The 72,089-nt window shown below is 31.2% G+C and overlaps 2 protein-coding genes and 2 pseudogenes across 2 annotated transcripts; 2 read left to right on the forward strand and 2 right to left on the reverse strand.

Moving 5' to 3' along the window:
- Positions 1 to 33,819: 33,819 nt before the first annotated feature.
- LOC120144530 lies at positions 33,820 to 34,851 on the forward strand (annotated as a pseudogene).
- A 562-nt stretch (positions 34,852 to 35,413) lies between these two features.
- Positions 35,414 to 35,957, forward strand: LOC120144732 (F-box/LRR-repeat protein 17-like). Its single transcript, XM_039158727.1, has 2 exons — positions 35,414 to 35,668; positions 35,786 to 35,957. The coding sequence occupies exons 1-2, from the start codon at positions 35,574 to 35,576 to the stop codon at positions 35,955 to 35,957; spliced, it is 267 nt and encodes an 88-aa protein (XP_039014658.1). The 5' UTR covers positions 35,414 to 35,573.
- Positions 35,958 to 40,006: 4,049 nt separating this feature from the next.
- Positions 40,007 to 41,810, reverse strand: LOC120144486. Its single transcript, XM_039158526.1, has 2 exons — positions 41,560 to 41,810; positions 40,007 to 40,473 (listed from the first exon to the last, which is right to left on the reverse strand). The coding sequence occupies exons 1-2, from the start codon at positions 41,656 to 41,658 to the stop codon at positions 40,192 to 40,194; spliced, it is 381 nt and encodes a 126-aa protein (XP_039014457.1). The 5' UTR covers positions 41,659 to 41,810; the 3' UTR covers positions 40,007 to 40,191.
- Positions 41,811 to 42,608: 798 nt separating this feature from the next.
- LOC120144548 lies at positions 42,609 to 44,809 on the reverse strand (annotated as a pseudogene).
- Positions 44,810 to 72,089: the final 27,280 nt, after the last annotated feature.

The following is a 72,089-nucleotide window of genomic DNA, read 5'->3' on the forward strand; positions in this document are numbered from 1 at the left end:
TTAAAGCTGCTACAAATAGTAAGATCTGAAGAGCAACATCGACGAGTGAATAGTTGAAAGTGAACTTAATCGATGCTGCGACCGCTTCTTCTTCCGGTACTTCTTTACCAACAACATTTTCTCCGATGAAACCTTGAAAATAGTAAGTTTTTTTTTTCTGAACAAGGTCGACAATACCCTTAAAGTTTTCTTCTAAGCCAATCGAAACTTACACAGCTGAAGCATGATACCGGAGCTTGGACCTAGACTGGTTGAGAACTTTCCATGGTTCAGCAGAGCTCGTAGAGAACAACGAAGCTTGAGAACGGGTGAAGATAAGGATAAGTTTGGGTTTGTATTTTTGTCCTCCCAAATGATTTCCTCTATTACGTATATACACTATATAAAAGAGAGACTTTCAAAATATCTCAATTGTATGGTTCATGGAAATCTAAATAAAATAATAATATATAAAAAATAATAAAATTCCCATCTCACCCAACAATTTGTCCACATTCAACCTAATTCTGAACAAACCACGTGAATGTTATAATTAACTAAAGATTGAGGTGTTACAATTCTCCTCTCCTTAAAAGAATTTCGTCCTCCAAATTCATTTATGTGACATAATTATAGAAATAAAAATTCCAAATAATTCTTCCATATTTTCAAGTAGCTTTTATAGGAATACGGATCCTCCACTAATCCTTAACCAGTTGAGCATACATTCTTATCAGAACTTTTCCTCATTTCAATAAAAGAATCTGAACAAAAATTTCCTTGATGAGTCAATTCAGTCTTGGTTACGAGAATAGGCTCATAAAGCAGTAGCATATCTCAATTTCATTTCTGGAATCGGGTTAGCATTTCTTGGATAATTAACTCTCGTATGCCTCGTGAGGTACTTTACAGCGTTTAGACAGATGTTATTGGTATTCCTTTTTGTACAAGTATAACCTTAACGGATAGAAACTTCGGTTTACTCGTTGCAGATAGGGACTCAGCCCTGGAGTTCCGGCTCAGAGAGGTACGATTGCAGTCTAGGGGCATGTATTTATCAGACATATTTTGACATTCAATCGGCCGGTCAATCTTGAAAAATTTTGACTCAAACCATAGCTCTGATACCACTAAATGTAACCCCCTCAAACCGATGTGGATAGCCCGATCCGATCTGAAGCATCACATTAGGGCCACCGGAGCGACCCACTGTAAAAATAGCGGAAAATTTAAAACTTTTTATCAAAACATGTAAATTCATAAAATTATTAATCGGTATGTAGAATTAAAACAGATTTTTAGACTCACATATAAAACAAAATACAATTATATGCCCCCTAATCACATGTATCATACTCTGCAAACAATGCCGGAAGAGCTCCCTTACTGAATTTGATAGATGCACTGGTATAATTCGAAAAGCTCAGTAATACAGAACTACCAGATGATGCTACATGACATGCAGATAAATGAGAAGCCATAATTTCCTTATTGAATCAAACGTATACCAATTACAGAATAATCTGGGGTTCTATTAGTAGTTCATCGAGTAGAAGCCATGAATCTCAGTTCATAAGAAACCTTTCATACTATCACGTTTTCATGAGGTCGAATAGGATGCCTAGTGTGTTCCATCAGTACGATAAAACCATAATAGGTACACTAATCAAATGATAGTTCAGCAAAATCCCATAAATCATACTATAGTGGAGCTTTTTAAAATCGTATTTTAAAATCATCTTACAAAGAATTAACCTAAGAAAACATCTTAGGGCATGAGAGTCTACCCAAGATAGATTTTGAGGCTATGGGGCCTACCTAAGAACACATCTTAGGGTCGCAGGGCCTACCCGAGAATGATCTCAGGGTCGTAGAGCCTACCTAAAAGTCACATTAGGTCCATAAAAATTTTCCAGCTTGATCAGAGTTGTACTTTACAAATCTGTATCTCCAAGATACAGTTTATACAATGATACAAATCCATAAGCCATCACCGTTAAGGCGGTGCATCCATAAAACAGTAACCATAGATTCCAGTGTACCACATGTTAAAACAATAAAACAATTTTTCAAAATATAAGGAACACACTAGAGAATCCAAATATTTTTCAGATGCATTTTGTAGTTATCAATATTGATAACATGAACTTGTGCAATTTGATCGGATTCCAGTAATAAGATCTTATTGAAGAGAATCGATTTCTAACTGATCTAATCAGACATTTCAGGTTGATACTTTAGAATTCCACTAAGTTTCTATGTGCATCAGGAAAACGTTCAGGAATTTTTATACATAATAATTCTAAATTCAGATTTACTGCGAGTGATTCCATTACCCAAACAATCAGGGGTATTCAGGAATATACTTTGAATTCATAGGATTTCAGCCCAATTAAACCAAATTAGGTATTCTGAATCTTTTCCTTCTGCGTTACTTACGTTTTCAAACATGACCGAAATGATTTTAGATGAAAATATAGAATCAAAGATTCAAGTCATTTACAATCTATGACTATCGACCGTATTATGAAACAACTCGAGTTACACAACTCTCAAACTGATGCATATCAACAAGCCAATTCATCATCCTTCTAGTGTATTCACTCTTTAATACCATAATGCAGATCCATATATCATCCCCATAATCATCGCTGAATAGATCTCCCAACTGTCTTTATTTCATTTCCATATTTCAACGATATCAGAAAATACGGACATACTCGATTCATGGTTCCATAAAGACAATTCATCATGTAAGTTCAACAGTGTTTCCAGACTCATCCAAATCACTTATTTAATCCTCATTCATTGAGGTTATCTAGTTCATTTAACAATCATGTCTATTCTTGTTACTTCAGAGTTTTCCCGAGTAATTCAAACGTTTCTGAATTCCAAATACATATTGCATTTCCATGCAATTCAATTTAGTCATATAATAGAGTCATTCTAGTATTCGTGGTTGATTTATCTTACGGATATCCATTACTTACTATCGAATATGCTCTAGCGTTGAGTACTTCATAAATTATCATCAAATTAAACTTGAGGAAACGAACAAGCATTTAAGTGGTTCATATGCCATTCAAGTATTGATACAACACTAGCATTGGTTGACCGGCTTAAGTTGCGTTCTATAACCTTTAAGAGCAGTACAACATCCATGTTTATTTGAATTTCTTAAATAATCCAAGACATTTACTTAGTCTAGGATATAAAGGTATTTTCGAAATTTTGGTGTTCAGTTTTATTCCATTCATTTAAGAGCTTGAGGATATCCAATCATTCCTGAGCTTGGTGATATTCTTGAGTCATTTCCATTATAGGGGTATTTTGGTTATTTTACAGATTCAGTGTATTTTAATCATTTTCTTTCATCCGATCTTACTATTTAATTCAAACTTATCATTTATGTCGGTCCCTTTGAACTATTCTGACAATATATCACCATCGATAAATTATTATTCTTCATTTACTTACTCAAGTCGGAGATTTCCAGGTTAAATGCATTCTCAGATGTTACTAACGGATTATCAGGAATTTTCCATACAAAAATAGGACCTCAACAATCAAATCAGTAATTTATCGGTTTAAAAGCAAATTCTCATGTTACTTTCTTATTCAAAGTCAACTTGGACTATTTTTACCTCTCAAGGGCATTTTCGTAATTTCTTAACCAGATAATTTCGGTATTAACTCTTAATAAAATAATTATACTTTAGAGATCCAATGGTTAATTGCTTTCCTGAACATTCTTTGATCTTGAAATGATTCTTTAACCAACTTCTAGTATCTTACACAAATCCTCTTGGGTTTAAAAACCGATTATCTGTATTTCCTAAGCAAAACTAGCATTTCTTATACACATATGAAATTTTACCGAATCAATATGTCTTTTCAGAGTTATTAACCAACTTCCAGGGACAATTCTTGTCAACTTACAATATAAGGGTATTTTCGTAATTTTATCCTACCGAAGTATTCTAATAATTTCTCATCCAAGTACCTTTATCATTTTACCTTTGATGATATAAAATATAAGTTACAAATCCAGAGCTGATTTCTTTATCACCAATCACAAACTTGTAATTTAATTCTAACAATTCCTCAATCTCTTATATTAGTCATTCGATCCGTATTCAGTTTCAGAATTTCTACCACATTCATATCGAGTGTATAAATTATTCAACTCCACAAAAGTGACAAACATTATCTTATTCATGCATTTACCAATATCAATATGTTTCATAAAGCATCAGGAGGTAGTAAAGTATTACCTCGATTTCCATGCCATATTGCTCGACCATTTAAATTAAATTCGAACGCCCTCGATCTTGAAATCGACTTCCAATAATTCCTTAGATTCATATTAACAGAAATTTTATAAAAAAAAATGGAACTTAATTCTGAAAAACGGATCGAATTAGGTGATTAATCAGTGGAAAACAGCTTACCGGATTTGAATTTGGCAAAACAAACCTCAAAATCGAAACATCAATAAAACCCAAAATATTAGTCTTAAATTCCAGCTCACCAACTTGATTTCTAGCTTCCAATCTTTTTCTAACGATCACGTATAATTTATCGTACAAATACAACTTCCAATAATTTTCCTTTCCATAAAAAATATATTAATAATTTGAAAATCCAATTTGCATAACTAAAAACTTGAAGAGCTAGTAATATTTAATTACTAACATCATGGACTAAATTGATCTTGTAAAAACTATTATGTCATAACTATAAACACTTGGAAATTAAGAGACAAAGTAAAGATCTCACCAAACTTGGATGACATACCTTATGGTTTACCCCTTTATTTTCCTAGACAACACCCACGTGAATTTTCATGTTGGAATCATAACCCCATTTTGCCTTTGTTTTCATATGATATTCCTTTTTTTTCCCTTAATTTTTGAATTTCCAAGAATCTCTTGGATCTCATTCTGTCTCTCTTAAAAAGGTAAACTGCCTTTTCTTTCTTGGTTTTAATGGGGCAGTAGTAGTAACCATAGTAGAGCCATCGTTAGCTGCTCCATCTTCTTCCTCTGTAGTCTGAACCCCTCGGTTTGCTTGCTGGTAACTATGACCACCACATAACTTAAAGCTGCTACAAATAGTAAGATCTGAAGAGCAACATCGACGAGTGAATAGTTGAAAGTGAACTTAATCGATGCTGCGACCGCTTATTCTTCCGGTACTTCTTTACCAACAACATTTTCTCCGATGAAACCTTGAAAATAGTAAGTTTTTTTTCCTGATCAAGGTCGACAATACCCTTAAAGTTTTCTTCTAAGCCAATCAAAACTTACACAGCTGAAGCATGATACCGGAGGTTGGACCTAGACTGGTTGAGAACTTTCCATGGTTCAGTAGAGCTCGTAGAGAACAACGAAGCATGAGAACGGGTGAAGATAAGGATAAGTTTGGGTTTGTATTTTTATCCTCCCAAATGATTTCCTCCATTACGTATATACACTATATAAAAGAGAGACTTTCAAAATATCTCAATTGTATGGTTCATGGAAATCTAAATAAAATAATAATATATAAATAATAATAAAATTCCCATCTCACCCAACAATTTGTCCACATTCAACCTAATTATGAACAAACCACGTGAATGTTATAATTAACTAAAGATTGAGGTGTTACAATTCTCCTCTCCTTAAAAGAATTTCGTCCTCGAAATTCATTTATGTGACAGAATTACAGAAATAAAAATTCCAAATAATTCTTCCATATTTTCAAGTAGCTTTTATAGGAATACGGATCCTCCACTAATCCTTAACCAGTTGAGCATACATTCTTATCAGAACTTTTCCTCATTTCAATAAAAGAATCTGAACAAAAATTTCCTTGATGAGTCAATTCAGTCTTGGTTACGAGAATAGGCTCATAAAGCAGTAGCATATCTCAATTTCATTTCTGGAATCGGGTCAGCATTTTTCGGATAATTAACTCTCGCATGCCTCGTGAGGTACTTTACAGCGTTTAGACAGATGTTATTGGTATTCCTTTTTGTACAAGTATAGCCTTAACGGATAGAAACTTCGGTTTACTCATTGCAGATAGGGACTTAGCCCTGGAGTTCCGGCTTAGAGAGGTACGATTGCAGTCTAGGGGCATGTATTGATCAGACATATTTTGACATTCGACCGGCCGGTCAATCTTGAAAAATTTTGACTCAAACCATAGCTCTGATACCACTAAATGTAATCCCCTCAAACCGATGCGGATAGCCAGATCCGATCTGGAGCATCACATTAGGGCCACCGGAGCGACCCATTGTAAAAATAGCGGAAAATTTAAAACTTTTTATCAAAATATGTAAATTCATAAAATTATTAATCGGTATGTAGAATTAAAACAGATTTTCAGACTCACATATAAAACAAAATAGAATTATATGCCCCCTAATCACATGTATCATACTCTGCAAACAACGCCGGAAAAGCTCCTTTACTGAATTTGATAGATGCACTGGTACAATTCTTTTAACCTGCAATAGTGAGTAACAGAGTTTTCCCGAGTAATTCAAACGTTTCTGAATTCCAAATACATATTACATTTCCATTCAGTTCAATTTAGTCATATACTAGAGTCATTCTAGTATTCGTGGTTGATTTATCTTACGGATATCCATTACTTACTATCGAATATGCTCTAGCATTGAGTTGAGTACTTCCAAAATTATCATCAATTCAAACTTGAGGAAACGAACAAGCATTTAAGTGGTTCATATGCCATTCAAGTATTGATATAATACTAGCATTTGTTGATCGGCTTAAGTTGCGTTCTATAACCTTTAAGAGCAGTGCAACATCCATGTTTATTTGAATTTCTTAAATAATCCAATACATTTACTTAGTCTAGGACATAAGGGTATTTTCGAAATTTTGGTGTTCAGTTTTATTTCATTCATTTCAGAGCTCGAGGATATCCAATCATTCCTGAGCTTGGTGATATTATTGAGTCATTTCCATTATAGGAGTATTTTGGTCATTTTATAGATTCAGTGTATTTTAATCATTTTCTTCCGTCCAATCATACTATTTAATTCAAACTTATCATTTATGTCAGTCCTTTCGAACTATTCTGACAATATATCACCATCGATAAATTATTATTCTTCATTTACTTACTCAAGTCAGAGATTTCCAGGTTAAATTCATTCTTAGATGTTACTGACGGATTATCAGGAATTTTCCATACAAAAATAGGACCTCAATAATCAAATCAATAATTTATCGGTTTAAAAGCAAATTCTCATGTTACTTTCTTATTCAGAGTCAACTTGGACTATTTTTACCTCTCAAGGGCATTTTCGTAATTTCTTAACCATATAATTTCGATATTAACTCTTAACGAAAATAATTATACTTTAGATATCCAATGGTTAATTGCTTTCCCGAACATTCTTTGATCTTGAAATGATTCTTTAACCGACTTCTAGTATCTTACACAAACCCTATTGGGTTTAAAAACCTGTTATCCGTATTTCCTAAGCAAAACTAGCATTTCTTATGCACATATGAAATTTTACCGAATCAATATGTCTTTTCAGAGTTATTAACCAACTTCCAGGGACAATTCTTGTCATCATACAATATAAGGATATTTTCGTAATTTTATCTTACCGAAGTATTCTCATAATTTCTCATCCAAGTACCTTTAACATTTAACCTTTGATGATATAAAATATAAGTTACAAATCCAGAGCTGATTTCTTTATCACCAATCACAAACTTGTAATTTAATTCTAACAATTCCTCAATCTCTTATATTAGTCATTCGATCTGTATTCAGTTACAGAATTTCTACCACATTCAAATCGAGTGTATAAAATATTCAACTCCACAAAAGTGACAAACATTATCTTATTCATGCATTTACCAATATCAACATGTTCCATAAAGCATCAGGAGGTAGTAAAGTATTACCTCGATTTCCATGCCATATTGCTCGACCATTTAAATTAAATTCGAATGCCCTCTATCTTGAAATCAACTTCCAATAATTCCTCAGATACATATTAACATAAATTTTATCAAAAATGGAACTTAATTCCGAAAAACGGATCGAATTAGGTGATTAATCAGTAAAAAGAGCTTACCGGATTTGAATTTGGCAAAATGAACCTCAAAATCGAAACATCAATAAAACCCAAAATATTAGTCTTAAATTCAAGCTCACCAACTTGATTTTTAGCTTCCAATCTTTTTCTAACAAACACGAATAATTTATCATACAAATACGACTTCCAATAATTTTCCTTTCCATAAAAAATAACTTATTAGAATCTAATTAATAATTTGGAAACCTAATTTGCATAACTAAAAACTTGAAGAGCTAGTAATATTTAATTACTAACATCATAGACTAAATTGATCTTGTAAAAACTATTATGTCATAACTATAAACACTTGGAAATTAAGAGACAAAGTAAAGATCTCACCAAACTTGAATGACATACCTTATGGTTTACCCCTTTATTGTCCTAGACAACACCCACGTGAATTTTCATGTTGGAATCATAACCCCATTTTCCCTTTGTCTTCATATGATATTCCTTTTTGTTTTCCCTTAATTTTTGAATTTCCAAGAATCTCTTAGATCTCATTATGTCTCTCTTAAAAAGGCAAATTGCCTTTTCTTTCTTGGTTTTATCGGGGCAGTAGTAGTAACCATAGTAGAGCCATCGTTAGCTGCTCCATCTTCTTCCTCTGTAGTCTGAACCCCTCGGTTTGCTTGCTGGTAACTATGACCACCACAGAACTTAAAGCTGCTACAAATAGTAAGATCCGAAGAGCAACATCGACTAGCGAATAGTTGAAAGTGAACTTAATCGGCGCTGCGACCGCTTCTTCTTCCGGTACTTCTTTACCAACAACATTTTTTTCGATGAAACCTTTAAAATAGTAAGTTTTTTTTTTCTAAACAAGGTCGACAATACCCTTAAAGTTTTCTTTTAACCCAATCGGAACTTACACAGCTGCAGCATGATGCCGGAGCTTGGACCTAGACTGGTTGAGAACTTTCCATGGTTCAGCAGAGCTCGTAGAGAACAACGAAGAATGAGAACGGGTGAAGATAAGGATAAGTTTGGGTTTGTATTTTTGTCCTCCCAAATGATTTCCTCCATTACGTATATACACTATATAAAAGAGAGACTTTCAAAATATCTCAATTGTATGGTTCATGGAAATCTAAATAAAATAATAATATATAAAAAATAATAAAATTCCCATCTCACCCAATAATTTGTCCATATTCAACCTAATTCTGAACAAACCACGTGAATGTTATAATTAACTAAAGATTGAGGTGTTACAAATTATATGTTCATGCATTGTAGGAGTTAAAGTTTACCTTATATGTTTTTAAATGTCTCACTAAGTCATCAAATTAGCGTGTGAGTGTTTCACATGTAGGTTCTGGAAGCGAGAAGAGAAGCTAAGAGGAGCAAGACAGGTCATCATTTTCCTTACGAAGTTCAGATCAGAAAAGTAATGATAATATGTATTTTGTTCTTTAAAGTATAGTTGATATGTACTACTAGATTTGAATTGAATGTGCTCTGATATGCTTCGTAAAACCAAACAGTTTAATTTATGTAAAATGACATATTTTATTTAATGAAAGTTTAAATTTTCATGATGTTTTTTAGAGACAAGTTTTGAAAAGTCGATGTGACACTTTAGACTCGGATCCAGGTTGGATACTAGTTTGGGTGTTACATTTAATGGTATCAGAGCTAAGGTTTAGCCAATTCCAGGCTTAAACCGAAGTCAAATGAGTTTTAAAAATATGTACATATCAACTCAAAGTGAAAATGTTTTATCTGATAGTGTAAGGAGTACGATGTCTTGCTAATAGAATAAGATTTGTATGATATAGTAGAAATTGATTATAGAAATTGTCGAAGTGAATCAATAGCTGATAAACCTAATGGCGGTTGTAATTCACCTGCCCTGGCCAGGTAGGATGAAGAGCGGACACCTTAGGAAATTCTTTGAAATAGCAAAGGTTATATTCAGGAAGTTGAAAACATGTTAGAATAATGTTTTAGGATCTCCACTGTTCTGAAGCGGAGAAGTTACATGAAGTAGTTTAGCAATTATACGTATGAGTTGAAGTATAGTGAACATATGTTATCAGGAGAATGATAAAAGATTAAGTGACGTGGTTATTAGTTTGGAAAAGTTCGATAATAGTATCTCGGTGATAAGTTCCTCAGAAATATGAAGATATAGTTTATGAATTTAAAACAGGAGAATCGTAATGTGTACGGGTAAGAGTGCAGTTTGATAAGTTAAATGAATAGTAGTAAGCTAATTTGAAGGAAAATGAAGTTGGAATGGGTATATCGATGATTAGTTTATAAGACAAAGGAAGTTGGAATGTTGAGTTGAGCAAAGGAAATTACATACTGTATGAGGAAGGATGTGAATTTGATAAGTTAAGTAAATTATTGTTGGGTTAATTTTGACTGGAAAGAATGTATATGAATGGTTCGTTGAAGATTTATGCTTTAGATTGGAAAAAACGGTGTTGATTAATAGAGTTATGAGATAGTAGTGTATTAAAGTTAAAGGATTAGAAAATGATGTCAGTGTAAGTTAATCAAGAATGATGTGGATTTGGAAAATAGTGGAGTATTTTGAATATGGAAATGTAATGTAATAAAGGATATAAAGAGTTGTATGTTGAGAAATACAAGTACAAGAGATGATAAGGAATGAGGTTTTATATAAGTAAAGTTGACTATCAAAGTCATGAAACTATGATAAAGAGTGATAGTTAGGGATAAGTATAAGTGATATAAAAGAATATGAGAGTATGGACAAAAGATATGGTTTAATTATGTTATAAGGAGATTTTGATTATGAAAGGATAAATGGATAAGGAAAAAAGCGAAGATGGGGTTTAAAGGATCAAGGGTGACAATAATTATATGGAGGAGTAGATTGTAAGTTTGATGCAGAAATAAGAAAAGTATGTAAGATTGTATAAAGAGATTGTTGATTTTAATAAAGTGTATGTTTTAATCATATATGCTGAAGGTTTAAGGTTGTGTTTCTTGGTCAAGTAAACATAGTCAGAGGAATAAGAAATGATTTATAGGTATTAAGGAAGTTCAAAATACATTTGAATTATTATAATTATTTTGATCAAGTTATCAAGAACAGGCATGCTATTTAGAAGGATAAAGAATTAAGGTTGAGTTATTATTGTAAGTCAATTAGAGATTGATGAAGGAAATCAATTTATTTATGATCTTGAGTGATAAGAATGAATGTTACTGTTTATATGATAAGTGACATGATATGGATTGTCAACGGTTAAAATTAAGTATACAATAGAAGAAGAGAAAAGATAGAAATGGATTGGATTCTTTTGAAATTGAAGGCAGATCATTTATTGCAATTGCGAAGGAATAAAGTAGAGAAAGCAACATGAGAACATTAGAAGATATGTTTTTATCGGTATGTGTAATAAAAAATCGAGGATGAATTTTCTTAAAAGGAAGGGAGATTTGTAATATCCCAAAATCGGGGCTAGTGACTAAAATAGAAATTTTGAAACTTTGAGGTTTGATTTTGAAAGATTTAAAAGTTTAGGGACTAAATTAGAATATTTAGTGGATGATTGTTTAGTAAATATTAAATGAAGTAAGGGGTAAAATAAGGAAGGATTTTATTTCTCTCTTAATATAGGAGAGCAACACGTGGAAATGGTGAAAAAAGAAAGAAAAACCTAGAGCTTGGGTTGTCTTCTTCCTCTTCTCTTCCCGTGGCTCCATTGGTAAGGTAAGTTGGTCTAAATTTGGTTAATTCTTTCGTTTTATAGTTGGTTTTAATTCTTGAAGTGATAGAAAAGCTTAAGGAAAGCTTAAGAGTGCTTAAAACTCAAAGAGGATTAAGTTATGTAAGATTGAAGGTAAAGAGTTTTTAAAAGAATTATTGAGATAGAGTTAATAAATAAATTTTGAAGTGAAATTTGACTTGTCAAGGATCTAACTAAGAAATTTGGAGTGTTAGAAACGAATTTAGAACATGTTGATTTATTGGCTTGATTATTGAATTCAAATGTGTATGTAGGATACTGGATATTGAAATGAATTAAAGTGATATAAGTTTATTTGAATAAGTATAGCTAAGTCTTAAGGAATAAAAGGAGGTTATGGAAGCAAAATTAAGTGAGTTTAGTAAGATTTTCGGGCTTAAAATTGATTTCTGGGCAAGGGTGCATCGGTACCCATTCAATAGGTACCGATACCTCAAGAGTAAAATATGGAAAGACATTCAAAGGGTACTGATACCTTCAGGAGTGTATCGGTACCCCCTTGAAATGAGAAATTTCGAATGTAATTTGGGTATCGATACACAGGCAGTGTACCGATACCTCAGTTAAGAGATGTATCGATACCTTATAGAGTGTATCGATACCTACGTTAAACAAGAAATGAAATTAACCTTTCCTTTAGTGTAGGAAATGAAAGATTAGAATATGTCATGTGGAATACTAATATGTATAAATGTATGATTATGTAAACATCGAACGCGAGCAAGTTCCGGAACGATCACATAATTAGCATTTGATTCAAAGAAGGAAATATTAGAGGTGGATTTGGGAACTAAGTGAGGCCAAGGTGAGTGTATATTAGTTTATATATGATGTTTAAGGAAATAAGACTTGCGAGGAGTCTATTTCCTATACTATGATGCATAAATTCATGAATATAGGCATGTGTTGATATAATTGTTAGGTATGACTTAGTGCTTGAACATAAGTGTATATATTACATGTTATGGTATATGTTATATGATATAAGTGAGTATATGTTAGTGTAATTGTGAATGAGTATAAAGGATATGTTTATATGAATAATAGAAATATGAGTTGGACAAGTACATAGTGGTATAATCAATTATGAGAATTGGTATAATAGAGTTATATGATTTAATAAGAATTGAGGAAACTGAATAATATTAGATTATAGAATGAAATGTTAATAGTATATCAATTAGGAAACTTGAATATAAGGTGATGATACAAACATATAAGATAAGTTATATGCTAAATATCTATAGAGTTATATGAAAAGGAGTACATGATGGTGTAATAGATTCTAGGAATTGATATAATAAAATTATATGAATAAGTAAAAGATTAAAATAAGCTAAGTAATGTTGGTATAAACTATATTATGAATTAGTGATGTAGGAATGTGATATAAATATTTAATAAGAAGTTATGCGTTATATGATAAATATGAATATATGAGAACAATAGGAAGGTGTATACGCTTTATTGGTATAAATACCAATAATGATATGGACATGTAATAATGATTTAGGTAAAATATGATAACCATGTATAAGTTATATAATTTAGATCTATGTGAACTAATATGATGCACTTATGTGATTAAATGAAGACTGAGATAAGTTGAGTAGCATTGGTATATATATGATAATAAAATGAGAATCAAATGTAAACTAGGAAATACTAGCATAATTTATTATACTAACATTTAATATTAGTTGTATAATAATTAGATAGGAAATCACATGTGAATATATGTTTAGGTAATAAAATATTTGAAGCTGAATTAAGTAAATATATGGAAATATTATGAACTTTATATGCTATGATGATTACGAAAATTGGTAAAATAAATTATATTATATTAATATAAGAGTATATGCTTAAATTATATGGATTAGAAGGTGATCATAAGATAATAAAGAATAAATTATATGATATAAGGTAGGTGATTACATGTGTGTATGGATATACCTAGTTGGCATTATATGAGATGATATGTGAAGTTATGTGTTGAACTATATTTTGATATAACAATTTATGGAAAAATGTTTTTGGACTTGAATTGAATTTATTCAAAGTTTTCAAAAATAATTCAAAGTCCATTTAATTTGGAATTGAGCAAAAAAATGTTTTTATGAATAGTAATGTATTGTATGAATAGTAACGATACTGTGTAAATAGTTCTAATATTGTGTGAACAATAATGAACAGTACCGATGCTCAAAAACATCGAATGTAAAATATGCATCGATACCTCTACAGTGTATCGATACACTGCTACAGTAATTTCAGCCCAACGGTCATAAAATATGAATTTTATGTAGGGGTACCGATACACCTTGAAAGTGTACCGATATACCTTGTTCTGGGCAGTTTTATTTTGTAGAAAATGAATCCCCAACGGCTCCAAAACATCCCCAACAACTAGATACGACTTCAAACTCATTTCAACCAATAAATACAAGATGGGGACACTTGAAGAAGTAAGAGAACAACTATCCAAGCAATCAAACACAAGAGAATAGTTTTTCATTCTTATTTCATCTTTCTCTTGTAAATATTTTTGTTCTTGTGAGCTTAAATTTTTTAAACACCTACCTTATAGAGGCTTTCTTATTTACATTTCCTTTCATTATAAAGGGGTTTTGGTTCTAGCTTAGCCCGTGGAAAGCTAGAGGAAAGGTTCTAGTTTAGCCATTGAAAAACTAGGGTGTTGTAAAGGTTATCTCTTTGTCCTTGAAAAAGAAAGAACAAATTAGTGAATTAGTTGGAAAATCCTTGGTGAGGAGCTAATGTAGTGGATGTAGACTTGGTTGAGAAGTCGAACCACTATAAATCGCTGTGCAATTTTCTATCTTTCAATCTCCTTACTCCCTTACCATAAAAACCAATTCAACCCCTTTTGGCAAACTCTTTTGGTTGTCGATTCGAGCTTCCGTAAATCCCAAAAATTGGCATCAGAGCTTAACTCGTTAGAAAGCTTAACATCCTTGAGACGATCCTCGAAGAAGCTCTACCAATTTTTGACGTAATCGACAAAGAAATGGCTTCAACCTCTGGTGCTTATTACTTTGAAGATATACCGATTATGGATTCACAACAGGTCAACAAGCCACCCTTCTTCAATGGAGCAAATTATGCTCATTGGAAGAATAAGATGATGTATTTTATTTGATCATATGATCTAGGAGCTTGAAACTCAATCATGAATGGTTACTCTTCTCCACTCGGCAAGTACGACGATTGGAGAAAAGAAGAACAGAAAAAGTTCCAGCTTAATTCTAAGGCTATACATATTCTTTTGTGTGCTATAGGACCTAATGAATATGGAAGAATCTCATCTTGTTCTAGTGCCAAAGAGATTTGGGATAAGCTCCAAGTCACTCATGAAGGAACCGACAAAGAGATGGAATCAAAGAAAAGTCTTCTCAACCATAGCTACGAGAACTTCAAGATGAAACCCGATGAAGACTTCAAAGCTGTGACGAATAGATTTTCCGTGATTGTCAACTATCTCAAAGGATTTGAAGAAATAATCCCTAATGAGAAGCTTGTAAGGAAGATGATCTACTCTCTTCCAAGTTCATAGCAATCGAAGAAGACCACCATTATCGAAGCTAGAGACCTGAAATCTCTCACTCTCTATGAATTTATTGGCTCTCTTCTCACTCATGAGATGATGTTGAAGGAAAAGAAAGAAAATAAAGAGAAGAAAAACAAGAAAAAAGAATGAGGTAGGCATTGCCTTCAAATCCACCAATGAAAGCTATAAAGATTCAAGTGATGAGGTGGATGAAGACGATGATGAACAAGAAGATGGGATGGTCAAGCTCTTAAAAGATTTAAAGAGATTCATGACTTCCAAGATAGTAAAGCATGAATCAACCAAGAAGAAGAGTCACCCGGTGTGCTTTAATTGTCAAAGAATGTGGCATGTCAAGTATGATTGTCCCCTTCTAAGAAAGAATGGATCTTCCAAGAAGACGGCATATGTGGCAGCTTGGAGTGATGAAGATGACTCCAATGATGAAGATGAAGTAGGCAACCTATGCCTCATGTCCACTCATGAAGAATTCAAGGTATCTTCTAACTCAAATGAATTTAATTCATTTACTTTTGATGAGTTACAAGATGCTTATAATAGGTTGTATTTGGGATTTGAGACCATGAATTCCAAATATACGAAATTAATTTCAAAACTCAAAATTGAAAATAAATCGATTTTGAAAGAAAAAGTTGATTTTGAAAATCAAAATGAAATTTTGAAAAATGATTTAGAGCTTTCGAAAATCAAAATAAATGATTTAGAAAAGAAAATTTTTGAGTTAGAAGTTAAGCTTGAAAGCTTAACAAAAGAAAAAGAATTAATTTCTAAAAACAACTTATTATATTTAGAAATGACAAAATGCTCACATTGTCATTTTCATGGTCATAAAAAACATACTTGTCCTTTGAATAAAGGAAAATGTTTTAAAATTAGACAAGTATGGATTTCGAAAGGAACAAGGGGCATTGAAACTAACATTCAAGGATCCAAAGCAATTTGGATACCAAAATCTACTAAAATGTCTCTTGTAGGTGTATGGGAGCAATGGTGATGAAAGTGATAATATTCAAGATGCTCTAGCAACACATGAAAAAGGAATGCGTAACCTCTAAGCTTAATGCTTTTAATTTTGGTTATTTGGTTGCTCATTTGATTTTAAGCATGCATGAGTTTTTGGATTTAAATGATTATGCATTATTGTTTTAATCTCATGTATATTAAAAAGGTTTTATGATGAACATTTTAAAAGTTTTAATTATTTTTCAGAATTTTTAGTTCATCATAATTAAATTTTGGTCAAAATTGGTTTTAATGCAAATGATATCTCTCTAACAATTGATATCAACTTTTTAAATACTTTGATTTTATAAATTTTAAATTTTTGACCTAAATTTAAATATTTATCCATGTGGTTTAAATGAAAATGATATCTCTCTAACAATTGATACCAACATTTTTCAAATGCATAACATTTTTGAAAAGCTTTATGTATATGCACTTAATTTCAATAAATGATATTGCATAAAGTATTTTAGACTTGGATATATTGAATTTCATTTGCTACTAACATGTTATTCCTTGTTGAAATTCAATTTTAAGGTCAAGATGTTAAAAGCTTAATTTTGTTTGGAATGCATTTATTGAGGGGGAGCTTTGATTTTTCAAATAATTTTTAAATGTCAAATTTACTACTTACTCTCCAAAGTTATTTTGAACTTCAAATATTGAATTATTTTTTATATAACAATAAGGGGAGAAGTTTGGTTTGAAAAAATCAATTTCTTAATGAAAAAGGGGGGAGCTTAATATTTTCATATATTTTTCAACAATTGGTATTTTTTTAACAATTGATATCTTTTTGTTAACAATTGGTATCTTTTTCATTAAACATTTTATTAAGGGGGAGTTTTGCAAGAATAATTTTTCAAATGTTTTGTTATATCAAAAAGGGGGAGATTGTTTAACTATATTTTGATATAACAATTTATGGCAAAATGTTTTTGGACTTGAATTGAATTTATTCAAAGTTTTCAAAGTTTTCAAAAATAATTCAAAGTCCATTTAATTTGGAATTGAGCACAAAAATATTTTAATGAATAGTACTATACTGTATGAATAGTAACGATACTGTGTAAACAGTAATGAACAGTATCGATGCTCAAAAACATCGAATGTAAAATGTGTATTGATACCTCTACAGTGTACTGATACATTGCTACAGTAATTTCAGCCCAATGGTCATAAAATTTGAATTTTATGAAGGGGTACCGATACACCTTGAAAGTGTACCGATATACCTTGTTCTGGGCAGTTTTATTTTGTAGAAAATGAATCCCCAACGGCTCCAAAACATCCCCAACAGCTAGATACGACTTCAAACTCATTTCAACCAATAAATACAAGATGAGGACACTTGAAGAAGTAAGAGAACAACTATCCAAGCAATCAAACACAAGAGAATAGTTTTTCATTCTTATTTCATCTTTCTCTTGTAAATAATTTTATTCTTGTGAGCTTAAATTTTTTAAACACCTACCTTAGAGAGGTTTTCTTATTTACATTTCCTTTCATTATAAAGGGGTTTTAGTTCTAGCTTAGCCCGTGAAAAGCTAGAGGAAATGTTCTAGTTTAGCCATTGAAAAACTAGGGTGTTGTAAAGGTTATCTCTTTGTCCTTGAAAAAGAAAGAACAAATTAGTGAATTAGTTGGAAAATCCTTGGTGAGGAGCTAATGTAGTGGATGTAGACTTGGTTGAGAAGTCGAACCACTATAAATCGCTGTGCAATTTTCTATCTTTCAATCTCCTTACTCCCTTACCACAAAAACCAATTCAACCCCTCTTGGCAAACTCTTTCGGTTGTCGATTCGAGCTTCCGCAAATCCCAACACTATGTGATATGTGTTATAAGACAATGATTTGAGCACATGAAAATGTTATATGACCCATGTGACTACATGTGATATGTTATACGATTATGTGATGATTTGGATAACTACGTGAATATGTGATAAGAATAAATGATAATGCACATGTTATGTAATATGAGAGCAAGAGGTATAGTTGGCATGCCAAGAGTCGAGGGTCTACGCGGTCCTTCGAGATATACAGAGGTCCTTTGGGACATACATAGGTCCTTCGGGACAATTTCGCATGCCACTCAGTGGATCTTATACAAGCTGTGGTGACAGCATAGGTGCACAACCTCAGTGTACTCATATATATTTAGTTCTCACATGTGTACATGGGCTAAGATAGAGATAACAACAAATACCTTATATATATATATATATGCTATGTGATATGAGATATGAGATGCAACATAGAAATCGTATAATGATATGCTTGATTTATTGTGAATTGATCTATGTGATATAAGATGTGCATAAAGGTTAAGGATACGATTAAAAGATTAAAGGAATGAATGGAAATAATGTTGATCTTAAAAAGGAGGTGAATGATGACAATATTAGTATATATACATACGTATGCATTTGTTACATGAAAGAACATATGAAATTCATATGGTATGATACAATTATATGTTCATGCATTATAGGATTTAAAGGTTACCTTATATGTTTTTAAATGTCTCACTAAGTCATCGACTTAGCGTGTGAGTGTTTCACAAGTAGGTTCTGGAAGCGAGAAAAGAAACTAAGAGCAGCAAGACAGGTCAGCATTTTCCTTACGAAGTTCAGATCAGAAAAGTAATGATAATATGTATTTTGTTCTTTAAAATATAGTTGGCATGTACTATTAGATTTGAATTGAATATGCTCTGATATGCTTCGTAAAACCAAACAGTTTAATTTATGTAAAATAATGGATTTTATTTAATGAAAGTTTAAATTCTCATGATTTTTTTTAGAGACAAGTTTTGAAAAGTCGATGTGACACTTCGGACTCGGATCCGGGTCGGATATGAGTTGGGGGTGTTACAGCTCCATCAACTTAAACTTTGATAACATTTTAGGCGCTACCTAATATTTTGATAATATTAATAACAAATCAAATAATTAACCTATTTTGTTATCGTCAGATTTCTAAGGCCCCATTAGCTTTAAAAATGTGCTACCTATTACGTTACATAAGCGCTACTTATATGTTATTATGGTTGATAATATTTCTAGTAATTAACTGGTTATGTTAAAATCGATATTTTTTTGCGTATTTTACATAAGACGATAACATTCCCGGTTATTATCATTATTATTATCAACACAAATAATATTTCGATAAAACATATAACATTTCTGGTACCGATTTTAATCGGTCACCTATTTAATAGATCACCTATTTAACAAATCACATTATTTTTTAATCGTATTTTAACCACCTCACGGCAGAGCTACCCAACGCCACGAGGCCCTAAATTATGCAATCATATATAATTACTTTTTTTTTTTGTTTTATTCGGTTATTCTATTCCTTTTCTTTTTTTTATTTTTTTGTTTTATTCCATCGGAATATTAGTAATAAGCATTAGGTTAACTACATAGAAAATCACTTACTTTTATGTTTTATCCACTTTTAACCATTGATTTCAAAAAATATAAGATATGATAACTTTCGTTTTTTTAATTAAGATGTTGTCACTTTCGTTTTTATTTAATTAAAACATGGTCATCACGGGTTAACTGATGTTAACAATTAACATGATATGTGACATGATAGTTGGTATAATCACACGTTTGGTCCCTATTATTTACATGTTTTCTCAATTTAGTCATCATTTTAAATAAATTTTAAAATAAAATATATATTTTTAAATAAAAATAAAAATAAAATAATTTTAAATAAAATATTCTCCCAATTTCCTTTCCCTTGTTTTCTTTCAACCAAATGGTGATACATGTTACTCTCTAATTGATGAAAATAAATATATTATATTAAAATAAAATTAATCCTCCAGTCGAATGGTGATATGTGGCATTAGGGGTGAGCAAAATTCGACTAGACTAGAAGAATCATTTTTTCAACTCGACTCTTGAAAACTTGACTCGAATTAACTTCAAGTTGTAATTTCATAAACTCAACTCGATTTGAAAATAATTCCGAGTTGTAAAATTCAACTCGAATAACTCGAAAATTTCAGTATTTAGTGGATTAATTTTCAAGTTTAGTTGAGTCCCTCGACTCTGTATCAAAAAAGTATATCACATATGAAAAATATAAAGAAATACACATGTATTGTGCATGGTTATAAAAGATCATTTAAATTGGAATCAAATAATATCATAATATTATAAATATTTATAATTAAATTTAAAAAAACTCAAAAATTTGACTCGACTCGACTCTAAAATTTTTTAAGTTAACTTCGAGTTGTAAAATAGGACTTGTCAACTCGAATAACTCGCATTTGTTTTACTCGGCTGGATCGAACGCTCACCCCTACGTGGCATGACATGTGGTATCATTCGATTGGAGGATTAAATTTATTTTAATTTATTAAAAGTATAACTAAATTGAGAGAATATGTAAATAGAAGAAAATAAATGTGTGATTATATCAAAATATTTAACTGCTGTTAAGAGCAATTAACTCAGGGTGATCACATCTTAATTAAATAAAAACGAACGAGATCGTATCTTATGTTTTATGAAATCAATGACCAAAAGTGGATAAAGCATAAAATGTAAGTGGTTTTCCATGTAGTTAACCCTTTTTTATTTTTTTATTCTTCAAAATTTTATTTATAAAAACAATTGTATGGAATAGCTTCTGCCCTCTCACCTAATCATCTGAGCACGAAATTTTAATGAACACCTCTGTTTTGAAAATCGGACCGAACCTGCCGGTTCAACCGGTTCAACCGGGAACCGTTGTTTAGTCCGGTTCAATCTAAACTGGTTGAACCGCTACTAGTGAACCGGCCAGAACCGCTGAACCGTTCGAACCGGACCGGCTGAAAACCGGAAAAAACCAGAAAAAACCAGAAATTTTGTTTTTTTTAAAAAAACAATTAAACCAAACGTCATTTGTTAAACGAGTCAAGTCGAACTCGAGTATTGCTGAGCTCGACTCGAACTTGAAAACTTTAAAAGTAAGCTCAACTCCACTCAAACTCACAAGTTAAAAATTATCAAGTTCAACTCGAACTCGAAATATAATATTGAAACTTGAACTCAAAAAGGCTTGAACTAAAAAAAAATTTAGAAGCTCTACTGAAACCTAAAATTCGAACTTGATTGAAGTGAAAGAATAGTTCATTTAATGCTCACCAAAAGGCTCCATGATTTTGAATGCCAAATTACCTCTATTATTTATAGAAGTTAGTTGTGATGCTCTTCTATGTTTCTTAGCAATGTGGGATTGTTTTGTTCTCATATTTTTACTCTTTAGACTTTTGAGATGCTCTTCTATGTTTCTTAGCCATATGAGATTGTTTTTTAAAAAAAAAAATTAAACCAAACAATATCATTTTGTTATGATTTTTTTAGCCCCAAATTTATTTTTTAATTATAGTTATATAATTATATTTATTATTTAATATGTTTTACTTTAAATATTATGTTGTAGTTAATTTGAATCATTTTGTTTCACTTGATTTTATGGTTTTTAATTTATATATGTTATGACTTGCTTTGAATATGACTTGTAATATAAAAAATTATTTTTTATTAAATATTTTTTTGTATTTTTATTTAATTTTTTAAATAATTATGACGTCGTCCGGTTCTTCGGACCGGTTCGACCGGTTAAACTAGTGAACCGGTAACATGGCCGGTTCGCTAACCGGTCCGGTTCTGAAAACCATAATGAACACCGTTGCTTATTCGGTGGAAAGATAAATCTAAGAACAAATAACTCTCCTGGACTAAAATAAAAAACTTCAAATATTATATAATTCACATAATACAGATATAGGAGTTAATATCATGCTAATTTTCATTACGATATTAAAATCAACTTTTCTAAAATGTAAACATTTAAATCCAGGCTTTTAATAAATCTTCGTTTCTTTTATAAGAAATATATATTCTTTGGGTGGACAAAAAAATGATCAAATTTGTAAGATATCCCCTGTGGTCCACTATTTTTAAAATTCCACATTTCTCCTTTTCAACGTTGGCTGAGGCTCCACAACTCTATTACTAGTTATCTTTTCCTTTGTTTTTTAAGTATATATGGAAGACAATATTTTATTTAAATAATTTTTAGTAAAACTAAAAAATAATCAAAATGAAAATGGTAATTATTTATATATAAAATTATTTATTTAGCATTAAAATACGAAATAATATAAGATGACTTAAGTTATCATATCAACAAACTTTCATATTAATAATGAAATAATGAATGGAATAACTATATTTCTTTGTTTCAATTGTAAAATGAATATATTACTTTAAGGCATGAGATGTCCTTTTATATTGATGGGAAATAGTTAAATATTTTATTTTCCTTTGCTAAATTTGATGGCTAATTTTTATGTATTTTTAAGGGATCTTAAATTAAATTATATTCGAATTCGTATGTTTCATTAGAAAGATAACTAATTAATCGACTAGGTACAGATTTGACGCGTTGTGGGGTGCTAACCCTTTCCCACACGTAATCTACTCCCAAACTTAACTTTTGATACGAGGATCTTAAAATATTGTTTTAATATAATTAAAATAAAATGTTATTAAAATAACAAAACTGTGTTGGCTGTTTAATCATACCCTAATCAAAGGTTGGTGGTGACTCCATGAATCGATTTCATTGTTTTTAAAATTTGAGTTCCAAATTAGTTGAGGTAACCATTTTTTAAAAAAAAATACCATTTTATCGATTCTTAAAAGAATGCTTCGGCAACTTGGCAACTCTGCTAGGGACATTCAGAGACTCAAGTCATTAGTCAATTAATTAGTTGTTTTTGCAAAGAAAATTAAATGTTCGCCCTAATTTAATTTTTGATCCCTTATGTGTTTAGAATAACTTTGTGTTTATAATTTGATTAACTATTAAATAGTTGGACTAATTTGTTTGTTGATGTTCAATTTAAATAATGTTAAAGGAATTGAGAACTCAGTTTTGTGTTGCTTACTTGTATGATATTTTTTTTATTTTTCCTCACACACTGTAAACTGCATTTTCATGACATTGAGTTAAAATTTCACTTCGTCCTATTTAAGTGGGAGTGAGAAGCTACTGTCTCGTGATGGTTTTCACCTCCACATGGGATAATAAATTGCTCCCTAGGTACACGCCTTATGGTCATCGTGATGGTCTTCACCTCTGTGTGGACATAGAGTGGCATGTTGTATCGAATTGAACTCAATCCGAATAAGCTTGTGATGGACCAATATTGAGGGTCTAGTAGCATAAGGGGCACCAATAAAGACAATTTGAGTACCTCTTACTCTACAGATGAACCCAACATATAGTGAGCCTAGGACTCAAACCTAAGTAGAGCCTAGCCTAACCTAACCTTAAAAGTTGAAATGAGGAGAGTACACAAGGAAAAACTTTTACGCGTCTTTAAATTTGGTAAAATTATTTTAGTTTTTGAATAAATACCAAAGAACTAGAAATCATGTGGTTAGATTTATTTTTATAGATAATCATGTGAACTAGATATTATGTGGTTGAGAGTTTTATGATGAACAAAGTATGGGGGTAGAAAGAATGTTCAGGAAGGATCTATTAAACCATGTATGGGTAGTTAGCTTGTGATGGTAAGTTTTATTTTCTAATTATAGTTCTTATCATCTTGTAGATTATCTTATGAGTACTAACCAATTTTTATCTCTTGTCTATTTTATTTGGATTTCATTTTCTTGCATTTACATCTTTATATCATGATAAAAAATGTTAATTCGCAAGTGATTGACTCAATATAAGGTTATTCATAATGAGATAATGAATTCTTAGCCATGTAATAAAAGAAGAAGTGATCTAAAGATGTTATGATGATCTAAGAAAAAAGATGATCGACAAATGAAGAAATTTCAAGTCGATCTCCTTCGAAGGCACAAAGGATAAGACGTTATCCCCAAGAGATATATGCATGACGAGAAGACTCTTCATGAAGATATTAAGACAATGTCCTTTTGAAAATTTCATAGAGGTGGAAATCTCACGATTCAATAACAAGCAATTTAAGGACATCGAACGTCATCAAATAAAATAAAGTGCAATTACAACTCTAAGTGTAACATCATGGCCTAATAAGAATTTGACTCAAGGGAATGAAAAATTTGTTCTATAGTGGTCACTTTATCTAATGAAACCTTGTAATAAAACCTTGTTGTCTAATGAAAATTGTTCTATAGTGGTCACTTTAGGAATTAACACATTTTGCATTTGTATTTGCATTGCATTTATTCAAAAAAATCATGCTTTCAATCATTAAAAAATAGGACTAGTTTGATGAGGGTTCTATGACAGAAATCCTAGAAGTAGGTAAAAGTCACCCTTATCATACCTCGAAAATGACAAAAACCATGGATGAAATATTAGCTAAGTTTGATCAAAATCATAAAGATTTACAAGATCATATGGTCAATGCTTAAAAGAAATGATGGATAGGTTCTTAAAGTCCCAAAATATGATGATGGAAAAATTGACCCAATTAATAGGAGTAAGAGGTGCTAACCCCATTGTCAATTCGACAATTGAGAGTCTTGTCTTCTTATCAGTAGCCACTTCAATTGCTCAAAAATATAGATTCATCAGGCTAGTACCTCTTCTTATGCCCCTATGAGGTTAGATCATGCCCAGAGTACATCTCCTTTTTATGGAAGGATTACAATTGAAAGGCCCGAAGAAGAACGCTTGAAAAATATTGAAGAAATGGTTCAAATGTTGAAAGGATCTAATGATTTTCCTTGGGTAGATGCAAAGGATCTAAATTTGGTCCTTGAACCACCTAAGTTCATGATATCTAATTTTGAGAAGTATAGTGAATCAATTGTCCTATTGATCATCTCACAATGTTCTGTCAAATGATGCTTGGATATACTGAAAACGATCAAATGTTGATCATTGTTTTCAAGATAGCTTGATTGGATCTGCTTTCAAATAGTAAAATCAGTTTAGCCGAACTCATATCAAAACATGGAAGTATTTAGTCAAGTCTTTCTTAGAGCAATACAAACATGTGAAGACTACGAGACCTACTCTATTCACATTGCAAAGCATGGAGAAGAAGTCTAATGAAAGCTTTTAACAATATTCTCAAAGATGGAGGCACATAATAGTGTAGGTTCACCCTCCCTTAGCTAAAAAAGAAACAAAAATGCTCTTTCTGAATATCTTGAAAGCTTTTTTCACAGGATATTTGATACGAAATATATCAAAGAGTTTTGCTAAGCTAGTTACATCTAAGATATGATTGAAATATTTATCCAGAATAATAGAATAGGGAGCACTAGAAGCACCAATTTTTAGAAAAATTTTGAAATCAATATGGTGGGATTTCGCTCAACTGCTATCAAACCAAATATCAAGAGGTGATATGAGAAAATACTCCTATTGGTCCAATTTCAATGACGTATGAAAAATTCCTCCCAATCCTGGTTGAGAAAAACTTGGTGACTCTAATTCAATCCAAGCCAAAAGAACTATAATTTATGGAAGGTTATTATTTTAATGTCATTTGTAGCTACCACATAAGATGCAAGAGGAACACTACTAAAGACTGTGGGGCATTGAAGCGTAAGGTCCAAAATTTGATTGATTTAGAGGCATATGCCTTTAATGAGTAATGTGGCATTCTGATGTGAATCAAGAAGAAGTCATTCCATCCACCATCAAGAATAGTTGTACTTTTCTTGGAAACATCTTGTTTTGATTGAATTTGTTTTTTATCCTTTATTAGCTTTCTTGTATGTTTCAAATGTGTTAAACAAGCGTATGCTACTCTTCAAATTATGAACAATTAAGTAAATTTCTTTTTGAAGTTTAATGAATATAATAAATTGTTCTTATTGCTTTTGACAAGTGGCAAGATTGAACCCTTGTAAAACAATAACCTTGATCATGATTTAGAGATTACGCCTGAATTGCACACCTTTTTTCTTATAGGATTGAAGATAACATTATCCTCACACAACATAAAATACAAAGACAATGTATTGAGGTATGTATATAAGTTAATAAAATAAAGCAACTTGATTATGTGGAGTTGCAAAACTGATTAGACCACACTTCCGTTGAGGAAGTTTAGTGGTGATCCTAATCTTTGCAAATTGAATGGTGGAGTATATGAATTTAGTTTAGGTCACCTAGTTGAGAATTGAACTCTAACGATGAAATTTTCTGATTATCAATGACAATAAGACTATAATAGGTTATTCTCGATGAGCACAATAAATTAAATTTGTATACCCATGAAGTTAATAAAGTATTATCATAAAGTAAATTTAATAAATTTAATAGAAGTAACTCAAAAGCCTTGGCTTTATAAATATGTTACATTCAAAACATGAAATTGTTTGGATACTTGGCAATTCAGTGTTTCTTCCAATGTGGTTGTCAAGTCGAAGAATTTGATGAGATGAATCCTTCATCTAGTTAAATAAAGGCAAATCAAATTAAATTTAATAAATTCAAGGAAATGGAAAAGCCTGAGGTTTGAATCAATAAGGAGTTTTGGCAAAGATAGACTAAGGGAGTTGAGAAACACATATTACAATTAACTTCACACAAACACTCAAGAATTTTGTTTTTAGACCGATATTTCTAGACTGCTTCTTCTAAATGAGTCTTTGAAACTTGAACAAATGGAAGATTTTAAAGAATCAAAATCGAAATGTTCTAAAAGGTCTAGCAATTAAATATGCTAGGTGTTTCATTTTGTCCGAATCCAATTGGCATGCTAAGTCGAGAGAGAGGAGAATGTCATAATATTTACAATGACCAAGAAATGGATGATATATCGATGATCGAACCCTTAGAAGAATAAGAAGGCCACCTAAAATCAACCTCTTGATCTTGATACTTGTCAAAGGGCTATAATTTATGAAAATAAAAATGTTTGATATACCAGATATTCATTGAATTTGTGATTTGTTTCAATTGTGAGCTTGAGGTAAGGGTACCATTTTTGTTTTATAAAATTCTTTCATTCTTTTAAATTCTAAAAATAGTAGAAAAGATGAAAAATATTTTCGAAAGAGATAATTTCTCTAGAAATATTCTTGGAAATTGACAAATGTCTCTCAAGATTATAAGCTTAGAATCAAAAACTGGGGCAAAGAAATTGAGCCTTAGGAGCAAGAGTTTGATGGGGAAAAAAGAACAAGTTACTGTGAGCCAAAAATTGAAAATATACACTCTAGTTTGAAAACAAATGAAGAATAGTCCATCAATACAAAAATGAAGACTTCTTGAGTATCTCTTTATGGTCTTCAATCAAGAAGACATACATTAACATCATTAATTTGCATGTTAAATGAACTTATATTTGTGCATCAAACATTCATCATTGCATTAAAACACGAAAAAAAAAATGTGTTTCCCCTATGATGAGGATATTGTTAAAATCTCTTTTGAGAAATCAAGTTTATCTTCCTTAAGACTATTTCTTTAGAAAACTCAACTTAACTTTTATAGAATTTGTATCCTTGAATGCTCAGGTTAGTCTTCTTAAATATTGTTCCTCAAGGAACCTAGTTCTTGATTTTCTCCAGACATGTCTCCTAAAAAAATTTACTCTAGTCCTTTTTAGGCTCATTTCTTTAGAAACTACAATTTAGCCTTTATTAAGATTACTTCTCTAGAAATCTTAATTTGATGTTTCTAAAGATTGTGCTCCAATAAAATTCATTCTTGATTTTCTTAGGACATGTATCCTAAAAAATTCATTCTTATCTTACTTAAGATCGTTTTCCTAGAAACCACAACCTCATCTTTTTTAAGACTATTTCTCTATAAACCAACTTTGTCTATTTAGGATCATTTCTTAGGACATAGTATGCATTTTATATGTTCATGCATTTGGTGAACCTCATTTTAATTATTAACTATCTTTGTTTTCTTGGTTTCTTCAATGATGTTACTCTAATTACTTAATTTATGTTGCATTTTTAAGGTGTTTTTTAGAAAAGATTGTTGGGTAAACTATGCGTTCAATACCCAAACTATTATTTTTTGTCTGTTTAATTACCTAAACTTTCATTTTTTTTTTCAAAATCATACCTAAAGTTTAGTTTTGTTTCATTTTAATATATTATCGTTAAAAACTTAAACAATTGTCGCATATATAGTCGTCAACCATCACATTCTTTGGTCGATAAAGCCCAACTTTTTAGCTCGCACCTTTTTTACTCCCTAAACGCTATTATGGCCTTCGTTTAATCGAGAAACACCGCAAAATCGATGATGAACTCTTTAATCTCTTCATCCTCCGATCTCCATGGTCCGCTGTCTGATGAGCTTGAAACTATACTATGTTGATCAACTCGTCATTCTCTCACGATCCAATGTTTGGATTGGTCTTTCGTCCACCAAAGTTATATCACATCAGCCTATTCGTTAAGTTTTTAATGAGTACTAAAATGAAACAAAAACTAAACACTAAATATAATTTTTTAAAAAAAATGAAAGTTTAGGAATTAAAACGGACCTAAATTGATACTTTAGGTACTAAACACTTAGTTTACCCAAGATTGTTTTTCATATCATACTTCTTTGGTCAAATTCATATATGTATCTGATTTGAAGTTCTAAATATTTTGAAGAATGTAACTTTGTTGAAAACAGTGTGCAGTCTTTGCTTCTAATGGTTGCTCGCAAAATTGCTAAGATGAAGCTGTGTGTGGAAAATGACTAAAATGAGGGTGCGAAAATATTCTTTAAAGTAGGGTCAAATGAACAGTGAATGGGAGAAGTAGGCCGAAGCAGCTAGCGTCTTCGGAACACAAGGCGCCTTCAAACTTTCATCTCTAACAACTAATGTTTTGGCAGCCATGGCAGTAGTTTTCATGAAAGCATCTCACCGTAGATGAACAACTTGAAGACTGAGGGGATAATTGTTGCATAGAGGGAAGCCAGTCATGGTGCTCCGACCAGATATAACTGAAGTAGAAAGGTGTTGTACCCTAATTTTGTCTGGGTCATTTCCATACTTCATACTACATTCATTTACATAAACAGAGCTCAATATTACAAATTAGAAGGCCCATATTCAGAGCCCAATTGGATGCAAAATACAAAAATGAATTTTGTCAGCTGTAGTGCTTTCCCATTGGTCAGAGTTGATATGTTAAACCCTAGACTTTTAGGGTTATGAACGGATTCCAATACAACCAAAAAAATCCTAAACTTTGGGACTCGTAGCCTCCTCTAGCAACATCCCGATCGTCCAACGACTTCCTTCGGCAGTCTACATTGCACCGCTATCACCTAACCGAAATAGCCCCCTCAGTCCAGGGAAACTCCAAATAGCCTCTAACCACTGAGCGGTCACCCCACAGCCACTCAACCGACCTCACACAGCCTTTCTCCCCCCAGTTGAACTGTCTCCATCAATCAACCTTTAAAAGAAACAATTAATCAAAAACCATAAAATTCAGTCCACAACCATTCGAAAAGCATCTATCGAACAAAAAACAACTAAACCAGAGGATTTTTACATGAAAAAAAGAGAGCATTTTTACAGAGAAATCAATAGCCACGAACAAAAAAAAAACCAGAGAAAGAAAGCAAGCTTCCCTTCAAAAAAAATGAAAGATACAACCAAAGACGAAAAAGAAAGAACCCTTTTTTATCAACCACACAACAACCATATATGAGAGAATCAGATAAAAATGAAAAGGAATCGAAAAACTAAAGAAGAGAGATTTTCAACAAGAAAAAAAATCAAAGAAAAGAGCCATTTTTCGTCCGTAACGAGAGCAACACAGCAAAAGGAAAGTAGAGAGGAAGAGAAAGATACTCCCTTTAGCTTCGGAGGAACCCACCTTGCTTGCCGAGAGCACCATCACCGTCGAAAAACATTGAGCATCCCAAAAAAAAAGGTAACTTTGTCAAAACCCTTAGATCAGGGGCTGTTTAGGTGGTTTTGAGTTAGGGGTCGAAGGAGAGTAGTTTAGGAGGCTTTTGGCCTCTCGTCGGGGCGGCGGCCGTGGTGGCCGTGGGCTCAAAAGAAGAAAGTAAAAGGAAGAGATGAAGGCTGAGAGGAGGGAAAACGACGCTGAGGGGAGAGTGATTAGGGAAAAATGATTCTAATGGGGTTAGGTTTTGTTTTAAAACCTCATTTAGAGGCTTTAATTAGGTGCCTCCAGAAGTGTCGTTTTTATCTAGGTTTGGGATTGCTTATTTTCACGTTGTGGTTTTATTATGCAAGGGCTCCCCTACTCTTAGTTTTAATGTAAGTTAGTCCTCTTTTTAGAGTTTTTGACTTTCGAATTTTTCCTTTGATTTTGTTCCTGTTACAAATTAGTCATATTTCCCTTGTTATTTAACTCCCTGTTTTATTTCATATTCGTATATTTAATTTTAGTATTTTATCTTATGATATTTATTTCATGTATTCCATATTTAAGCGTTTTTATTTATTGCATTTATCTATTAATGTTTATATTTCATGCTTTAATGGTATTTTGTTTCTTTATATATATAATTGATTTGATTTTGAACCTGCCCGTTAAAATCCTTAATTCATTGCTACCCTGTTTCAAATCTTATATTTGACTTTGAATTTTTATTTTATTTATATTATTTATTTTTTTTTAAACTTTGGTTGTATGATCCCACGTTTTTTCCCTTTTATTTTGGTTCATTTAACTAGGGATGTAAAATCAGGTAATGGTTCAGGTTTCAGTCGGATCCTGTCAGGTCGGGTAAAATCAGATACAGGTCAAGTTTGGTAAATTTGATGCTTCGACTCGGATCAGGTCGGGTTTAGGCCAAATCAGATCGGGTCATTTTCAAGTTGATTTGACACCAGGTACATCTCGGGTTCAGGTTAGGTTACTTTCAATTAGGATCAATGCCAATTCAGGTCCGAATCAGTTAAAAAGAATGTTAATTCAGGTTCGAATGGACTTCAGGTGGATCTCGTTCAGATCAGGTAACATCATTGGCTGGTAAAATTCAGGTCGAATCTCTATCAGATACAAATTGAGTTCAAATCTGGTTAATTTTTATTTTTGGATTAATTATTTTAGTCTTTTGCGAACATTGAATTGCAATTTATAATTATATATGATTTAGAGTAAATTACTAAGAATATAAATAATCATGGTTCAATTTTATAAAAAAATACAAATTTAAGAATTAAATTGAACAAATATGAAATTACAAATTAAAATTTAAATAAATTAAACAACACACATTGATGAGGGATCAAATCGAAATAATTTTAAATTGTGTGGTTGAAATTAATACAAAAAGTACTAAATTATACCCATTTAAAAAGTTATGGGCCAATTTAAAAATATAAATAAGTAATAAGTATGGGTCAATTTCAGATGCAAATATAATTTGGAGGACTAATTTGATCAAATATGAAATTACAAATAAAATTTTAAATAAATTAAACAACACACATTGATGAGGGATCAAATCGAAATAATTTTAAATTGTGATATTTAAATTAATACAAAAAATACTAAATTATACCCATTTAAAAAGTTATGGACCAATTAAAAAATAGTAATAAGTATGAGTCAATTTCTTATGCAAATATAATTTGAAGGACTAAATTGAACAAATATGAAATTACAAATAAAAATTTAACTAAATTAAACAACACACGTTGATTGTAAAATAATTTTACAACTAAATTAATACAAAGTACTAAATTATACCCATTTAAAAAGTTATGAGCCAAAAATAGAAATAAGTAATAAGTATGGGTCAATTTTAAGGACTAAATTGAATAAATATGAAATTATAAATTAAAATTTAAATAAATTAAACAACACAAAGGGGTCAAATCGAAATGATTGTAAAATGTGAAAAAAAAATATTGTAAAATGGACTAAATTGCATTCATTTCAAAAGTTGAGAAAAAATTGAAACAACTATAATATATATATATATATATATATAATATATAAACTATAGAGTTTATATATAAAGTATATGTATTATATATATAAACTCTATATTTTATATTTATATTATTATATACTATATATATTATATATATATACTCTATATAAACTATATATACCATGTAAAAACTATAATACTATATAGTTTATATATGAACTATATAGAAACTACATAGTTTATTAATATAAATTATATAGTTTATATATAAATTATATATGAAATATATATAAATTATACAATTTATATTTATATATTATGTATTATGTATAGTTATAAATAATATATATTGTATAAATTATTTAGTTTATTAATATAAACTATATAGTTTATATATATATCTGGTTTAAGGTTTATGATTTAGGGTTAATTTATGGAATTATATATAAATTATATAATTTATAGATAGTAGTATTTAAACTATATATAAACAATATAAACTAAAACTATTTATACTATATAGTTTACATATGAACTATATGTATGAACTATATAACTATATATATAAACTATGTAAACTATATAGTTTACATATGACCTATATATATAGTTTATTAGTGAACTATATAAACTATTTATATAATATATACTATATATATAAATTATAGTTTATATTTATTTACTACATACTATAGTTTATATTTATATATTATATTTTATACTATTTATATAAACTATAATTTATAGAAATCCTAAATTATAATTTATATATATATATATAGTTTACAGAAATACTATGCATAAACTATATGAAGTAATAAAGTATATAGTTTATAAAAACCCCAAACTCTATATTCTAACTAAACACCAAACCTTAAATCTTAAACCCTAAACTCTAAACATTGTGCATAAACAATAGTTAATATATGTAACCTATAGTATATGTATACATGTAAACTATATATGTAACTTATAATATATGTATGTACAAACTATGTATAGTATATATAACTACATATATATAACCTATAGTATATGTATATATACAATCTATTTATATGTTATATAAACTATATATGTAACCTATAGTTTATAAACAATAGTTTATATTAGAGTACTATATAGTTTATACTTTATAACCTATTGTATATAATTTATAAACTATAGTTTATATTAATGTACTATATAGTTTATATTAATGTTAATTATCTTAACTATAATTTATATTAATATAGTATATAGTTTATATACTATACTATATTAATATTAATTATATTAACTATAGTTTATAAACTATACTATATAGTTTATAACATATAGTTTATATTAATATTAATTTTATAGACTATATTTTATATTAATATTAATTATATTAATATTAATTATAATATATAATTATTTTAATATTAATTATAAATAGTTTATTAATAAAAATTTTATAGGGATGAAAATGAAAATACGTGCCAAAACCATTTTCTTCCCCGCTCAACATCAAAATCTCTCCCCCTATGCATCCAAAATTATGTTTCCCTCTTCTTCCCCGCTCAGCATCCAAAAGGAAGAGATAGAGTCCATCTTATTTTCCATTTTCCGTCTAAATCCTTTACTTTTTTGCTCTCAGGTGCAAATAACAATTATAAAATAGTAGAAGAAAGATAAATGGCAGAAATCGAGAAAGAAATAGAATCGATAAGAGCAGCTTCGAACGAGGTGTCTCGTCAGTTCAAAACCCTAATCGATGCGAATGATTTGAATTCTCTCAGGCACTTGCAGCTCCTCATGTACTTTTCCCTTTTCTTTTTTCTTTCTGCGTTTTTTTTTCTCTATTTACTTATATTTTATTAATAAGGTTGGATTTGATTCCCGGCGTATATGATAATTCGTTTTTGTATGTTCTGTTGAGAAGTTCATTTGTTTGCTATAATTACGTAGTAAAACTGTACAAAGTTGGGTTTTTTTCTTCTTTCTATTGCAATCTAAAATAAATAGTGATTATTTTGTATTTGAAGAGATGCTATGTAGATATGAATGCATATGTCCATGCTCTATATCCATGCCCTTGTCTCGAGGACTAGAGTGAACAAGGTATGGCTCCTGGCATGTATCCAGAGAGTGACTTAGAAGAGTTACGTATCAAGCTGAATCCACTTTACATGTTTGTTCTGTGGATAAATTTTTGTCCCGACAGAAAACAGGAATAGTGTACTCTACCAAAACGATTATGGATTTATTACAATTGAATGTAGTGCAAACTATCTTATATATACTGTTATGCTTTTTCCTTGATTTTGATTGCAAAAATAGTAGCTTAGATTTGATTAGCAATCTTTATTCCTGTATTATTATAGGTCTTTTTTATAATTTGATTGTGTGTCATAACTTACAGCTTGGGAAGGCTACAAGACAGCAATGCGGTCTTATCTCATTTTAACGAGTACTCAGAACATTGCTTTGCTGAGGTTTCCAGTGACTTTTCAAGAAATACACGCATGTTAAAATCTATATGAAGTCAGACCTTGATTATATCTTTCAAAAGCTCAGGTAGAAGTTATTGTTTTAACTTTTAGTTGGCTATATATGAGATTTTCAGTAAATAAGTTATTTTCTTTTTATAGTGTTCTATGATGACATTTAAATTTAAAGTATGATATATGTGAAGATTCTTAAATGTTTATTCAGATCTAAGCTCTGCAGTATATAATGACTTTGTATTGTATGTTTTGCATGTATATAATGAGAGAGAGGAAAGAAACAAAACATAAGAGATATGAAACTGAACACTTTGGTTTGGAATGAATTTACATTACATTTTCCTATAAAACAAGCAGATAAGAGGAACTAAAATGCATCAGGATGTTTATGCAGTCTGGTGAATTACCTGTATTTGTCGGATGAATCCATTAATAAGTTGTGATACAAGTACTATTTATAATTCAATCAATCTTAGGACTATTGCAGGCTTAATCTTTCTTATTGAAGGTTATTTGACAACTTTCAAGATGTGAAAATAAACTCACTCGCAAATCATACAAGCAAGAATGTCTCTAATTAAGCTGTCTTGTGCTCTACTTTTAGTCGAGGATGATGGTTCCTTGTAAAGACAGATGATTTTGTTGAAGTCTCTTGATAAAACCATCCACTTTGCTTCTTTTTGTTCTTTCCGTGAGTAGCCACTTTGTTCAGTTTTCTAGCAATGCCATGTTTTGTTTCAGGGATCTCTGCATTTAGAGGGTAAATAATCACTAGTTTAATAAAGGTTGTCTATTGTTCAGGGGCTTGCAAATGCTTTCACTTGTTCTTGGCTCAGACATCACCGATGCATCTGTTGCTGCTATTGCTTCAAGCTATTCTAGATTAGAATTGCTTGATCTAAGTGGGTAAGTTTTGCTCCAGCTTTAATTAGTTTTTCCGTTTATATGTGCTGGTTTGAAGGGATTACTTTTTATTAGTTATTCTTTGGCTAAATATTCTCGATGCTTGTTGCTTCATTTCAGGTCTAGCATCAGTGATAGTTATTCTGATCAAAATTCTGACAGTGAAGTTCCAAATGTATTGAACAATAAACTGCACCTTATGTACCAGAAGCTTATCATCAAACACAGCCGACTAAAGAAACTCAGCTTGTGGGGTTATTCTAGCTTAGATGTGAGCTCTTTTAGTCCTTAATCTCTAGTATGTTTCTAGTTGTTTCTCAATATCCTATGTGATTCTTATTTGTTGAATCTCAATGCAGGCTTTATGTTTAAATTGTAAGGGTTTGGTAAAGTCGGAAATGTTGGACACTGTTGGCCATCGAATTCCCTTTGGCTTTACCACTGATTGTATGCTTTCTTAATGCATGATACTTGCTGAATTGATGCAATGCTGCTTGCCGAATTGGTACATTGATGCTTGCTGGTTACTGCTGTTTATTAGTCACTGATGCCTTGTAAATTATTGTTGTTTGTGACTTAAATCAATTTTTGAACTTTATAAATTCTTATCTAAATAGTTACTCATGTGGAATTATGTTGGTGGCATTTTGGATTTTAAAGTTAGAATGTTGCCCATAATTAAACATGTTGACAGTATTTAGGTATAAAGGCTCGATGACAATATTTCTGGTAGTATAGCTAGGCTTTTAGCCTTGTAAAACCTTAGCTATAAGATCTTAGATCATTTATTCCATCATAAATTTATTTTGTTTAGTTGATTTTATTGTAATTTTAGTGTTTTCAAGTGTAATAAAATTAATTTCATTTATAATTTTTTTGTTTTAGTATTTGTAATGTTATTCAAGTTTCAAATCTTTAATAAGTTCATCATTTTAACTAATATATTTTTATTTTAAAATTTTAAGTTAAGTTATACTTAAATTATTAATCAATTTTAACATTAAAAGTAAATTAGATTTATGAATATTTTAACTCAATTTATATAATTTAATAAAATCATGTTCCATAAGACAATATTTAAATTTAATTTAGTGATTATAAATAAAATTTATAATATAAGAATTATAAATAATATAAAGAATTGGAATTAATATAAAAATCAAATTTATAATATACAAATTATAGTTAATATAAAAACTAAATTTTAAAAAGTAATCATATTAATTTAATTATCATAAATTTATTATAAATTTAAAATAACATAATTATATTAATTGTAACTTATTACTTATAAGTTTGGACAATATCAAATCACTTTAACAATATTTCGGATCATTTACATGTTAAGTCAATTACATGTCAGGTTCATAACAAGTCAGGTTGAAAACATGTCGGATAATACCAGTTATTTACCAGGTCAATCTCGGGTTCTGGTTCATATCAGTCGGATACAGTTCGGGTATCATATTTTCGGTTCAATTCGGGTTCAGGTCGTTCTCAGGTCTGGTTCAGATCTACAATTTACAGGTCCAACTCGGGTTCAAGTCAATACCAGTTCCGACTCAAGTCGGTTTCGGATCATCACAGTGCAAGTCAAAAACAGTTTTGTGACAGTTTTAACTCGAGTCGGTTTCAGCCAGTTTTACAATTCGGATCAGCTTTTTACACCCCTACATTTAACTATGTTTTCATTGTATATGCGTAAGTACTTTTTATATTATATTAATGCTTGGTTATGTGAATGTATGTTATAATCCCTTGTTTCCTTTATAAAATATATTATTATGTTAGCACATATATATTAAATACGTGATATAGTTGTGTGAAATTGGCATGTTTTTCGTTCATTTACCAAAGTAAGGTACATGTATGAATAATGGATCTTTGTAAATTAATTTAGTACAGGTTTATGAGTGCTTTTAGAATGTGTAGGTTCGTATGAATGCTTAGTCACATAACATCCTTTCATTAATACGCATGATATACTCAAAAGCATATCTTCACTCGATTCAAATAATTTGACTAAGGGTAATACCCTTTCATTTTAAGGTCATTGAGAAGTGATTGTCTTAACTTATTAGAAAGTCGCTTCCGATGATTTTAAACTGAAAGTGTATCACGTTTAGTGAAACCCAAAAATTTGGGAACAAAAGAAAAATAAATATTTAAATTCTTCGAGAAAATATTGTTAAAACTTGTCTAAGGTCTGATATCGATGTATTTAAATAATCGAATATCCTTCTTCTTTATAAAAAGGATTGGTAATTTTTAATTTAATTTGGTTTGGTGCATTTGAATATTATGATGGAACCGAAATATTTCTTTATTTCAATTGGAGTGAGAATTGATTGCTTCAAGGTTTGAGGAGTTGTTTTCTTCTCGATAGGAAATAATTAAATATTATTAGATTTCATTTTAAAATTCATAAATTGTTGTTCTATGGGATCATAAGCTAAATTAAATTCGAATTTATGAATTTCAATGCAAAGACAATTAACTAATCGACTAGGTACCGATTTAGGGCATTGTGGGGGTGTTGATCCTTCCCCGCATGTAACCGGCTCCCGAACTCATTTTTCTGGTATGCAAACCGTGATTTTGTCGTTTTAATTAAAATTATTTTTTCATTTAAAATGACAAAATATTTTTGGGTGCCCAATCACACCCTAATCAAATATTGGTGACGACTCCTCAAACTGTATTTTATTTTATTTAAAGGGAATCCCAAAGTTTTTGAAGCGAGAGATTTTTTTTAAATCACATTTACTTTTAATTAAAAAATTAACCAAAAAAAGAGAGATAAATTAAAGAATGTATTTTTTTTTTAAATCCGAAAAAATCGTTTCGGCAAATGGGAAGTCAACCATAATGTTTCGGTAGAAGATAACTTGAAGACGGAGATGAAAAGCTTGAAGACGTTGGGTGTTGCGGTCGCTTTTCCGAAGACGCTAGGTACTCTGATCGACTTTTTCACCTGCATTATTCATTTTACCCTATTTTAAAAAAAAATATTTTTTCAGTATCTCAAATAAGCCATTTTTTTTTCAAAGCATTACGCTAGCACTTCTGCCGATGGTTGCTTAATTCATGGGAAACTTATGTCTTGGATTATTGTCCGGGTGTTGATCACTGCACTTTCGTTCAAGATCTTTAATTCTTATTGTGACTCGTGCAATATTCCGATATATGTCAATCTGATAGCAGTATACCATGACAGAAAGTGAACGTAGCAAGGAAATTGAAGAACATTTGTACTTGTATAAGATGGCACTGACAGCTATGTGGAATTCCTTATTGCTCACGTCTGTTATACAATATGACATACAAGTAGAAACCTAGACGAGTACTAAATCCTATACATCTGCTCTGCAACTTATAAATGGGTCTCCAGATTAGAAGAAATTTAGAACTGGGCCTATCATCCCACCACTTGTTAAAAATGTCTGAAATAAGAGGAAGGCAAAAGATAAACTAAAAAAGTTGAAGCCCATACATATTAGCAGGATTCACCGGATAATGTAAAAATTGTGATGAAGAAGACATGATAAACTATCTTCTACACAACCTAAAATAACTCGACAATAAATATAACTCACTTGCCCTTTGCTACCATTTGGCCATCGCATAGATTAATGTTATACTAATCAAGTATTACTTGTTTGTTGTAGAGGAACAATATAGGTGACAATTCCAGAACATCTTGGATTAAAGTTCATATTTTTATACTTTTCAATTATATGTTGCATTGAATTTTAACTATTTATCTTTATTGCATCCATTTTATTATAATCATTTACTTAATAAAAATTTAAATTTTAAAATCTTAATTCGCAAAATAAACATAAAAAAGAAAATTTTTATAGTTCTTGATCATGAGCATAAAATAGTTCAAGTACTTCGTGATAACAAATAGTAGATTGTTAATTTAAGAGTTCACAAACTAATAAGGGTATGTTTGTTTCACTGAAAACATTTTCCGGAAAATGAAATCTGAAAAATGTTTTACAGAAATGTAAATCATTTTCCAAAAAACATTTTCCAGTGTTTTGATGGTACATTATAAAATGTTTTATACTGTTTGGTTAATTTTCCTGAAAACTATTTTCAAAATCTGTTTTTAATAAAGAAGATGTACATATTTGATATGTTTTATTATTTATTATTTTTAAGGGTTCATTTTTATATATAATTATATTTTATAAAAAAATGTATTTTAGATAATATTAATAATAGATTAAAAATATATTTATAAAAACTTATAAATCCTAAGAATGTTTAATGAATAGTACATCAAATTAAAACAACAATAGTACATAACATTGTAATAATAATAATAGTTTCAAAAATATGACTTTCAATGTCTTCTCATTAGTACTAAAACCAAATGGTTTGGTTGATGGATTACTGTCAAACTACATAAGCTCAGTAATTCGCTTGCATACAACAAGACAAAGACTTATCATAAATGGTGCGGATATGTTAAACTTTGCACCGTTTAAGTATCTTAAGCCACAAAAAGCTTTGATTCACTGGGGGTACGACTTCTCAAACTGTGACTCATCGCAATGTGGGTCTAGCCAATCCCCGGGGGAACCCTTGGACATGTTGGGGCTTGTTTTCCCACCACATACAAGCTCTTTCAAATTTTCCACCTTGTTCTCTTGCCCTGCCCCACCGATCCTTCTATCAGCTTCTTTTAGTTTTTGTTTAAACCGTTGCTTACGACTGGACAGGTTCAGCTCCTGCTGCCTTGATTGTGATGGTGGTGCACCATGCGGTCCCAAGTAAATGTTCTCTCCTTTTTTGGTCTACACAAGAAGAAATATAAACAAGTCTACATATTAGCGTCTATTCGTCAACAAGACAAAAGGCTTCAAATAAATGAGTAGACTCTAAAACAAAGGAAGTAAATATAAACAATGTCTCAGCACATTAACAAGTAACTTTATCAAAGCAAAAAACCTCACAACAATAAATCACTAATTCACTATGTTCATTGGAGACATGGAAACTCTCATCCTCTCTACTGATAACGATCAGAAAATGATACAGCATATTCTCTCTAATCCTAAAAGATGACACTTTACAAGAGGCCACTTAGCACATCCATCTATGAACTATGTGCCAAGATATAATGATCTGCACAACTAGTGGCGAAACATCCCTACCCAACCAAATGCCCCCGCCCTACAAGAGGTAACTTGCTGAGGAAACATAAACAACAAACTAATGGAAATCAGAAAAAAGTCAGCAACATATACAGGCACAAGAGACAGGAATCGGAATGTCAAGCAATTGCAAACCTGCAAGTGATGAGTTAAACAAAAATGTATCTGTTTTTACTATCATCTTTCTATAAAACCAAAGGCAATAAAAGAACAATGAATAATTAAAGCTTCATGAACTTATGCATCTGCAAATACAAACATGCTTTCTTTTGCCAGTTTATAAGTTTATCCAAGAGATGCCAAGTTATCTATTCTTTTATTTATACCTCACACCGATATCCTCCACAAAGTGAAGCTTCATGAACTTATGCATAAGATCATCACATTCTATACAAAGGTAACCAGATACCAACTAAAGCAATAAAGAATAATACAAGATACTATAATAGCATGATAATGAAGGAAACACATAAACCTCAACTGAATATAGCAAGATATGTATACAATCATGATCCACCAATCAAGAGAAAATCAACAAAAAAATAAAATAGATAATTATAAATACCAAATATCGTCCAATATTCATAGTGAATCTATTAAAATATTCAATTCTCTCACATATATCAGTAGAATCTAAAAAACCCCACATCTAAAAATTAAAAATAAACAAAAACCCAATTATAAAAATTTGATTTTTAGCTAAAGATCCAAAATCCTTCTAATTACCAGAATTTTCCAGATAAACAACCAGAGAAAGAGAGCTAATATAGCCCACTCTTCTTGTTCATGGGGTGAAGAAGTGGTGTGCACTGGAGATGAGTCCATGAGATACTGAAGATCATGGATTTCAATGGCGAAAGGGCAACAAAGCCCGGAAAAAGAAAGAAAGATCAACAAAAATCAGCAGAACGAATCCAAAAAAAAAAAAAATAAAAAGGAGAAAGTTATGCAATATATAAAAAGCAGAGGAGAGAAGTAAACTCGAAGAAAATGGAAAATTAGGGTAGGAAAAAGAAAAGGGAGAAGAAGAAACGAGACATGCCTGAGAATACGACTGCCCGCCTCGCCGGTGAGAAGGATTCTAAGCAGTCGCCGGTGTGAAGCAAGGGACGGGAGAAAGAATTTACGATGTTTCTGTGTGGAGCAAGGGCCGCGAGAAATTTGGATTTCGACTTACCCTTTTCCAAATGGTAAGTCGAAATACCGTGTTTAAGCCTCAATTTTTCATTCACTGGAAAACATTTTACGTTGACTTGAGGTTTTCCGCGAACCAAACACCTGAAAACGAGTAAAATGTTTTCCCCGTTCCAAACGGACCCTAATTTGCATGTAACTTGAATTACTATATAACAATAAAAACATTTATATTTAAATATATTTTTTACTAATATTTATATAAATTATTCGAACAAGGAAACTTAACCCATGAAAGTTTATAATAATAAAAAGAAAAGAGAAGGTTTGCCGTTCATACAACTGACCTTTTTGCATTGCCATTCAAACATATCAACAACATTACAGTGAATCTACTTTGGTTTGAAATTGTCCTAATAATTTGTGTTTTTTTAATGAAAATTTTTCACTTTTCCGAGATTACTTGTTCTAATTAACCTTATACAAAGCCATTTAAAAAGGGGTTCTTTACTGAAAAACAACCATAAAAAATGCTATGCACAACGATCTTCCATGCTTTGTATGAATGGTCTCGTTGCTTTCCGACAACCTCAAATCTTCTTCTTTTTTCTTTTTTAGGGCATTTCTATCCGACAACAAACATGGGTCTGCAACGTGCGGTTAAATAATTACGAATTTACCTCATGTATCTTGTCAATGGCTTCATTCAGCGGCAACCGTTGATCGGGATTGCTTTCAGTACAAGCAGCTCCAATACGGAGGAGTTGAACCATCTGATGGATCGAACTTGAACCATCTGATATCTCGGGATCAATCAAATCGGCTGCTTGATCTTCAACTATGGCTGTTTGAACCCAATGAACGATATCGATCCCACCTTTGCCGTTGCTTAGATACTGAGATGGGAATTTGCCTGTAATGATTTCCAGGATGAGGATTCCCAGGCAATAAACATCGGATTTGGGGGAGACTTGTTGGGATTGAAGGTATTCTGGAGATTTGTAAGCGAGCAATCTTTGGGGAAGAGAGTCGGGGTTCGTCAATGGCTGAAACGCGAATTCGCTCAGCAATGGCACGTAGTCGTCGTTTAAGAGGACATTGCTGGATTTAAGGTTCCCATGGGGAATCTCGTACGTTGCGAACTCTGTGTGAATGAAACCCAAGCCATCAGCGATTCCTTTGATGACCTTCAAACGTGTTGGCCAGTTTAGATTAGCGTGAATTATTCCTCGATCACCTGAATCAGATCATCTACCTTAATTTGGTGATGCAATTGGAATGGTTTTAAAATATAGGGGACCAATTTGAGCATGTGAAATCATACCATGCAGGACGTATAAGAGGCTTCCCTTGGGCATATATTCAGAAACAACCAGCTTCTCCTCTTTTTTAAAATGATACGCCAATGGCGTCAATATATTGGGGTGCCTTTATTTCCCTATCCGTTTCATTTCAGCGTCGAATGCTTCTTTTCCCAGCCGATTCAATTCCTTCATCCTCTTCACCACCACCGCCAACCCATTCTCCATCACCGCCTTATACGCCGACCCCAACCCGCCGTTCCCGAGAACCTCCGCCGCCGCCTTCATCAAATCCTGCATCCCGAGTGCACCCTTCTCGTCGTTCACCATAACCAAGTCAGCTCCCCCACCCTTGCTCCCATTCGACGACCCTTTCTTCGAGGAAGTACTCCGGCGGCTCGTTTCCGATTTCTTCCGCTTCGTGGTGGTCGTCGATTGAGATTGCGACTCCTTGACGGGAAGAACCTCCTCTTTTAACGGTTCTTTGCTTAAGATACTGAAATCATCTTCCCTCCTACGCCGCTTTGCCATAACGAAGGCGACTATCACCAACAACAACACGGCAGCAATGCTGGCGATGAAAATAACGACTACTTTCGAATCGGATCCTTGGGTTTTATCCACCGACGAGGCTCCTTTTTTATCCGATTGGTCAACTTTGCTAGCCAAGGTTTCGCCATTGCTATCAGAATCGTGAGTTTCGTTGCACTCTTTCGACAAGATTCTCCCACAAAGACCGTCGTTTCCCTGGAATGCGCTTACTTCAAACTTGGAGAAACTTGCAGGTATTTCGCCTTGGAGTTTGTTATCCGATAGATCAAGGGAATTAAGAACTTCTGGATTTTTCAACCGTGGGATTTTTCCGGAGAATTGATTCGACTCCAAATGAAGCTCAATGAGACTGGGGAGTTGCATTAACGAATCCGGGATTTTGCCGCTGAATTTGTTTTCGTTCAACCAAACTTTCTTCAAATTCTCCATGGGATAAAAATAATCATTGGAGATTTCACCGCTGAATTGATTCTGAGACAAATAGATAGCCCTTAAAGAAGTGAGATTATTGAACTCCGGGATGGAACCCGTGAAGGAGTTGTTTATAAAGCCGACGGCTTTCAACCCACGAATTTGAAGCAAAGCCTGAATGTCGATTTGACCGGCAAGCTGTAAACCGGTCAAATGGAGGGCTACGACGGAACCACCAGAACACTGAACACCGAGCCATTTTTTCTGACAAGGATCGGAATCGGAGACCCAAGAATCTAACTTGGCATTGGAGAAAGATTTCTTGAGCTTGAGGAGGGCTTTCTCGTCATCGGATTGAGAGAGAGGGAGGGAGGGAAGAAGAGCAAGAGAAGCAAGGAGAGGAAGGAAAAGGAGGAAGCGAACAGCGGCCATAACTGACCGGAAAAGGGGAAAAGCTCCGGGAAGAAACGAGCCGCTGCTGCGTGGAGAAAAGAGGGGTTTTGTTGTTTAGGTAAAGTTTGGATTGAGGGGAGGCTGGTGTAGCCATTGTTGGATACGAGTATGGGGGAGAGGTTGAATTCAATGATGGGAGCTGGCGAAGGTTACATCAGATTCTAAGAATAGGATTCGGTGAGAATCACAGTGGTTTTTAACTTCCTTTTCTTGACTTTTTCAACCAACAAAACACCCTGCCCATCCATCTTTTTTGGATCAATTCTATGAATTCACCATTTAATTACACCATGCTTTTAATTTCATATTTATTTCTTTTGTTCATTCATATCTTTATCATTAATCAGTTTAATCTTAATTCAAAAAATTAATATATTTAACCGTTAATATTTATAATTTGTTTTAAATTAATTTTAGTTTAATATTTTTCTTTTGATCAAATAGCAATACATATCACCGTCCGAGTGAAAAAAATTAAATTGCTAAAAGGGCATTTGATCAAAAGATACATGTGTGTGTGTGAATTTTCTTTTTGCATTATTATAATGTTATCTAATGGTTAAGAACAATTAGGCTCTGCAATAAATAAGAAAGTAGAAAACTATAGTAAAAATTAAGGTAAACTATATCAATAATCACCTTCCTATCACGCCAATTAAAGCTACTGGCAATTGAACTCATGCCCAGAGGAGAGGTTTCTGCAACTTTACCATCACGTCAAACACCGCAATCGGAAAGATTTTATAACGTATTTTATATCTTAAACTTTATGACAGAAAAAAATTTATAAAATACAAAATATATTTTTTTTTGTTTTAATTTCAAAATATTAATATATTTAAGTTAAGAAGAAATAAAATATATTTTTTGAATACTTTTAAGTCAAGATAAAAACAAAATATTTTAAAAAAAATATGATAATAATAAAATATACTTTTTTAAGTTAAAGTAAGAGTAAAATATATTTTTATATTAAGAAAATAATAAACTCTATATAATAATTTAAGATATAAAATATATTTTTTAAAGTTGATCTCCATTAAAGTAAAAATATTTTTAAAAGTTAAATTAAAATAAAATATATTAATTAAGTTAAGATACGATATGATTAAAATATATTTTTAAGTTAAAATAAGAATAATATAATTTTTAAGTTAAAGATAAAAATAAAATATAATTTTAATTTAAGATAAAATAAAATATATTTTTTTAAAGTTGAGATATGAATTTAATTTAATATGTGAATTTAAGTTAAGATATATATTAGCACGAACCAATTTATTTTAGTGATGAAAGAAATCGTTTTTGTTCTTAAAAGTCACGAGTTCGAGCATTGGCAGCTACAACATGGTGATTGAACGTTCATTATTATATGATCGAGAATATTTAGAACATATATTATTTTATAATAACCTTAACCTAATAAAAAAAAGTTAATATATATTAAGAATTTAAAATATAAGCTATATATTGTAAGTTAGAAAGTCTAAAACAAATTACAAACCTGGCTTAATGGTTGAGCGTTTGGTTTCATGTCTTTTTAAATTTGAAAGTATCGATACTTTCTAATTTATTATAATAAAAATATTAACATTCAAGATCGCAACCTACTTTCTTAGTGAATTATAATATTTTTGGACGCAACCAGATTTTTTTTTATAGATATTCATAACATTTTCAGCTTTTAACTTATTTTGTTATCGTAAGAATGTCTAAGGTCCATTGGCTTAAACTTTGGTAACATTTTAGACGTAACCGATTTTATTATAAAGAAAATTAACATTTCAGATCGCAACCTACTTTCTTAGTGGACTATAATATTTTTTGGCGCAATCAGATTTCTTATAGATATTCATAACATTTTTAACTTTTAACTTATTTTGTTATCGTAAGAATGTCTAAGGTCCATTAGCTTAAACTTTGGTAACATTTTAAGCGTAAGCGATTTTATTATAAAGAAAATTAACATTTCATATTACAACTTACTTTCTTAGTGAATCATAACATTTTTTGGCGCAACCGAATTTCTTATGGATATTCATAACATTTTCAACTTTTAACTTATTTTATTATCATTGGAATGTTTAAAGTCACATCATCTTAAACTATTATGACATTTTAGGCACAACCTAAAATGTTAAAATATTCATAACATTTATTGTTTATAACTTATTTTCTTACCGTTTATAACATTTTAGATGCAACATGTTGTGTTACTAAATTGATAACGTTTTCGATTCTATATTATAACATTTTATGCTCCACTTTTAACCTGCAAGATAAATTTCTCAATTAAATCATTTAAAGTTATTTTAAAATAGTTACAACCTAATATATTACATATAAGTCATCATTTACAGGCGCGCTAAACCAATTTTATTATTATTATTTTTTTAAATTTCTTTTGCACCATTTTTTAATCTTATATTAATATTTTTTCCGTTCCCATTTTCATAAAATCAAAAACCAATCAATGGCTAAACTAGAACAACTCATCTTTTACGAAAGGTAAAAGATGTAAAAAAAAGAAACCTCTCAAGGTGTTTACAAAATTAATCTCATTAAAACAATCAATGTACAAGAGAAAAGAAAGAATGAAGAGTGAAAAGTTTTTCTATTGATCTTGATTGCTTGGATAGATGTTGTAACCTTCTTTAAGTGTCATAGACTTGTTTTTATATCTTGGAATAAATTTTTAGCCGTTTCTAGCCGTTGGGGATTTATTTTCTGCAAAATAAAACAACCAAAAGCAAGGAGTATCAATACTCGTGCTTAGAGTATCGGTACTACCCTTATAACTTTTAAATAAATTAATCGTTAATGATTGTTGGGCTAGAACAATATTGTTACTTGGGTTCATGGTATCGATAATATAGTGTAAAGAGTATCGATACCCCCAAGAGTATCGGTATTAATTTTGCTTACTGAAATTTGAACACTTTGGAAAATAATAGGTAGTATCAATGCTACCACATGAGCACCGATACCTCTCTTACCTTTCGTATCGATACTACAAGAACAATATCGATACTATTCATATAGTATCGACACCATAAGAACAATATTGGTACTGCTTATCCAGAAAATTGTTTTGTGCTCAAATTCTTGTTTAATTGTCTTTTAATTATTTTTGGAAACTTTGAATAAATTCAATCAAGTTCAAAAACATTTTGCCCTTAAATTGTTATATCAAAATAGGTTCAACAGTTCAAAATCATCATTTTCACTACAATTGTGTTTCATTTTTATATGTTTGACATTGATTTTACGGTCAAAACGGGCTTTTTATCTAAAAGTGCTTTTAGAAATCATTACCAAACGAACCCTAAGGCTCCAAAATAAGGACTTTTTAACCTAAAATGAAACGTTGAGGGCTAAAATTCTCTAAAAAAGAATAAGGGACAAATTGACTATTTTATTAAATGTTAGGGACCTTTTTGCCCTAAAATGAAAAGTTGTGGCCAAAATGCTTCAGAAAAAAGAATAAGGGCCAAAATGATCATATTAATAAATTTTAGAGGCTAATTTTGATATTATGAAAAAAGAAAAAGATACAAACAAATATCATTGTCAAAGGTCTAAAATAAATATCATCAACACTTACATAAAAAAATATAATGACAACCAGATGATGAAAACTAGTTTTATCCCAACACAAGCTTGATATAACTAACGTGATTACAAATACCTATCAATATGAGAGAATCAATTTATAATTCAAATAAGGAGTACATAAAAAAATCAAATAAATGCCTACAAAAGAGACAATAAATTCAACCTTAAAAAGAGATAAAAACTTGTTACATGAACAAAAAGAAAATACTATATTTATTTTAAAAAAATAAAATAACACATATTTAAATATGTAAAAAATAAAAAAAAAGATAAAAAAATATATAACTGAGAATAACATGATAAAAATTATGATAAAATATGAGCCACATTTGTTTGACCAATAATCGACAGTTTTATTTTCTTAAAATAAACAAGAAGAAGAAAAATTTTAAAAATGAAAGATAAAAATGCTAAATGTTCGGAAAGAGGTTTCAAAATACATGTATGTTCACAAGCGAACATACATGTATTTTGAAACATAAAAATGCTAAATGTATTATATTGTTCAAGATAAAAATTATTTAATGAAATTTGGGAGAAGTTGAAATTACTCAATGTTTTTAGTAATTTCAACTGCTTCCAAATGTCGTTAAACAATTTTTCTTCTTATTTTAAAAAAGAAAAAAAACGTCAGATTACCCAATATAAGGTGTTGGAAATTTTATTTTTCCATAAGGTCATTGTTATAGTATTTTATTGAAGACGTATGATCATCCGACGATTTCACAAAGACATAGATTATCCCACGATTTTTTTTCAAAATACATGTATGTTCACAATCACAAGCTAACAATACTATAGCTTGAATAATATTTTCCTAAAAACATTGAGTGATTTCGACCTCTTCCAAATGTCGTTAAATAATTTGATCATCTTTCATAATATATTGTAACAATTACCTAAATAAAAATAATAATTGTTTTAACCTCTCATAATCACAAATCCTTTTTCCCACTACATTATATAAGAAAATTGACCATTATTATCTAATGTTGATAGTTTTTTAATTCATAACTTAAAAAATATTTTATTATTTTATATAATAAAACATTACTTTATATAATATAACATTTAGTGTACTATAAATATTGAAATGAGTCAAAATTTATGATTACAGATAGTAGGGGTGAGCATTCGATCGAGTCAAGTCGAATCGAGTTAAAAGAATTTTAAGTTATTCGAGTTGATTAGTCCTATTTTATAACTCAAACTAGATTTGAATTTTTTTTCAAGCCGAGTTGAGTTTATAAGTTTTTAATTGAGTCAAGTCAAGTCAAGTCGAGTTTTCGAGTTTTTATTTATATTTATTTGTAAATATTTAGCACAATATTATGATACTATTTGATTTCAATTTAATTTTTTATAATCATATACAATACATGTATAATATTTTATATTTTTCCATATGCAATATGCATATATCATCCAGAGTCAATTGACTTAACTCAAACTTGAAAATTAATCCACTAATTACCAAATTGTTTGAGTTATTCAAGTTGTATTTTATAACTCAAGTTGAACATGAATTTTTTTTAGTCAAGTCGAGTTTATGAAATTATAACTTGAAGTAAATTGGAGTCAAAATTTTTTCAAGTTGTGTAACACCTAGGGGTGTGCAAAATTACCCGACCCGATTGACCCGACCCGCCGATCCGGATCTAAAAAAACCGGGTAATTCTTTAAAAAAAAATTACCCGGCCGGGTCGGGTACCCGGCCCGACATTTCTCGGGTCGGGCCCGGGTCACAAAATCTAGTTTTTCAAACCCGAGTACCCGATTAGTTTTTATTTTTTTTATTTTTTATATATAATTATATAAAATATAATGAATTATTTATATTATGGATTATTATATTTTGTATTTTGAACTTTTAAATTTTATGTTCGGATATTAGAGTATGTAATTCGAAGTTTTGAACATTTAAATTTGTGTATATATTTTTTTAAAATAATAATTTGAAAATAAAAAATTAAAAACCGGGGTATCAGGTACCCGATTACCGGGTACCCGTAACATCCGGGTCGGGACACGGGCCGAGAAATCGTCGACCCGGAAGTTCCGGGTACCCGGAAATCGGGTACCCGAAAATCCGGGTACCCGGATTTGCACACCCCTAGTAACACCCCAAACATCGGGCTAGTGACTAAAGTGTAAGATTTTAAAATTTTGCGATTTATTTTTGATAAATTTAAAAGTTCAGGGATTTAATTAGAATTTATTTGTGTAGGATTGATTAGAAAAGATTGAAAGATAGAAGAACATAATGCTCTTTAGGCAATAAATGAATTTAAAAATTCATTATTAAGGTATTTTAAAGCACGTGGAGAAGAAAGAACCCTGGGATTCTCTTTCTTCATCTTTTCTTCCTCCTTTCCACCGTGAGCTCCATAGCTAAGGTAAGGAATCTTTAAGTGATGTTATTTCTTGAAATTTTGATTGGTTTTGATTCTTGGGGTGTTAGGGAAGCTTGAGAAAGCTTAAAGAGATGTAGAAATTAAGAGATTGATAAGTTATTGGTAATTGAGTAAAAGGGATTTTTAAGAGAATTGATGAGAAATGGTTAGTAAATGGATTTTGAAGATAATTTTGACTTGTCATCAGTTAGAATAATAAGTTTAAGGTGTTAGAAAGGATTAAGAACAATGTTGAATAATTGGGATGAATTTTAGTTTCAAGTGTTTTAGTAGGATTTTGGATGTTTAGAAATGTTAGAGTGATATAAGTTGGTTTTGATAAACGTAGTTGAGTTTAAAGGTATGAAAGGAGATACAAATGGGATATTTAAGTGAGTTTTGGTAAATTTTTGAGTTGAAATGGGTAATTTCTGGGCAAGGGTATCGGTACTGGATGAACAGTACCGATACTTCAAGGCAATGAACTGTATGAATCAGTAGAACAGTATCGATACCGAATGAGTAGCATCGATACTGAGGGTATCAATACTAGTCGACAAGTATCGGTACCATTTTTGAAAGCAAATTCCTGAATGTGGTTTGGGTATCAATACTGAAGGATGATATCAATACCATAGTGAGGAAGTATTGGTACTGGGCATAGAGTACCGATACTATTTAGCTTGAAATTATGAATTAGGCGTTTCTGTTAGTTTAAGTTATTGATGATTGAATTATAATAATACAAACTTCATTATTCATCTCGATCGTATTATTGTGTAGATAGCAAACGAAGGCAAGTTTTGAACGATTCAACGTTATAAGATATTGATCAATCTATGATTGGAGGATGGCTTGCGATGAGCCAATCTCAAATGTTCTTGAGCAAAATGAAATGTTATGAGTATGCTATTATGTTATATGTGAATATGCTTTATATGAGTAAATTGATAAGTGGAATATGATATGTAATATGAAATAAGTATGAACTATGAGTATATGATAAATATTGAATAAATGCCATGTGAAATTAAATGTTATGAGAACAAGTTCTATGTGAATAAACGATAGACTTGGATAATGTTTCATGAAACTGTTCTACGTGAAAAGTGTTCTACCTGAAAAATGTTATATATGATAATGTGCTAAGTGAAAAGATTCTACATGAATGTGCTAAGTGAAAAAAGTTCTACGTGAAGATACCCTATGTGAACGAACACCAAGAGAATAAGACACTTTAAATAATGAAATGAAAATAATTATATGGTTAAAGTCCAAAGTATATTTTATGAGAATTAGGGGTATAGTTGGAATGCCAAGAGTCAAGGGTTCTATGCGGTCATTTGGGATAATTCTAGGTGGTCATTCGGGACATATTCTATGCGGTCATTCGGGACATTTCTATGTGGTCCTTCGGGACATTTCTACGTGGCACTTCAGTGCATATTCTACGCGGCACTTTGGTGCAATTCTATGTGGTAATTTCGACAGCAACCCAGTGCACAATCTCAATGTACTCGCATACCTGAGTTCTCAGTGATATACGTTGGGCTAATAAAACAAACTTGATATAATTTGAACAATGAGTAAAAAAATATTAAAATGTTAATGAAATGTTTATTGATTTGATACGAAGTGTTTCAAGGAAATGTATAAGCAAGTGTTAAATTCATATAAATTATTCAATAAGTAAGATTATATATTATAAGTTATAAATAGTGTGATGTTTTAACTGTTAATAATTCTTTTGGAAATATTTGCATAATTATTTTATTATTTTACTATATTCAGTATTGCCTCAGTAAGTCATAGACTTAGCGCGTGATTATTTTCACACGCAAGTCCAAAGAGATTCAAGGAGTAAGCCAAGTAAGCAAGGGAAGGACTGCATATTTGTGAAGATTATCATATCAGAGAGATTTTGAATTGTATGTGCTTTGCTATTTGAAATGTTGTTGCATGTACTAATAAGGTTTTAAATTGTAGATGCTCTAATATGTTTTGTAAATATGTTTTCATTTTCAATAAAAATAAAGTTTTTGTCACACTTTCAAAGAGTTTAAGAGTTGAAAAGTCAATGTGATACCTCAGCTTCGTATCCGGATCAGGTACGAGTCGAGGGTGTTACAAGTTGAGTCGAGTTTTGCTCTCCTAACAAATAATAACATGATAGTTTTTTGGTAACTCATTTGATTAGATACTATCATAATAAAATTAAATTTAATATAAGTTTAAAAATATTTTTATTCATTTTAAATCTACTCCAATAATTTAATAAAAATGATAAACAACATGATTTTAATTTTTTTTATGATTTTTGACACATCAATAATCATATTAAATGGAAAGTTTATACCATACACAAAACAATTAATCGGGGTAAATTATTTATTTTTTAAATAAAAATATATTAACATATTATAATCAAAATAATAAAAAACTAGTAAATAGTAAAAAAATTATTAATTTTTTTTATTCTTTTCATTGTTCAACTTCATCCTAAATTTTTCTTCATCCTTTTTCCTAATAAATAAGGAAGAGGGTAGGAGGCATTTTATTAAGGAATGTGGGCAATTTTACCTCAAAATCACTTATAATTATTATTTATTAAAGTAACATCAATTTGTTATTATTTATCAAAATGTCACTTATTTGAATAAAGCGCACTCTACAATTACAAGACACACCTTATGCATATGTGACAAAAGTATTTTCTGCTGAAAATGTCTTATGCTAATTTGACAGCGCACTTGTAAAGCACATTTAATAAAATGAACTTTTAAAAAAATTTGAAAAAAATAAAATTAAAAGGACTAAAGATGTAATTTAATACATATTGACTCTATGAGTTGAAAAAAACTAATGTTGGCATAAGTGGTATCATACCTTCATCCCAGGTTGAAAACTTTTATATATTATCTTCAGGAGATTAAATTAATATTTATTTAAAATATTGAATCAAATCAAAATATGGATAAATTTGGAGAACCTAATGAGTAATTATACCATTTTAAGTGAATAAAATATAAACCCAAACATTTATTTATTTTTATCATTTTCCTTAAATAGAAAGCACTCATCATTCTTTCTAAAATTTTAATTTTTTTCTCTCGTATCAGTCTTTGAACGTTGATTCGTCGTCATTCGTGAGTCCATTTGTGACACCGTCTACATCAATGGATTCAACTCGTTTTTCCGTTTTTTCGAGTGTTGGTGGTGTCACTGTTGTCGTGGTGGTGGTCATGGTGAGGCCAATAAAGTTTCAACCCTTTTAGTATTGATATTGAAATCACCAATTTTTCCCTTTTTATTTTTATTATTTTGTTATTACAAAAAGCAAAGATACAAAACAGTAAAGAAAAAGCAAAATGGGGCAGGATCCCGTAACATCTGCCCGACCACGGCCTCTGCCCACTGCCACCATCGATGTGCGACACTGCCACAGTCTGTCAGAATTGTAATTTGATTTTACATTTAACTTGGTTATAAAAACCCCAACACAAGGACTGTAATGGAGGACTCTCTCCGGATTTCAACAAAGGAAACGCAAACAAATTTTCAGTATCCATTCTTCAATTTTATTTTCGAAACTAACCAAAACCAAGCATTATTTTTTTTATTTTGCTACTTCAATCGACACTAGCCAAAGAGACCAATACAAGCCAAAATGAAGAAAGGCGAGAAAAGAGAGGGAGAGAAGTTTACCGCCAAACCGGAGCATCTTACTGGCATTGGGGATGTCTAGTGGTTCACCCGTATGATGAGAAGACTCGCCTTGTGTAACACCTCAAACATCGGGCTAGTGATTAAAGTGTAAGAATTTTTAAATTTAGTGGTTTATTTTGAATAAGTTGACAAGTTTAAGGACTAATTTTGGAAATTGGTGTATAGGACTTATTATCAAAGAGTGAAGATTAGAAGGGAAAAGAGGTCTTTATGCAAGAAATGAATTTAATATTCATTTTTTAAACTTATGGGAAATAGAGATAAGGGATAGAAAAAGATGGAATCACTTTGTTTGCCTTATCTTCTTCTCTCTCTCCCACCGTAAACCCTATTATCAAGGCGAGTTCCTTTAAACTTGGCCATTCCTTTCATTTTGAGATGGTTTTTGGTCCATGATTAGTATAGAAGATTAAGGAAGCTTATAGATGATGATGAAACTAAGTGAGTAAGGAATTATTAGTGAATTAGTAAAATGGGATTTTAAGTGAAAAAATAAATTTTGGTTATTAATTGGATTCTAAAGGCATATTTGACTTGTCAAATGTCTAATTAAAGGATTGGAAGTATTATAAATGATTAAGAACATGTTTGAAAATATGGTATGATTTTTAGATTCAAGTGTTCTAGTGGGATTTTGGATGTTTAGGAGTGCGAAAGTGATATAAGTTGGTTTGATAAGTGTAATAGAGTTTAAAGCTCTGGAAGGAGATAAAAGTGGGAGATTTGGGTGAGTTTTGGTTAATTTTCAAAATGAAATAGGGAATTTTTGGGCAAAAGTATCGGTACTCTTCCAGTACCGATACTTCAAGGCAAAAATAGTTTTAATTTGAGGAGCAATATCGATACTGATTGAAGAATGTATCGATACTAAAATGGGGGTATCGATACCAAGAGTAAAGTATTGATACTATTATCAATTATAAAAATTCCAAAATGCCAAAATGGTAACGGTACCGAAGTGGGTATCGATACCATAGAAGGGAAGTATCAGTGTTGTAGGAGAGGTACCGATACTAGTGTGCCTGAAATGGTGAATTAGGTGTTTCTTTTAGCTTAAGTTATTAATGATTGGTTAATAGTAATATAACTTTGATATTCATCTCGATCGTATTACCGTGTAGATATTGAATGAAGGAAAATTCCGGACGATTCGACGTTATAAGTTATCGATCAAGAGTGATAAGGATTTTGCTAGAACTTACGAGAGGCAAAGGTGAGTGCAACTTATTGTTTTTATATTATATTTGAGGACGGCTTGCGATAAGTCAACCTTGAAGTTTTAGATAGAAAAATATTTTATTTCTTTTATGCATTATTTTAAAATGTTTTATTCAAATTATATTTCTAAATGCTATGTTTTATTTATATATGTACACGAATGTGAACATATGATATGTGAGTATGATTTATACAAAAATGTTCTACGTGAAAGTAAACTATACATTTCTAGGTGGTCCTTCGGGACAAATTCTATGTGGCACTTCGATGCAAATTATATGAGCAGTGGTGATTGCATTAGTACACAACCTCAATGTACTCAAATACCTTGAGTTCTTAGTAATATGCATTGGGCTAATAAAAATAAAATAATATACATTGAATAATGAATAACAATATGTCATGTTTATGAAAGGTATTTTGAGTTCAGTATGAATATGTTTACATGAATTGAATCATTAAGTTTTTTTAAAAAAGTTTTATTACTCTCATTATTGCCTCACTAAGTCAACGACTTAGCGTGAGATTGTTTCACACGTAGGTTCAAAGAAGTCTGAAGATTAAGGCTAGGAAGGGACAACATACAAAGGAGGAAGATCATATCAGAACAATTTAAATAGTAGGTTTTCTTGTTATTACGTAAATTGTTGTCATGTAGTAAAATGTTTAAATTGAAATGTTCTGATCTATTTTGTAAACATATTATTTTATATGTATGTAAAGTATTAAGTATTTATTTTCAATGTAAGTTTGAATTTTTATTTTTAGAAAATGAAATTTAAGGGTTTCGCCACTTTATTACAAATAAAAGATTAAATTTTCAACCATTTTTCAAGAGTCAATGATTTGTAAAGTCAATGATTTGTAAAGTTAATGTGACACCTCAGATTCGTATCCGAGTCGGATACGGGTTGAGGGTGTTACACCTTGACCCTGGGAATGTCATACTTCGGAATCACCCTGATCCGACGACTGAAAACAGATATCGGAGTGTTGGAAGCTGAGAAGTCCGTGGCTTGTTTTGTGTACTTTGAGGCCAGATCTCGTAAAACGGTGGCCGGATCTGCATATGTCACGACGAGATGAATGAACCCCAAAAGTTTTATGACCAATGGCCACCAACGAAGACGGCAACACAGCGGCCGACGATGGACGGTAGCGGTGCTAGTCCCCTGTTGCTATAGACAATGGAGAGCATACTGGGAGAGGAGATAGAGATTTTCATGCAAAAAATGAAAAACAAGAAGGATTTAGCCTATTTATAGACACATCAAAACGGTGCCGTTTTGGCACCTGCCCGAGCACCTCAAAATGGTGTCGTTTTGCTCCCCTCCTAATGATGTGCGTTTTGGCCTTGAGGGTCCAACCACGCGCACAAACCTCGCAAGTTTACTTGAGTTCATTTTGGTCACCGTATTTGTTTAATTATTTAATTAAAATCAAAATTTGTCCTTATTTCTTATTTTTTTCTTTTTTTACTTTTCTAATACTAACTATTGTTATAATTTCTTTCAGGGCCCTCTACTTTACGCGTAATTTTACATTTTAGTCCTCGTTTTAATTCCTTAATTTCAAGCCTAATTTTATATTGTTTTAATTTAGTCACTTGTTTAATTAATTAATTAATTATTATTTTTCCCCTAAACATTTTATAAGTTTACAATTTAGTCCTTAACTTTAGTTTTTTATTTAATTACAATTTAATCCCTGAATTATTTTTTTTATTTTAGTCCCTAGACTACTTGTATTTCGATTTTAGCCATATAATATTAGATTATTTACATATAGGTTCTTATACTTTATATTTTTACACTTAGGTCCCTAAATTTTATATTTTTACAATTAGGTCCCTAAACTTTAGTTTTTTACTTTTTAGTCCTTAAACTTTTTATTATAATTTTAAATTAACATAATTGATTAAGTTAATAATTAAAGACTACAACTTAGGTTTAATTTCATCTTAGTTCTTTAATTAGAGGATGATTCGATTTGAGTTTTCGCAAGAAAATACCTAATTGCTCAAATCAATTATTTGATTCAATAATTGGTTAATAAAATCTACTAGGGTTAATATTATAGACCCATTTTCAAGTTTAGTCCTCTAGGTTCTTTAATTACATAATTTGACAACTTTAGGTAAGCGATCTCTAACTTTATTCATATAGTAAAAATTATATTTAAATCGATTGCTTGATCGCATGTGTTTTAAAACCTAAAGAAATGTCCACTTATTTAAGGAGTCAATGGTATATTTCCCACAATCATGCTCAGGGGGTGACTATTGGTGATTCTCATAATAGGTCAACACCCTTTTCAAAAACCTTTCATGTTTCCAAAAATCTAAGGTTATGTTCGATTATTGGGTACAATAATTGAGCTATAACATTCAGGCCAGAGGGTGAATATTATTGACTTAAATAAATGAACATCCTTTTCAACTGTGCATCTATAGTAAGTTTTCAATTAAATAAACTTTGAACTCTAAATTTCAAAATTTCAAAGTAGGGTAATCAACTAGGTACCAATATTTAGGCGCTGCGGGGGTGCTAACCTTTCCCAAAGTGTAACCAACTCTTGAACTTATTTTTTGTTTTTTTGTATACTAGTAAACTCGGTATTTTGGTAAAAAAATATTTTATTAAATCTACCCAATTTTTATGGTGTTCCAATCGCACCTTAAAATGGTTAGTGGTGACTCCCAATTTTTTTCCAATTCAAACCGATTTTAAAAACATCATTAACCCTCAAAAGTCATTCCATACATGATCATCTTCGATTGTTCTTCTGAAAAACAGTAACGACAGCTTGGCGACTTCACTGGGGACATTTTGTTTTTCTAAAACAAATTGAGAGTTAAGCCATGAGTTGATTACCCTATATCTTATACTTGGAAATTTTGAGTTCGAATTTATTTAATTTACATTTCATTATGTTATTTTAAAAATTTGAAAAAAAATTTCTCTCTGGTTAATGCATTCGCTTTTGTGAAATTATTTAGAACTGTTGCATATTATAGCACTATACACGAGCTTTAACTAGTTTTACCTATGTACGGGAAATGTCACATCTCATAGGATCATTGGGCTTCCTCGTGTGGGTCTGACAAACTACCTCTAGAAAGCGTCCTAAGTTGTCTGTCTGGATATCAGTTCCGAGATACGGAATTAGTGGTGTGATCTCCTAAGTTGAATTTGATTTGTAGGTCTATAATAGGCCAGAATCGGAGTCCTTATTAACCTTAGCAGATTGTAAGGATAGCTTGGGACCCTTTTCTAGAAACAAACCCCATATAGAGTATTTAGTAAACCCACCCCACTAAAGCCATGTGGAAGCCCTAAGAGAACTATAACGCATGTGGTTAGGACTTTAATTTCCTTTGTGTGCTTTAATTTTCAGTCTCATCTATGAGTTATGTTTAATTATTTTTCTTAGCATGCATTTCTTTTAATAATAATTTCTACTAACTTGATTTCCTTTTGTCTTTTGTTGTAATTTATTTTTGTATGAACATAACATATCGTTCAAAGGTATTGATCCCTGAAACAACTAGTCATTTAAGAAAGTTTTGAAAAACAATGCCTATAACAATGCCTTTCGTTGGGTTAGATAGAATTTCAAAGATTCTCCCCGTAGATCGAGTAGCATCAGGAGATAGTCTATATATTAAGGAGCCAAGATGGACTCAAGAAGATTCAATGTTAAGATGGAAGATAGAGGTCACATAATAGTTCGACAAATCTTTGCTATAGGAGAGGAAAAAGAAGATATGGAGATTTCTTAAAGTACCAGAATTTGACAAAAGACAACGCAATATCCAAGCACTAGTAGGAGTTGGACAACTTGAAGATGGACCAGATTTTCACTTCCCCAATGTACCGAAAAATTGTCGGTTTTTTAAAAATTGTTCAAGGAACAATTAGTTTTTGGGATCAATTCATTTGTTGCATTTGCATCTTGCATTTTGCATTCCCATTTGTTCATATATGTATTTGCATGTGCATCTTTGCATTCACATTCATATATCATACATTGCATCTCAACGTGCATTAATCACATATCATGGGAGCAACTCATGGAGAATCTAGTGATATAATTTTCAAAGGTAAATTGAAGTCACCCCATTCGTGGTTAGAAAAGAATTGAGAGTCATGGATTTGATGTTAACACCATAAATGGAGTTTGGGCATAACATTGAGATTTGTGGGGCACCAAAATGCAAGGTCCAAGATTTAATCGGTTCATGGTTATAGACCTTCAAGGAGTAATAAGGAATTCTAATGCTAACTATGAGGGCATTTTTCTATCCACCAGGACTCTTTCGTGGCACTTGCATACTAGCTTGTTTGAATTTGTTTTTTTCTTTCTTTCTGTGCAAGTCACTTGACTTTCAAACATCAAATGAAATGCTTCATTTAAAACTATGAGCAATGAACAAATTTTAATCTTGAAATTCTATGAATACCAATTGAATAAAAAGCTTGGTAAATGATCAAAGTTATAAATCTTTGGCAAAGTGACAAGATTGAACTTATAAAAAACAAAAACCCTTGATCTTACTCCAGAATATACACCAGAACACCATACCCTTCTCTTGCAGGGAACAAGATAGCCTTCTCCTCGCATGATGAGACAATTAAAGGCTTGACATTCAGGTATATATAGGAGAATATAAAATTAGGCATATTACATATGAGGTTGCAAATTTGATTCGTTTCCACTTTTGTTGATGACTTTCGATGATGATTCTGATCTTTTCAGATGGAATAGTCGAGTAGACAAATTTAGTTTAGGTTAGTTGCTTCGGAATTGAACTCAAAAGATGAGATTTTCTTACCTTCAACGACATGTGGACTATAACAGGTTCTCCTCAATGAGCTTAAGAAATTGAATCTGTATACCCATGAACATAATTATATGCGTATACAATAAAGCTTGAGTTGTTCCTCTAAAGCAATTGGTTAAATTCCCCGACCTTATAGATAACTTACGCTAACCAGATAAAGACAATTATAATATATACATATAATAAAGATGAATTCAGCTAACCAAACAATGGAAAATTAAATCAAATTAACTAAATAAGGAGTTTCATTGAAAATGGACTAAGGGAGTTGAAGAATACTTGTTATAGTCAACCTCATACAAGCACTCAGGAATTTCATTTTTAGACTGATATTCTCGACACTGCCTGTAGTGAAGGAGTTTGCAAAGCTTGAACAAATGGAAGATTTCAGAGAACTGAAGTGGAAGTGTTCCAAAAAGTCTAGCAATCGAATATGCTAGTTGCCTCACTTTATCCGCATCCATTTTAAATGCCAAGCCGAGAAAAAGGGGCATGTCATAATGTCCACATGGGAAGATAAACAAATGAGGGTATCTCGGTGACTGAAACTTTAGAAAATAGGAAGCCAACCTGAAACCAACCCACTAGTCCTGACGCTTGTCAAAGGTATATAACTTTGAAAATTTAAAGAACAATTGATTCCTTAATAATCAGTGAACTCATGTTTTATGATTTGTTTCAATTGTGAGCCTGAGCTAAGGGGTACCATTTTGTAAAATTCTTTCATTCTTTGATTTCTAAAATAGAAGAAAGAGAAAAACATTTTCAAACAAGATAATCCCTCGAGGAAGAAGTCCTTGAAGTTGATGAGGCTCATTCTTCCTTAAGAAAAGAATCGAGGTCACAAAAAGAAGTCAAAACAAAGATAAAAAATGGGGAAACATCAAATATGTCTTTAGATTTCTGATTAATAAAGCAAGAAAAATCAGAATAGCCTAGAAGATACAACACTGATTGAGAAATCGAGTCAGGGACAGGAGGGGCATCCAGACTATATATCTGACCTTAACAAGAATGCAAAAGAGAAAACATCGCTTCTGAAAATATCAAGATATAAGAAAGGGGAAATAATAACAATTTACCATGAGATAAAGACAAAGACCCAACAAAGAAAATGAAGCAAAAATTTACGAGACAATGGAGCTCCTAATACTAAAATAACATCACGCATGCATATTTAGGCATTTACAAAATAAGATCATACATATTCATCCTTAATTAAGTTTCAAAAATCAACAAAGATTTCACTTCACGACTTCATGCAAAATAAGAAGATTTCAACAAAGATTCAGTCCACGGTTTCACCATTGAAAGAAGTGGATCGACGCAATAATATCTCACTCGAGATTGTTTTTTTAAAACATATTACATCTCACTCGAGATTATTTTTCTTAAAACAAATATCACCTCACTCGAGATTGTTTTTCTTAAAACATACATCTTCTCACTCGAGATTGGTTTTTTTTAAACATACAACATCTCACTCGAGATTGTTTTTCTTAAAAACAAATTTTATCTCACTTGAGATTGTTTAAGAAAACTAATCTTGATTTTTCAAGGGTTTCTTAATGAGAAAGTACCTCGGGCCATCAGTAAGTCTTTCGAGCATGATGTTTAAATCCTTCTGGTCGTCTATAAGTCTCTCAACCAAGATGATAAGTCATTCGGGCCATCCGTAAGACCTTCGGGTAGGATGTTTTCATATGATGTTCAAAAAATGGAAAAAGGAAAAAATGGAAAAATATAAAAATGAAAAATTAAAATGAAAAAAAAACAAAGTGAAAACCTAAAATGGCGTTTTAGAACGAATGAACAATGATCAAGTTTGAAGAACTAAAGATGAAGACTCACCAAAGAGAACAAAGCAAAGATGACATCATGAATCCAAAAGCAACAAAGACTTCGATTATGCACAAGAGAAATGATTTAAGAAAAGATTCAGTTCATATTTTCACTTTTAAAAGAAGTTGATCTCAGTAAAGAATTAAGAACCTCCAGGTCATTTCCTTTTGGTTACTTCAAATACATATCAATGACACATGATAATCTTTTGCAGGATAGATCAAACGTTCCTAGAGGAAGGGTTCTTAATGATAAGAACTCGTTTAATGAGGGAGAAGAAGTTCATAATGAGAAGAACTTGTTCAGAACTAGACACATGTCCGTCGCAAGATAATATAGATCAACATTTCAGAAGAAGGGTTTGTAATGAAAAAAACTCATTCGATGAGGAAGAAGAAGTTCATAATGAGAAGAACTTGTTCAGAACTTGACACATCTATAGCACAAGGAGATGGATCAACATTTTTGAAGAAGTGTTCGTAATGAGAAGAACTCGTTCAACGAGGAAGAAGAAGTTCACAGTGAGAAGAACTCGTTCGGAACTCGACACATCCGTCGTACAAGGAAATGAATCGACATTGCTGAGAAAAAGTTCATAATGAGAATAATTCATCTGACGAGGAAGAAAAAGTTCGCAATGAGAAGAGCTTATTCAACTTGGGATCACCCAACACACAAGGAGGTGGGTAAACACACAGTTCGTAATGAGAAGAGCTCGCAAAGAATAACGAAGCTGAAAAATGGTGCTTTATATCTTTTCTCAATTCATATTTCACAAAAATGAGAAAAGAGAGGCAGTTGAAATCACCATTTTTTCCCTTTTTATTTTTATTATTATGTTATTAAAAAAAGCAAAGATATAAAACAGTTAAGAAAAAACAAAATGGGGCGGGATCCAATAACATCCGCATGCCTACTACCATATGCCCATTGCCACCACCGATGTTCGACACTGCCACTGTATATCTCGCAAAATGCCTAAAAATTAGAAACACATGAAAACAAAAAACAAAATAATTGTAATTTGATTTTGCATGTAACTGGGTTATAAAAACCCCAACACAAACACTGTAATGAATGATTCTCTCAGGATTTCAATAAAGGAAATGCAAACGAATTTTTAGCATCCATTATTCAATTTTTTGATTTGAAACTAACCAAAACCAAGAATTGTTATTTTTTTTTTAATTTTGCTACTTCAAGCGACACTAGGCAAAGAGACTATTACAAGCCAAAACGAAGAAAGATAGAGGAAGAGAAGTTTACCGTCTGGCCGGAGCATCACCGACATTGGGGATGTTTGATGGTCCATCCGTACGATGAGAAGACTCGTCTTGGATCTGGGAATGTCATACTTCAGAACCACCCCAATCTGTCGGTTGGAAAAAGATATTGGAGTGTTGGAAGTTGAGAGGTTCACGGCTTGTTTCGTGAACTTTGAGGTTGAATCTCGCAAAACGGTGGTCGAATCTGCAACCACCACGACGAGATGTACGATCCTCAAATGTATTATGTCCAATGGCCACCAACGACGACGGCCAACACGAAGCTAGCAATAGGCGATGGCGGTGCTCGTTACTAGTTGCAAGAGACAAGAGAGAGCATACCGAGAGAAGAGAGAGAATTTCATGCAAAATGAAAAAAATGATTTAGCCTATTTATAGGCACATCAAACCGGTTCCGTTTTGGCAACTGATCGAGCATCTCAAAATGGCATCGTTTTACTCCCTTCCAGATGTTGTGCGTTTTGGCCTTGAGGGTCTAACCACGCGCGCGAATCTCGCAAGTTTACCTGAGTTCATTTTGGTCACTAGATTTGTTTAATTACTTAATTAAATTCTAATTTTATCCTTATTTCTTAATTTTTCTAATACTAATTCTTGGTCTAATTTCTTTCAGGTCCTTCTACTTTACGTGTGATTTTACATTTTAGTCCTCATTTTAATTCCTTAATTTCAAGCCTAATTTTACATTATTTTAATTTAGTCACTTGTATAGTTAATTAATTAATTATTATTATTTTCCCCTGAACATTGTGTAAGTTTGCAATTTAGTCTTTAACTTTAATTATTTTATTTAATTGCATTTTAATACAGGAATTGTTATTTTTTTATTTTAGTCCCTTGGCTAATTGTATTTTTATTTTAGCCCTCTAGGATTAGATTCTTTACATATAAGTCCCTAGACTTTATATTTTTACACTTAGCTTTTTGGACATTAGATTTTTTACACTTAGGTCCCTAAACTTTAGTTTTTTACACTTAAGTCCCTAAACTTTAGTTTTTTTTTACATTTTAGTCCTTAACTTTTTAATTAGAATTTTTAATTAATATAATTTATTAAGTTAATAATTAGAGCGTACACCTTAGGTTTAGTTTCATCGTAGTCCTTAAATTAGGGGATGATTCGGTTTGAGTTTTCCCAAGAAAATGTCTGATTGCTCAAATAAATTATCTAATTCAATAATTGGTTAATAAAATCAGCTAGGGGTTAATATTATATAATCATTTTCAATTTTAGTCCTATAGGTTCTTTAATTACATAATTTGAAAACTTTTGGTAGGAGATCCCTTAAATTATTCACATAGTAAAAATTAGATTTAAATCGATTGCTTGATCGTATGTGTTTTAAAATCTAAGGAAATGTCCATTTATTTAGGGAGTCAATGGTATATTCCCCGCAAACGTGCTCATGGGACGAATATTGGTGATTGTCATAATAGGTCGACACCATTTTCAAAAACTAATCATGTTTCTGAAAATTCTAAGGCAATTTTTGATTATTGGGTACAATAATTGAGCACTCGCGTTATAACACCCCAACCCGTATCCGACCCGAATACGAGTTTGAGATGTCACATTGACTTTTAAAAAACGATAATCTCACAAAATATCAAAACATTTGAACTTTTTTAAGAAAATTCGATAATATATTGTTGAATCATGTTTGTTATAACCAATTTAAGAAAATATACGTTTTATAAACAGTAAAATATGGTATGAACAGTGAACACTTCACTTATATTCATCTATTGTACTTGTTTTTTTTCTTCCTCAAAGCTCCTTTTTAAAACCTATAAATACTTTTCTCATTGCCTTTTTCATATCTATATGGTTAAAATACATAACCATATCTAGATCCATATTATACTTGATTAATTCACTTTATCTTTTTTTCCAATCTTATTACTCTATCTCCTTTACTCTTACAGCTAGTCCATAAAAATTGTTCAATCTAGGGAACAGGCCCTAATCAATTAATCATATACCCTTTTTTTCTAATCAGGATTATCTCAAAAATAGTTTACTTAACTTATCAAATCCACATTCATTCTCATACACCAGGAAATTTTCTTTGTTCACTCTCAACATTTCAACGTCTTCCATCTTATAAAATAATCACTGACGTACCTATTTCTTAAACTTTTTGCGAAACAATATTCACATCAATGAATCTTCCATTATTCCCATTATAACATTTGTTTACCATATTTTAGCTCAACCACATAGCAACTAAATTATTTCATCTAACTTTTCCACTTTAGAATAGTAGAGATCCTTTAACATTATCTAGTTGCACATTTAATTTTCTGAATGTAATCCTTAACTTTTAATCTGGGGTACAACCCTTATCAACTCAATCATATACCTTCTTTTCAATCGAAATTTTCCTCAACGATATCTTACTCACACATAGTATTATTCATATGTTTCAAAATCAAACGTTGTAACTTCCTTTGTCTTATAAATTTTTCACCGACATACTCATTCTCAAACTTTTCTATTACTCATTATCTTTTTCTTGAACATTCAAATCCTTATCTCCTTCACTACATCACATTACATACTTAAGACATACACTGTATTCGGATTCACTTCATATTTAGTTATCATAACCTGACAATATCTTATATTTCCAATACATTTCCATCACATAATGTTTTTAGCCAATGCTAACTCTTTCCATCTATAATGTAAATCCCTTATTATATCTGCACTCTTTCTTATACACAATACTATTTACACGTCTACTATTCCTTTTTACATATCACCTCTTCAATAAATCTTTTGTGCTATCATAAACTTCACTTCATTACTTTAATTCTTTCATTACCTTTTCCCTTATGCTTTTACATTCATTTCATATCATTTATACTTTTCCTTCTTTATCCTTTTAACTTTTCTATCAATCCTTAGTTTCCGTCAAACATACAAATCTTTTAACCTTAATACATTCACTATCACACTACTTTATTATTCAACTTATTTCTTTCAATCAAAACATAAACCTTCATCAAACTACCCATATATATATATAGATATATATATATATATATATATATAATATATATATATATATTCTTTCCAGTCAAAATAATTCATTCCCTATTTCCTTCACTTATCAAACCTTCATTCTCATTTGTCTTATAACTAATAACTGATATACATATTCTTAAACCCTTCCTTGGTCTTTTAATATTCTCCAATTAACATAAATATCTTCCACTTTATCTTGCCCATGTTGTAAAGAAACTATTCTATTTCAGAACGATAAAGTTCCTTTAATACAACTAATTCATATCTGGTTTAAAGTTGAAAAGCATAATCTCTACCTTTCTTGGATGATGCTTAACTTTATGAAGCACTAATTTTATTAATCATCTGTGATTTTTGTTCTCCAATTCTTTCATTTTGAGCTCTTGCTAGAGCTTTAACAGATTAACCATTTCTTGAAACGAGAACAAATTCAAAACCCCAGTAACACTCTTTTAATTTAAGGCGCAAGCCCTAAATAACAAATCACATGTATCCTTTTTAATCGGAATTAACTCAGTAACAAATCTGCTTAACTTATTAAACTTACTTTCATACACATGCATGTGTAATTCCTTTGCTTCAAGCTCATATATTCGAGCTTCATTTGTTTTATAAACCGATCATCCATGTACTTATTTTTGAACTCTTCTACAAATGATAATCACGTCACTTGATCTTTTAACATTCTTATGGTGACATTTGTCCACCATACTCTAGCTTGTCCACGTAGTAACAAAACTACTCAATTTAACTTCTTCACTTTGGAGAAATGAAAACATTCTAACATTCTCTTCCTATCATTTAATCAAATGTCTATAACAATAGAACGTTTCTCAAATTCACCCTTGAACTCGGGTGTTCTCAACTCTTTTTGATACATTCATTCTATGAATAATAGAAGTATAAAATTGAAAACACATCATAATATCATTCAACATCATGAAACATTCTCTAATCTTGTACAAGCACTCCCTGAGGTTTTCGCTCTTCTCCCTTCCTGGCCAGGGCAGGTGAATGCTATTACATTCAGTCTATTACCTTTTGCTTTACTTTGAAAAATCTTATGATCATACATCTAATATAACATAACACTTTAACTTTATTATCAAGACAATATACTCCTTACACTATCAGATCAGAAAATATTTCACTTTATGTTGCCATGTATACTTTTTAAAACACTTTTGACTTTGTTTTTAGACTAGAATTGGCTAAATCGTAGCTCTGATACCATTAAATATAACACCCCAACCCGTATCCGACCCGAATACGAGTTCGAGATATCACATTGACTTTTAACAAATGATATTCTTACAAAATATCAAAACATTTGAACTCTTTTTAAGAAAATACGACAATATATTGTTGAATCATATTTGTTATAACCAATTTAAGAAAATATATGTTTTATGAACATTAAAATATGGTATGAATAGTGAACATTACACTATGAACAGTACCGTGAATAGTACCCTGCTACAGTATCCGAATGTTAAAATTTTCCAGATTGTCATAGGGGAACCGATTCCCCTGCTACAGGGAATCGATTCCCCTGCTACAGGGAACCGATACCCTGCTACAATACTGCTATAGTACTTTCGTAAAACATGTATAAAACTCATAAAATTTAAAATGTTCATCATTATACATTTACCATTTACTTATATACATTTAAAACATTTCAAAACTTGATCAGAGCGTATCCAATACACGTCTTTTAATTTATTGCATGCCAACTAAATTCTTTCTAACAAAATACATGTAATTCGATCTATATTTCTGATCTGATCTTCGGTAAAGAGAACTGACCTGTCTTGTTCCTCTTTACTTCTCTTTTTGCTTTCCAAACCTACGTGTGAAATATACCAAGGAATAAACATATCATCATGTAATTTCTATAATATATTTCATATTAGCAAATATGCATATCACATATAGTGTATTTTTTATTATCTCTTATTAACCAATATACACATGTCACTAATTCTTTTTATCATATAAAAAGATATACTAAACATTTCTATACAGATCATGGAACACATATATCATTATCAACACATTTAACATTTCACATTCATTATCATTAATTCTTATAATTTAACACCCTTATACATAACATATCATGCATTAACCAAGCAATACACCATTACATAAATCCTGTGATCTATTCCATATAACAAATCACATATACATATCATATTCAGTATACTTATTAAATTTCTTTATTAGCCCATATACACTGTTGAGAACTAAAGGTATGTGAGTACATTGAGGTTGTGCACTAATGCTGTCACCACAGCCCGTATAAGTCCCATTGAGTGGCATATGAAATTTTGTCCCGAAGGACCGCGTAGAAATTTGCACCGTAGTGCCATATAAGATTTATCCATAAGGACCACATAGAAATTCCTTAAAAATCATATACATATACCAAGGATCAAGTAAGTGCCTCAAAAGACCTCATACATGCTCCAAAGAATACATATATGTCCCGAAGGACCACGTAGAATTGTCCCGAAGGATCACTGTATATGACCCGAAGGACCGCATAGACCCTCGACTCTTGGCATGCCAACTATACCTATAACTCTCGTATCATATAACATGGGCATTTTTCTTATGATTCATATATTCATGTACTCATATCATTGCTCTTATGATCATATCTCATATCATATCACATGTATCACAAGTGCATGTATTCACGTATTTTACTTTCCTGTAATTCATGTCACTTTTCATATGATTTCATATTCGTATGTCACATAGCTCGTATCACTTCATATAGTTTCACATAAACATGTATATCATATCGTGTTCACATATATTTCCCATATAACTTATATAATTTGATTCATGTCTTATTCTTATGTCATCATATATATATATATATATATATATATATATATATATATATATATCATCTATGTTCATTCACTTAATCTCTTATGTTCATATATCACATAGCACATAAAATAACATGTCATACATAGCTCATGTATAATGATGCCTATAACATATAATCATGTAGGTCATGTCACATAAAAATCACAAATCAATTAACATTTTAGGAGTCACTTCTTACCATAGTAACTCCGTCACTAGCTCATCGCAATCCAATGTTTGTTCAATAACATAGTACAAACTAAATTGCACTCACCTTAGCCTTGCTTTGATTCGATCCTAATTCTTTGATTGTTCCGAAACTCGTTTAGGCTCTATATCTACATAAATGTAATTTCAAAACAATTATCAGAAGCCTAAACCTTAAAGTTGATGTTAATAACTTAAGCTAGTTTAATGAACCAAAATTCTATTTTTTCTTTAGGGGGAATCGATACCCCCTCAGGGGGTATTTGTACCCCCTGCATAATCTGGAATTTTCGTTCAAGAGGTATCTTAAGCACGAAAATTCACTATTTCAACTTCAATTCTTCAAGTTTCATTCCCTTTCATATTCTTAACTCAAATATACATACTTAAACTAATTTATATTCATTTATTTCATCTTAAACCTCAAAATTCTATTCTCCATATAGAAATCAATAATCATACCAAATTTCCATGTTATCCAAACTTAATTCTAACACTTCTAATTACTTATTCTCATAGATGACAAGTCAAATTCATCCTCCAAATTCATTTAAACCTTCTTGTTCAAAATTTCACTTTAAAACCCATTTTCTTTAATTCATCATAACTCCTTTATCTTTTGATTTTAAGATAACTTAAGCTTTCCTTAAGCTTAGTTATCATCTAATGATCAAAACCCAACCTTTAATTCAAAAAAAATAATCAAGAAACAAAGAAACTCTTACCTTTGCCTAGCTTCCACGGTTGGAGAAGAATAAAGGAAGAAGAAGATGAAATGTTTTCATCTTACTCTCCCCCCACGTGTATATCTCATGTTAAAGGGGATAAAAATATCTTTCCTTGTCAATTGACCATTTTACCCTTTAATTAATTGGATAATTACTAATAACTTTCTGGAAATATTCCCAAATAAATCATTGAACTATTCAACTATTCTACTTTGATTACCAAATTCTAAAATTTTACAATTTAATCACTAACCCGTAATTTGGGATGTTACACACATTCATGCCATGGGGTAAATATTATTGACTTCAATAAACAAACATCAGTTTCAATTGTGCATCCATAGTGAATTTTCAATTAAATAAACTTCAAACACTAAGGTAATCAACTAGGTACCAATTTTTGGGAGCTGTGGAGGTGCTAACCCTTTCCCAAGTATAACCGACTCTCGTACCTATTTTTTGGTTTTTTACAGACCCTTAAACTCGATATTTTTGTAAAATAAAATATATTATTAAATATACCTGATTTTTATGGTGTTCCAATCGCACCTTAAAATGGTTGGTGGCGACTTCTAAATTTTTTATTCAAATCGATTTTGAAAACATTATTAACCCTTGAAAGTCATGTCGTACATGATCATTTTCAATCGCTCATCCAAAAAATGGTGACGACATATATTTTCACCACTCTCTATCATAAGAAAACATCGATAAGTAACTCCTGAGCCTTTGAATTTCATTTTTGGAGATTTTGGTGAAATTTCGATAGTCTTGCCTGCCACGCACTCCTTATGTATTGCTCACTGCGCGTGGGCGTTGTTCTTATCCAATGGAGTTTCTAGAAATCAATATGAACCAACTTGAATCGGTCTAGATCAATTCGAGTTGAGCCATCTCAGTCGAGACATTTGAGTCGAGCCGTTCAAGACAAGCTGTCCAAGCCAAGTCGAGTTGTAAGCAAAGTCGAGCCAAGCTAAGTCGAACCATAATCGATCATTGATCGACCCTTGATTGAACGTTAACTAACAATTGACTTTTTCTAAGAACACTTATCCAGACATTTTTAGGTTCGTTTTTTCCAAAATAAAACTCGGTAAATTATTTTCAACATTTTACCTTTCAATTTTCGTAATTAAATTTTGTTTATGATGTAATTTATTTTGTAATATATCTGATATATTATTGGATGTCGAATTAAAGTTTTAAGGCAATCGATTGAAGTTTCAATGGCTGAATGATGTATATCATAAATCAAGGTAATACTTTACTACCCTATGCATGCTTTATGGTATATGTTGGTAATTGGTTGATGAATGGTTGAAATGATTGGTCATGTAAATCCTGAGGATTATTCTTAAATTCAAATTGAATATGCTAATAGAATATTAAATTGATTAAGACTCAATTAAATCATATAATAAATGAGAATATTAAATTGAATATGCTAATAGAATAAAAAATTGATTAAGACTCGATATTTTTGTAAAATAAAATATTTTATTAAATATACCTGATTTTTATGGTGTTCCAATCGCACCTTAAAATGGTTGGTGGCGACTTCTAAATTTTTTATTCAAATCGATTTTGAAAACATTATTAACCCTTGAAAGTCATGTCGTACATGATCATT

This window comes from Hibiscus syriacus, unplaced genomic scaffold (genome assembly GCF_006381635.1).
Source record: "Hibiscus syriacus cultivar Baekdansim isolate YM2019G1 unplaced genomic scaffold, ASM638163v2 tig00110890_pilon, whole genome shotgun sequence".
Taxonomy (NCBI): Eukaryota; Viridiplantae; Streptophyta; class Magnoliopsida; order Malvales; family Malvaceae; genus Hibiscus; species Hibiscus syriacus.

Bases quoted from the DNA above. Each gene is read 5' to 3' on its own strand.
- LOC120144732 (XM_039158727.1), top strand. From the start codon at position 35,574: ATGCTTTCACTTGTTCTTGGCTCAGACATCACCGATGCATCTGTTGCT. The intron at 35,669-35,785 runs GTAAGTTTTGCT...GCTTCATTTCAG, and splicing joins GAATTGCTTGATCTAAGTGG to GTCTAGCATCAGTGATAGTT.
- LOC120144486 (XM_039158526.1), bottom strand. From the start codon at position 41,658: ATGGACTCATCTCCAGTGCACACCACTTCTTCACCCCATGAACAAGAA. The intron at 40,474-41,559 runs GTAATTAGAAGG...CTTCTTGTGTAG, and splicing joins TGTTTATCTGGAAAATTCTG to ACCAAAAAAGGAGAGAACAT.